Here is a 72089-nt window from a genome sequence, read left to right as displayed (position 1 = left end):
ACTGTAATGAAAAAATACCATAGAATGGGTGGCTTCAACTACAGAAATTTGTTTTCTCACCAGTTTTGAAGCTCAAAGTCCAAGATCAAGTTAGTGGTAGGGTAGGTTTCTTGAGATCTTTCTCCCTGGCTTGGAGATGACCACTTTCTCATCTGGTCTCTCCTCTGTGCACATGGCTGTTTGGTGTTTCTCAAGTTTCCATTTCTTTTAAGGAAACCAATTAGATTTGATAAGTGTCACACTCTAATGGCCTCATTTTAACTTAATCACCTTGAAAGACTCAATCTCCAAACACAATCACATTCTGAGGTACTGAAGATTAGGGCTTCAGTTTATGAGTTTGGGGAACACCCAATCCAGCCGATAAAAGACTATACGAATTTTGAGAATTATTGGCTTTAATCATTGAGTCAAGCCTTTTCTAACAAAAACTGAAAATGATCTGTATATATTATAGTGTGTGTGTGTGTGTGTGTGTGTGTGTGTGTGTGTTAGCTGCTCAGTCATGTCTGACTGTGACCCCATGGACTGTAGTTTCACCAAGTTCCTCTGTCTATGGAATTCACCAGGCAAGAATACTGGAATGGGTTGCCATTCTCTTCTCCAGGGGATCTTCTCCACCCATGGATAAAACCTGCATTGCAGGCAGATTCTTTATTGTCTGAGCCACCAGGGAAGCCATATTATAATGAAACACCATTGAGAAGAGAGAACATGACTTCTGGATAAGAAGGTTCCTCTTTTCCAACACTGACTCAGAATGTCAATTACACACCAGGGCGGAATTGGGAAGAATAGCTGAGCTGATGTGAAGAAAATGCTTTGTCCTTCACCTTTCATGGAATTAATAGGGGTATATCTACCTGAGGGATTTTCAAAGGCTCTAGAAACTTTCAGACTTCATAAATAATTTACTGTCCACTGCTTATTGTGTTTTCTTGTTTTGTTTCCTGTAGATTCCTCCTTTTTTCTGTAGATTCCACTTAAAGGTGCTTATGAATGGAGGACATTGGCCTTTCCAGATACAATCACAATAGCATTTGAGTTGAGAGAATTATAGGTATTATGTCAGTTAAGGAGTGCTTCATTCCATAGAGTTTTATCAACATTATTGTGGCAGGGATTTCTTTTTCTTTAAAGAGGTAAGCAAGTATCTCTGCCAATTCCTAAGGGGATGAGGATTTTTTTTTTCAGTTCAACCCCTGAAGTTACTGGCCCTTGAGAATATCTGTCAAATGTAGGAGTCATCAGTTTAGCATTCTACCCAACTTAGGGTTCAAGTTTTATAAACCTCAAATGAACAAGGCTAGACCCATTCAAAGTCAGTCTCTAGAGCACTCTGAATCAACATGTCAGTATTGCAAATTCTGAATTTTGTTCTGACCTCTAAGGATTTCTCTTATTTCTCAGAAGCTTCATTACACAGTTAAAGAAGATAGGTGTGTGCATGTGTGTGTGTGTGTGTGTGTGTCTGTATTTTCTAACACTTTATCACAGTCAAGTGTTTTGAAAGTCGTATCTAAGTTTGCTGCTTCCTCCTTATCATCTTTATTTGATTCAATATAAAATAAGTGTGAAAGGAAACTTAGTGGTTACAGATTACAAATTACCTGTGTTAAGAGTCAGACATCGGTGGAAAACCCAGCATCGCTGAGGCCAGGGAAGAAAACTATTCCAGAAGAATCATCTGAAACACTTTTACAAGTGTTAAAGATAAATCAATGAAAACTAATTTCATTATCTTATCAAATCTTCTATTTCAAACATATACTACTTGTGCGCATGTATATGCTTGTGTGGGTGGATGCAAGGTGAGGAGTAATTTATCACCTAAACAGGAAACCTCAGAGGCACAACAGATTCTTCCTTCATTTCCATATCCAATTAATCACAGAATGTTAAAATTCAAACTAATAATAGATTCTTAATGCAATCTGATTCTTTGCCATAGTTATATTTATCTCTTCAGCAACTATTGCCTTATTTCAGACTTTGAGCTCTATCTGCTAGCTCAAGTGTCAGCATCATATTCTTAATCTGACTTCTTTTCCCACAAAGCTTAAAAGATTTATTAGCTGGCCCTGTAGGAGAAAAAAAAAAAAGTTTGGAGATAACTGCCCTAGATTATTAAAGTGCTTTCTTAAACCGCTATTTTGGTCTCCTGTTCTCTCCATTATCAACTATGCATTGTGTTGTCCATCACCTACACACTGGATTCTCAGCTCTCTCTGGCCCATGACACCATTATTTCTAACCATTCTTATCTGCAGTCTCATCTCATACTTCTCTCTTCTGCTTATTCTATTAGTTTGGTAATCCCCCAAAATTTGGATTCCTGGGAATCTATCCTTTTCTCCCCTATACACACTGAGTCCTCAACCTAGAATGATTTATTTTTGCTCAATCTGAAACAGTATTAATCATCTCTCAATAATCATCTCAAGCATGGTTTTTTCTTAAAGTCTTCAGAGTTTTCTAAAAAGACAGTAAAGTGAAGTGGTCAAGAACATGGTTTTAAGAAACAAAATATCTGAGCTTCAGTGTTCATGCTGTGCTCCTTTGGGCAAATGATTTGAAATCTGCTGTCCATCTGCTCCTTTTCCCTAAAATTTGGGTGATCCAGATGAGGCTAACTAAGAAGAAAGGCTTTTGATTTTAATTCACCCTTTCTCTTTGTTGTCAAATTAAACTTAGATATAGAAAATGAAATCACTGCATTGAGAAAACTACATGGAAAACATTCATTTATCTTTGCAAAATACAGTAAGGATAAAGATAAAAAGAAAAGAAACACAAAAGTACATAAAAGAAGTTTCCAAATGTGACAACCTATCAGATAGATTCAAGTCACATTAAGACGTCTTCAATTACAAGTGAAATGCCTGTCTGAAGCATTTCTTCCTCCCGTAGATGTGTTCTCAATTTTCCATTTCAACAGTTAACCTTTCATTAACTTTAGAACTTTGTGCTATGTTTATACTGCTATCTTCTCACATCATTTCTGACTGCTTTAGACTCAAAATATTCACAATCAGGTGAAGGGTTTGGTAGATGGTTGAATTGCTTTAGCTCTGGTATCTTAACCAACCTAAATTACTAAGTATTTGTTTATAGTAAAAGAAGTAAGGGATTGCTCAAAAATCGGGTTCAGGTTTATAGCTTATCTGTCTATCTATCTATAATAATTATCATCATTTATTTGTATGTTTGTATATATGTGGTATATATTCTGACAATAAGAATTCAGATTGTTCATTTTGTTAATATTTTTAATATAGGTTGAGATAAATTTTCCTGGTTTTTCTTTACAATTTACCTTTGTCCCAAAGAATGCTTTTTCCTTCAGCTGTTAAAAAAGAGAAACATACTTAATCACACACATAAAGTCCAGTATATACACCTGCACGTGTATACACATGTTAACATTTATCAGAAGAGGTTGTCTCCTGATGTATTCATGAAAACTTGGTAATTTTGCTGTTTAATGCATTGGATTATGCCTGGCTGTTAAGCATTCTTTCCTTTAAAGGAGAGAAATTATTTGTTGTCTTTATTTAAAATTTATTTACAAACTGATATGGCATAATTAGTATCATATAAATAATTTTACCTGGTGTTTGTATAAATCCAATGTTCCTTTCTATTGTTTTGCTTATAGACTAGCATAAAAATCCATTAAAATGCCCTGAAACACCTCTTTGATCCCGGGACTTCAGATTCCTTTTTTCCATTGTTGACAGCCAAAGTCAGAACTGATTCTTTCCCTTGAAACTGATGGAAAAGAATAAGAACAGAGTTTCAAGTCAGAAACACAAAAATCAGTGAGAAAACAAGAGAGGTGCTCTTTCGGATGTGCTGTCGCAACCATATCCAGCAGAATTTTATCGCCTTATTTTGGTTAGTGGTCTGAAAATGGATTTCACTAATACCTGTGAAAAACTAAGGAAATGAATCTGTAAAGAAATATGAAGCTACCTTCAAAGCTTTTCCAATTAAAAAAAAAAGTAAAATGTATCATCATAGGTAATGTATTTCATCATGTTCTTTCTTGCTAATACAAGAAACTCCAGTGAAAATTGTCATTAATTATCAGACCATTAATACTATTGGATTGGCCAAAAAGTTCCTTTGGGATTTTTCATAATACCTTATTGAAAAACCAGAATAAACTTTTTGGCTAACTCAATATGTTAATACTGTAATACCACTTGGTAGCTTTCCATTGAATGAAGCCAAAGTGATCTTTTTTTTTTCCCCCTCACATCTGCTAGCTTTCCTACCTCATTATGACTGGTCTGTGAGAATGTGTTGCTGCTGCTGCTGCTAAGTCACTTCAGTCGTGTCCAACTCTGTGCAACTCCATAGACGGCAGCCCACCAGGCTTCCCTGTCCCTGGGATTCTCCTGGCAAGAACACTGGAGTGGGTTGTCATTTCCTTCTCCAATGCATGAAAGTGAAAGTGAAGATGCTCAGTTGCGTCCAACTCTTAGTGGCCTCATGGACTGCAGCCTACCAGGCTCCTCTCCGTCCATGGGATTTTCCAGGCAAGAGTACTGGAGTGGGGTGCCAAGATGAAATTTCTTGTATTCTGAATGCAAAATTGCATGAGTTTTCTTGAATTCAAAGTAACTATAATAGGGCGATGCATGAACAAAATTTGTTTTGACAAAACAGACCCAAACTTGTATAGAATCAGATGTAGAATAAATACGAATTCTCCAAAAAATAAAGATTAAAAAAGGAGAAAATATTTTTTACATGTACATCAGATTATATCTGTATCATATCAGGATTTTCCCATATATATATATGTCTTTTAAAAACATCATAATAAATTAACGTGATAGACTTGAAATCTTTGGGATTGCACTTTGGTTCAAACTTTTCTCCAACTGCATGTTCTTAAAATAAAAAAAAAAAATCTCAAAATTGTGAGATTCAGTTTCATCTGCCAAATGGATTAATAACGCCTGCATTTAAGAACACGCTCTGATGTTTGGTAAAACACTAAATTCAGTGAGTGATACATAGGACGCCTTCAGAATGGTGGTTATAATTATGAATATTGCTGTAAATAATTAAATAGAGGTAATTGATTGTATATATGTATGTGAGGTGAAAGTTGCTTGGTTGTGTCTGACTCTTTGTGACCCCATAGACTATACAGTTCATGGAATTCTCCAGGCCAGCATACTGGAGTGGGTAGCCGTTCTCTTCTCCAGGGGATCTTCCCAACCTAGGATCGAACCCAGGTCTCCCACATTGCAGGAGGTTTCTTTACCCGCTATACTACAAGGAAAGTCACAAATATATGTGTGTGTGTATATACACACACATACACATAAATTTTCTGATTTAGCAAATGTTATAATAAGGGAAACATTAGGTGGAATTAGCCAAGTTATTGACACTCTTCTCCTGTCTTCAAATAACTTTGACATCTTTTATGCATTTTTCTAGCATGAATTTGGCCAATCTCTCACATTTTTCCCCAAAACTTTACTCCCAAAAAAGCTCATCAAGATCAGCTTATCTCTAGGAACAATTGGAAGAGCAATCATGTCAGCTTTGTGGGCAGCTAGATCAGCCAGCTCTGGCTGTCACATCAAAATGCCACAAACTCAGTGGCTTAAACAGGAAAAATTGATTTTGTCTCGGTTTTGGAGGCTGGAGCCCAAGATTAGCAGCTCATCAGATTTGGTTTCTGCTGAGGCCTCTCTTATTGTCTTAAAGATGAAGCCTTTTGCTGTGTCCTCACACAGACTCCACTCTGTGGGTGATGTGTGCAGCCACAGACAGAAAGCTTTGGTGCCTCTTCCTCTTCTTATAAGGAGACAAGTCCTATCAGATTAGGGCCTGACCCTTACTGACTTGTTTAACCTTAACTACCTTTCTAAAGGCTCTTTCACCCAATACAGTCATATCAGGAGTTCTGGCTTCAATATCTGAATTTGGCTTGACATACAATCCAGTCCATGACAGCAACCAGACGGCTATGAGTATTTTAAGGCTTGCAGCTTGGCTGTTCAGTTCTGTTGTTGTTCAGTCCCTCATCATGTCTGATTCTTTGTGACCCCATGAACTTCAGCCCGCCAGTCTTCCCTGTCCTTCACCATCTCCCAGAGCTTGCCCAAACTCATGTCCATGTCCACTGAGTTGGTGATGCCATGCTACTGTCTCATCCTCTGTCGTCCCATTCTCCTTCTGCCTTCAATCTTTCTGAGCATCAGAGTCTTTTCCAATGAGTCAGTTCTTCACATGAGGTGGCCAAAGTACTGGAGCTTCAGTTTCGTCATCAATCCTTCCAATGAATATTTGGGGTTGATTTACTTTAGTATTGCCTGGTCTCCTTGCAGTCCAAGGAACTCGCAAGAGTCTTCTCCATCACCACAATTCAAAAGCATCAATTCTTTGGTGCTCAGCCTTCTTTAAGAAAAAGTAATTGCAACATTGGACCATGAATTTTAAATCATTATAAATAGGGTCAAATATATCTTTATTAATAAATAGGAATCATGACAAACCACACATTTTTGCCAATGAAAAATGTTTGCTTATTACTGTAGCATAAAAATCTGTGCTTTGGGGTTTGACAAACTCTTAGAAAGCATTTTCTGCATCCTGCTGATATGGAAGCTTTTTCCCTACAAAGATTGTTGAGATGCTTGAAGTGGTAGTCAAATGGAAAGAGGTCAGGTGAATATGGCAGAAACAAAACTTAGTAGCCCAGTTCATTTAACTTTTGAACCATTGGTTGTGCAAAATGTGATTGGGCTTTGTTGTGGAGAAGAATTGGGCCCTTTCTGTTGACCAATGCTGGCTGTAGGTGTTGCGGTGTTCAGAGCATCTCATCGATTGGCTGAGCATACTTCTTAGATGTAATGGTTTCACCAGGATTCAGATAGCTGGAGTGTATGTATCAGATGGGCATCAGACTACCAAAGAGTGACCAGGAGATTTTTTTGGTGCAAGTTTGGCATTTGAAAGTACTTTGGAGCTTCCTCTTGGTCCAAACACTGAGCTAGCCATCAGTGGTTATCATATAAAATCCACTTTTCATTGCACATCACAATCTGATCAAGAAATGGTTTGTTGTTGTAGGGTAGAATAAGAGAAAATGACACTTCAAAACAATGGTTTCTTTGATTTGTGGTCAGCTCCTGAGGCACCCACTTATTGAGCTTTTTCACCTTTCCAGTTTGCTTCAAATGCCAAATGGCTATAGAATGGTTGATGTTGACTTCTCTGGCAACTTTTCATGTAGTTTTGAGCATCAACTTTAATGAAGTCTCTCAATTGGTCGTTGTCAATTTCCAGTGGCCAGCCCCTGTGTTCCTCATTTTCAAGCCTCTGGTTCTTGAATCACCACTGCCCTGTACATTCATTAGCAGTTCCTGGGTCAACTTGCTGTTGATGTTGCAAGCTGTCTCCTCTGTTTTAAGACCAATTTTGAACTTGAAAAAAAAATTGCTCGAATTTACTTTTTGTCTGACATCATTTCTATGGTCTAAAATAAATATAAAATAAACTGCAAGTAATGTCATTAACAAAAGAATATAAAGTAAGAAATGTACATTAAAATGATGTGTAACATAAACATATATATTTAATATGTGTTCCAATATCAAGTGGTAAATTTCAACAATGCCCAACCTGCAATTACTTTTGCACCAATCTAATAGCTTACACAATGTAGACACAATTCTTAAAGACATGGGAATAACATGCCACCTGACCTGCCTCCTGAGAAACTTGTATGAAGGTCAAGAAGCAACAATTAGAACCGAACATGGAACAGTGGACTGGTTCAAAATCGGGAAAGGAGTACATCAAGGCTGTGTATATTGTCACCTTGATTATTTAACTTATATGCAGAGTACATCATGCAAAATGCCAGGCTGGATGAAGCACAAGCTGGAATCAAGACTGCTGGGAGAAATATCAACAACTCCAGATATGCAGATGCTAACACTTTAATACGAGAAAGTGAAGAGGAATTAAAGAGCCTCTTGATGAAAGTGAAAGAGGAGAATGAAAAACCTGGCTTAAAACTCAACATTCAAAAAACTAAGATCATGGCATCCAGTCCCATCACTTCATGACAAACAGATGGGGAAACAATGGAAACAGAGATAGATTTTATTTTTTTGGGCTCCAAAGTAACTGCAGATGGTAATTGCAGCACTGAAATCAAAAGATGCTTGCTCCTTGAAAGAAAACAGCATATTAAAAAGCATATATTTCACTTTGCTGACAAAGGTCTATCTAATTAAAGCTATGGTTTTTCCAGTAATCATGTAGAGATGTGAGAGTTGGATCATAAAGAAGGCTGAGTGCCAAAGAACCGATGCTTTTGAACTCTGGTGTTGGAGAAGACTCTTGAGAGTCCCTTGGACAGCAAGGAGATCAAACCAGTCAATCCTAAAGGAAATCAACTCTGAATACTCCTTGGAAGGACTGATGCTGAAGTTCTTTGGCCACCTGAGGCAAAAAGCTGACTCACTGGAAAAGATCCTGATGTTGGGAAAGATTGAGGGCGAGAGGAGAAGGGAACAACAGAAAGTGACATGGTTGGCTGGAATCACTGACTCAATGGACTTGAGTTTGAGCACAATTTAGGAGATAATGAAAGACAGGGAAGCCTGGTGTGCTGCAGTCCATGGAGTTGCACAGAATTGGACCCTATGTAGCGACTGAACAAAAGAATGATGAATGCATACACATTTCAAATTATTTATATAATCTTTAACATTAAAATGCAATTATTTTTAATAGTCTTCTGTCTGTTTTCAGTGTCCTTATAAAAATATTTGTGTGTATTTATTTTTAAGGTGAAGTGAAGTGAAGTCGCTCAGTCGTGTCCAACCCTTTGCGACTCCATGGACTGTAGCCTACCAGGCTCCTCTGTCCATGGGATTTTCCAGGTAACAGTACTGGAGTGCATTGCCATTTCCTTCTCCAGGGGATCTTTCCAACCCAGGGATCGAACCCAGGTCTCCCGCATTATAGACAGATGCTTTACCATCTGAGCCACCAGGAAGCCATATATTTAAAATATTTTGGGGCAATTGTGAAGCTTTGTAAAATTCCTAAAAATGACAAAATGAAAAATAATTCAATATTGTTCTATACTTTTTTTGCCGTTTTATGTTTGGTCCTGGAGACTGCATAGGAGCATATGCCAGTATAAAAAGCCCCATTTGTTTTTAGATCTAAGATTTTATGCTAAGAATCAAGAAATTTTTTTTCCCCCATGGGAATGAAGTACTATGAAATCAACAGGAAGTATGTTTTTAGATAAACAGTTTTGTTTATTTCTCTAAATAATTTATCAAATCTAAAAATATGGTTCACAACATTCTGGTCACTTTATATAAAAAGTGGAAAATATTATGTTTACAAATATCTTCTGCCTTTACTTGAAGCTCCTAACAAAAGTCATGCTTGAAATTTTGGCAGCATTTGATATCCCAATATCTTTGCTGCAACAGCACCAATACTTCTTAGGGATTTGAAAGGGATGTTAAAGGACTTGGGATTGATTTTTTTCCTAAAAGTTGTGACAAATGATGGTAAAGGCAAGAATTATAATTTGGCAATTTTCATTCATAAATTCATTCAGCCATGTTTTCAAAGCCTGCCAGGAATAGTAAGCTTACCAAATCAATAAATAAAATGGATGAGTGAATGTAACTTGAACTTCTAACAAGAACACTGGGGACTGAAAAGGAAATGTATTATTTATTGAATTCTTCTCACATTAAAAAACAAAGAAAGAATTTAATGTGGACGAATACTAGACATTAGTTTGGATAAGAATCATTACATTCCTCAAATCCATGCCTGCTCCGACTCTGGATTGTTACTCATAGAACAAGTGTTGGTATGGTCTCCATTTATTCTAATTCAGAGTGTATCATATAAAAGAACAAATGTAGGATTAAGGCAATATGACCTACACTTGCATTTTTTTCCCTTTGAAAATACACTCTCGAATTCCTGAAAAAGACCAAGGCCAGTTACATTCTCAGTAACATTTTATGTTAGATTAATAAGTAGAATCTGGAAATATATTCTATGAAAAGCTGACAGTCTGAAAGTTAAAAAATAAATCTGCCGTTTTTGCTTCATTTTGATGAGAACACCTGTTTAAAGATAATCTACATGGAAAACTCCAATGAACAGAAAAAGGGCCTTTTCCCTGGAATTGTTTCAATATATTTTCAAGATATTTTCAAGATATTCTTACATAATTTTAAGCATAGTGATTCAAAGTATCCCTTTAAAGCGATATTGGATTTGGATGGTAAACATATATCTTATGAATGAAACTAGTTTAACAAATATTCAGTTATACATGAATAAATGGTAAATGATGATAGTGGTTAGGATACAATGCATGGTTACTACATAACTGAATTTTTATTCCTCAAACCAAAAACAATATGACCCTAGAAAATACAAGTCTATGAGTTTAGCTTGTTAGGTAAATTTAGGATAATAAAAATAATTGATATAACAGTTTGAAAATTGCAAAATGATTCTTATTTTGAGTTATAAATGTCTAACCCTTCTCCTTTTCTAGAATAGCATTAGAAAGATAAATTGTAGTAAGAATTTGAGTTTAATTTTCACATTTAACTTCATAATAAATGGAAAATAGACAATCTAGATTGCCTAATTATTAGGTGTCTTAGAGATTAGAGCTCCTTAACAAAAATTGTGACTATATAATCTCACAGTTAGAAGTTAAAATTTTTTAATTTGTTAGTTTTTCAGATTAATTAATTCATGTACCCATTGTATAAATGTTTTTTATTGTTGCCTTTGATAGTGTAGTTGATGTTTGCCAAAGGTCTAGAAAAAGAGTTGCAAACTCTCATGCCCAGGGGAATTGGGCAAGTAGTGTCAATGACAGAAATGGGCTTACGCGGAATAAGTTTTCCTGAACTGCACACATCCACCAGAAAGGGTAGCCTCTATTTAGCTCCAATATGATTACATAGGGCAGCTGTTTTAGATTTAACATTTTTAAATAAGAGACTAGAAATCTGAAAACTTATTTGCAATCTTCTGATTTGTTGAGTCTCAACATACAGTACAGCTGAAAAAATAATAATGTGCAAGTCAAACTAATTCTGTTTATAGGCCTAATATCTGCTTCAAGGTTCACTCACTAATACTCAGATTTATAAATATCATCTTGAACTTTGACTTGCATTCAGATTTTTGGCAATCAATTAACAGTTATCAAGTTTATCATTGGTCCTAAAGACAACTATACAATTCTTGGTTGTCTGTTTTGATTCAGTGATAATCAATCTTTGAAACAGTCCCTTGGATGATGACATCCATCAAATCATTTTTAAGATTGTCTGATGATAGCCATTTACTGGGGAAGAAATTTTACACCATTTAATACAGATCAGACATGAGAAGGGAGATTTTCTGAGAAAAAGGGATAAAAATACTTCGGGAAAATTATTCTATGCATACACAGTAGATCAATACATATTAAAACATATAATAAAGAACAGAGATTTTCATGGTGCTTACACCAGTGACTATCAAGCTTTATGTTTACAGGAATTATCTTGAATACTTATAAAATTTTTGATATGTGGCTTTCCCTACAAGATGCAGATCATTGTAGATTGGAAAGAGGGCGCAGGGCCCTGTCATTTAAACAGGACCCCCTGTGTTTTGAGGCTCATTTTGTAAGGTTGACATTTTGAACACTGTGAGTGAGTGAGGGAGTGAAAGTCCATCAGTCGTATCCAACTATTTGCAACCCCATAGACTATACAGTCCTTGGTATTCTCCAGGCCAGAATACTGGAGTGGGTAGCCTTTTCCTTCTCCAGGGGATATTCCCAACCCAGGAATCAAACCCAAGTCTCCGGCATTGCAGGCGGATTCTTTACCAGCTGAGCCACAAGGGAAACCCTTGAACACTATGGTGAACTAAAAAAAAATTGTAAAGGATCAGGTCAGTTGAGTCACCAGTCGTGTCCAATCTTTGTGACCCCATGGACTGCAGCACTCCAGGCTTCCCTGTCCATCACCAGTTCCTGGAGCCTTCTTAAACTCATGTCCATCGTCTTGGTGATGACATCCAACCATCTCATCCTCTGCCATCACCTTCTCCTCCTGCCTTAAGTCTTTTCCAGCATCAGGGTCTTTTCAAATGAGTCAGTTCTCTGCATCAGGTGACCAAAGTATTGGAGTTTCAGCTTCAACATCAGTCCTTCCAATGAATATTTAGGATTGATTTCCTTTAGCATTGACTGGTTTGACCTCCTTGCAGTCCAAGGGACTCAAGAGTCATCTCCAACACCACAGTTCAAAAGCATCAATTTTTTGGTGTTCAGCTTTCTTTATACTCTAACTTTCACATCTATACATAACTACTGGAAAAACCATAGCTTTGACTAGATGGACACTTGTTGGCAAAGTAATGTCTCTGCTTTTTAATATGCTATCTAGGTTGGTCATAGCTTTTCTTCCAAGGAGCAAGCATCTTTTGATTTCATGGCTGCGATCACCACCTGCAGTGATTTTGGAGTCCAAGAAAACAAAGTCTGTGGCTGTTCATTCCCATTGTTTCCTCATCTATTTGCCATGAAGTGATGGGACAGGATGGCATGATCTTAGTTTTCTGAATGTTGAGTTTTAAGCCAATTTTTTCACTTTCCTCTTTCACTTTCATCAAGAAGCTCTTTAGTTCTGCTTCACTTTCTGCCTTAAGGGTGATATTGATATTTCTCCTGGCAATCTTGATTCCAGCTTGGGCTTCATCCAGCCCAGCATTTCTTATGATATACTCTGCATATAAGTTAAATAAGCCAGGTGACAAAATACAGCCTTGACATACTCCTTTCCTGATTTGGAACCAGTCTGTCATTCCATGTCCAGTTCTAACTGTTGTTTCTTGACCTGCATACAGATTTCTCAGGAGGCAGGTAAGCTGGTCTGCTATTCCCATCTCTTTTAGAATTTTCCACAGTTTGTTGTGATCCACAAAGTCAAAGGCTTTGGCATAATCAATAAAGCAGAAGTAGATGTTCTTCTGGAATTCTCTTGCTTTTTCAATGATCCAACAGATGTTAGTAATATGATCTCCGGTTCTTCTGCCTTTTCTAAATCCAGCTTGAACATCTGGAAGTTCATAGTTCATCTACTGTTGAAGCCTTGGTTGGAAAATTTTGAGCATTACTTTGCTAGCATGTGAGATGACTACAATTGTGCGGTAGTTTGAACATGATTTGGCACTGCATTTGTTTGGGATTGGAATGAAAACTGACCTTTGCCAGTCCTGTGGGCCACTGCTGAGTTTTCCAAATTTTCTGGCATATTGAGTGCAGCACTGGATAGCATCATCTTTTAGATTTTGAAATAGTTAAACTGGAATTCAATCACCTCCACTAGCTTTGTTCATAATGATGCTTTCTAAGGCCCACTTGACTTTGCATTCCAGGATGTCTGGCTCTAGGTGAGTGATCACACCATTGTTTTTATGTGGGTTGTGAAGATCTTTGTCGTGTTGTTCTGTGTATTCTTGCCACCTCGTCTTAACATCTTCTGCTTCTGTTAGATCAATACCATCCTGCCCTTTATTGTGCCCTTCTTTGTATGAAATGTTTGCTTGTTATCTCTAATTTTCTTGAAGAGATCTCTATCTAGTATTTCCCATTTTATTGTTTTCCTCCATTTCTTTGCACTGATCACTGAGAAAAGCTTTCTTATCTCTCCTTTTTTTTCTTTGGAACTCTGCATTTAAATTGGTATATCTTTCCTTTTCTCCTTTGCCTTTAGCTTCTCTTTAGCTTCTTCTTTATCTTTAATAGTTAACTTTTTAAACACTCTGGTGGACTGAAAAAAAAATGTAAAGGATAAAGCATTAATTTGTTATAAAGTTAGCCATGTTTCAAATGAGGATAATGAAGATTCTACCCTTTTTATTTTCCTTCCAAAGGAATGATCATTGAATTCTTAGTTATCCTTATTAGAGTGAGTGGTGTATAAAGTGGAAGATTAAGTGAACACTTATTTCACATATGTGAAGCAGGAGGCTGTACTTATTGGTGGCAAGTTGTAATAGTGATAAAAAAAAATAAGAGGAGTAACAGTAATAAACATTGGAGACAGCAGCCTCAAACATAATTACTATGGTTATCCTGATTTTACAAATAGAGAATGAGAGGCACTTTCCAGATATCCTAGTGTGAGACAACTTTTCTAGTATTATATAACAGAGAGATCTCCTAATTGGAGAAGGAATGGGTATAATCCAGTCATTGCCGAAAGCACCAATCTCTAATGCCACTTTTAGCTGCATTTCAGTCACAAGGCAGTGAGTACACATTAGATGGTGTCCTCATTTAACAACTTTACCACATAGGATTGTTGTGAGTATGCTATCTTATATATTTTTATATTTTAAACATAGTAAATATTGCTATGTTATACATTATACAGGAGAAGGCAATGGCAACCCACTCCAGTACTCTTGCCTGGAAAATCCCATGAACAGAGGAGCCTGGTAGGCTGCAGTTCATGGGGTCGCTAAGAGTCGGACACGACTGAGTGACTTTACTTTCCCTTTTCATTTTCATGAATTGGAGAAGGAAATGGCAACCCACTCCAGTGTTCTTGCCTGGAGAATCCCAGGGACGGCAGAGCCTGGTGGGCTGCCGTCTCTGGGGTCGCACAGAGTCGGACATGACTGAAGCGACTTAGCAGCAACAGTAGCAGCATACATTATACAAGTGTATGTGCTGGTTTCTGTTAGGTCCTTACCATTTCTGTCCTTTATCAAGTCCATCTTTGCATGAAATGTTCCCTTGGTATCTCTAATTATCTTGAAGAGATCCCTAGTCTTTCCCATTCTGTTGTTTTCCTCTATTTCTTTGCATTGATCGCTGAAGAAGGCTTTCTTATCTCTTCTTGCTATTCTTTGGAGCTCTGCATTCAGATGTTTATATCTTTCCTTTTCCCCTTTGCTTTTCGCTTCTCTTCTTTTCAAAGCTATTTGTAAGCCCTCCCCAGACAGCCTTTTTGCTTTTTTGCATTTTTTTTCCATGGGAATGGTCTTGATCCCTGTCTCCTGTACAATGTCACAAACCTCATTCCATAGTTCATCAGGCACTCTATCAGATCTAGGCCCTTAAATCTATTTCTCACTTCCACTGTATAATCATCTCATTGGAAAAGACTCTGATGCTGGGAGGGATTGGGGGCAGGAGGAGAAGGGGACGACAGAGGATGAGATGGCTGGATGGCATCACTGACTCGATGGACGTGAGTCTGAGTGAACTCCAGGAGTTGGTGATGGACAGGGAGGCCTGGCGTGCTGTGATTCATGGGGTCGCAAAGAGTCAGACACGACTGAGCTACTGATCTGATCTGATCTGATCTGATCTGATGTGCTGGTTAGTCGCTCAGTCATGTACAGCTGTTTGCAATTCCGTGGACTGTAGCTTGCCAGGATCCTCTGTTCATGGGGTTCTCCAGGCAAGAATACTGGAGTGGATTGCCACGCCCTCCTGAAGGCAATCTTCCTGACCCAGGGATTGACCCCAGGTCTCCTGCATTGCAGGCAGATTCTTTACTGTCTGAGCCAACAGGGAAGCCATTATACATATATGTCATGATAAAAATCATTAACACAGAAAAGTGGGAAGAATTTTCACAAAATTTTTATTGGAGTATGTTTGCTTTGTGTCAGTTTGTGCTACACAGTGAAGTGAATAAGTCATATATATACATATATCCACTCTCTTTTAGATTTCCTTCCCATTTAGGTTACCGCAGATGATTCAGTAAAGTTCCCTGTGCTAAACAGTAGTTTCTCATTTGTTATCTATTTTATACATAGTAGTGTGTATATATCGGGGAAGGCAATGGCACCCCACTTCAGCACTCTTGCCTGGAAAATCCCATGGACAGAGAAGCCTGGTAGGCTGTAGTCCATGGGGTCGCGAAGAATCGGACACGACTGAGCGACTTCCCTTTCATTTTTCACTTTCATGCATTGGAGAAGGAAATGGTAACCCACTCCAGTGTTCTTGCCTGCAGAATCCCAGGGATGGGGGAGCCTGGTGGGCTGCCATCTATGGGGTCGCACAGAGTCGGACACGACTGACTTAGCAGCAGCAGCAGCAGTGTATATACATTAAACTCATTCTCCCAATTCATCCCACTTCCTCTTCCCCCCTTGATAACTGTAACTTTGTTCTCTACATCTATGACTCTATTTTGATTCTGTCAGTAAGTTTATCTGAATCACTTTCTAGATTTCTCATGTAAGCCATGTTACATAATATTTGCTTCTCTCTTTCTGGCTCCACTCTGTAACAGTCTCTAGATTATCAGCATTTCTGCAAATGACACTATTTTATTCCTTTCTATGGCTGAGTAATATCCCATTGTGTGTATATATGTATATGCATTATATACATATTATGTTCTGAAATGTTAAAAGCAAAAAAGAGGTAAAGGGGAGGAAAGATGAAAAGAGCATGAAGAAATTGGATTTCCAATACTGGTGATTATTAAAATGATAGAAAGAATAAATATTCAATATCAAGGTCCAAGACACAGATATTCTGACTCAATAGGTATGTTATTAAGCCCAGAAATATGTACTTATAAGAAGAATTTTTTTATATCTTTGCATCCATAAACAATTCTTCACAGAAAAGGACCACTGTTTTATTCCTTCTCTATCACTAAAGAATAAAGAAAATTAAGCCACTTATAAGATATTGGTTTTAGCCATTAGAAGGAAAAATCATCTGACAGGAAAGGACTATAAGTATTAAAATCAGATATTGAATACCTGTGGCTATGGGATATCCTTCTTTAGCAACTTTTAAAACACTGAGTACATTTTATTCTTTTAGTTACAGAGTATGACTTAAAGTGTCCAGATAATTTTTCAGGAAATAGGACGAATATTTATCAAGTATCCTGGCATGCACACATTAACTTTCCTCATATAAATCTTACTACAACCTTTAAGGAGGGTTCCATTTCATCACCATTTCATACGTGAGGCTCAGAGCACTAAGGACATACCCAGGTTATGTTGCTAGTCAACTAGTAAACCAACTTGCCAACTCAGAAGCCCCAGCTATGAACCGTGTCATTTTCTTCAGTTATGCCTCCCTCCAAACATACTTGTTGAAATATTCCATAACAAAAGTGTGTCACCACATCCAATTTCTTGCTATGATTCTGTGTCTGGACCTATAGATATAGATGATTCACTGGCTCTAAAATCATCAGTAGGTTCCTTACCACTTATAGGATTAATTCAGAATTTCTTGGCAGAACACAGGAGGTCTTAGGCAACATGTTCCCAATCTATTTCTTCAGCCTTGCCTGGACTCTCACCCAGCCACCTGTCATATAGCTTTATTTTTCTTCCTAGAATAACAATATACCTTCAGCACAGAGTTTTCTCTGCCTGGAATACCTTGAACAGTCTTATATGCCTAGCTCATTCTGAGTCATTTTTCTGAGGCCTGCTATGAACAGCCTCTTTCTGACACCCACAACAGCGCTGATTTTCCCTCCTCTGCTATCTCACACTGTATTCTGTACATTGACCCATCCCCCAGCTACCTTGTAATCTCACCATTTGTTACATGTCAGTATCCATGACTGAAATATAAGCAATCTTGAGACAGGTGCTGGTTTTATAACTCGGTATCCTCAGAATCAAGTTATTAATTGGGGCCCATAAATTTTACTTGGGTCAAGTGTGATCAGAAGTTTTTGCCTTCTTCAGTGATAAATTTCAGTTCACCATGGATATATCCTAAAGTTGAGATTTGAACTTTAAAATTACATATATAGTCATAATGATGAAATTATAATTCATTTTTATATTTTTATTAGCATGCCAAGATATTCTCCTAATGAATAACTTTAAATATTTTTTAAATCCACCTTAAAGGGACAAGTTATTATCTACCATTAGCTGAATATGACTTTGACTAATATTTAGAATTGATAGAAGATATATTGACATAATTACTATGCAGGCATTTAAAAACCAAAAATAATCTTACAACCGGCAGCTATAATTTTCCCCCTATATCATGTGTGGATCACAACAAACTGTGTGGATCACAACAAACTGTGGGAAATTCTTAAAGGGATGGGAATACCAGACCACCTGACCTGCCTCCTGAGAAATCTGTATGCAAGCCAAGAAGCAACGGTTAGAACTGGACATGGAACAACAGACTGGTTCCGAATCAGGAAAGGAGTACGTCAAGGCTGTATTTTGTCACCCTGCTTATTTAACTTATATGCAGAGTACATCATGCAAAATGCCAGGCTGGATGAAGCACCAGCTGGAATCAAGATTGCCAGGAGAAATATCAATAACCTCTGAGATGCAGATGAAACCACCCTTATGGCAGAAAGCAAAGGACTAAAGAGCCTCTTGATGAAAGTGCAAGTGGAGAGTGAAAAAGTTGGCTTAAAACTCAACATTCAGAAAACGAAGATCATTGTATTTGGTCTCATCACTTCATGGCAAACAGATGGGGAAACAATGGAAACAGTGACAGTTTATTATCTTGGGCTCCAAAATCACTGCAGATGGTGACTGCAGCCATGAAATTAAAAGACGCTTGTTCCTTGGAAGAAATGCTGTGACCAACCTAGACAGCATATTAAAAAGCAAAGACATTACTTTGCCAACAAAGGTCCATCTAGTCAAGGTTATGGTTTTTCCAGTTGTCATGTATGGATATGAGAGTTGGACTATAAAGAAAGCTTGAGCGCCTAAGAATTGATGCTTTTGAACTGTGGTGTTGGAGAAGACTCTTGAGAGTCCCTTGAACTGCTAGGAGATCCAACCAGTCAATCCTAAAGGAAATCAACTCTGAATATTCATTGGAGGGACTGATGCTGAAGCTGAAAAAAAATACTTTGGCCACCATCAGGTCAAAGTATTTGTGAAGAATTGACTCATTTGAAAAGACCCTGATGCTGGGAATGATTGAAGGAGGGAGGAGAAGGGGACGGCAGAGGATGAAATGGTTGGATGGCATCATTGACTCAATGGACATCAGTTTGAGTAAGCTCCGGGAGTTGGTGATGGACAGTAAAGCCTGGCATGTTGCAGTCCATGAAGTTGCAAAGAGTCAGACAAGACTGAACGACTGATCTGATCTGAACTGAACTGAACTAAATCATGTTTAAGATATACCCTCCTAAATATCTATAATTTATACTATTTTCTATTACTAGTGACAGGGTAACAGACAGGAAGGCCAGGGGTCTCCAAAGGAGGAAATAGCTTGCAAGTGTCAGACATTTTTATCTCTCTTAAGTGGCAGGAGGAAACAAACTAGTGATATTTTTTCCTTCTCTATACAAATTTAAAAGGAGTTTTCTCTTAAAATACTGTGTTTCCATAATGACACCTGGTTTAACCTGAAGTTAACTATTCTCAAACTTAGAGATAACCAATGCAGTTCTCTTATGGAAATGTTTATCTTAAGCTATGCTAATGTACTATGCATTTACCCCAAACTCTGTCTTCAAGTCGGTTCCACCTCTTGGCTCAGAATCTACTTGACAAACTAGTATGTTATACTCAGATATTGTTCCCCTAATCTATGTAAATAAAACTATTTGTATGGTGATCTGCCCTTCTTCAAGATTCAAGTTAATCATTTTACAACCCAGGATGAACAATTTGGTGCCAAGATTATCCCAAAATTCATCTTATGGGTGAGGGGCCTGGTGCCATTCTGAGTTTTAAGACATTCCTTTCTTTTATTAACAGACTGCTAGTGACTATATAACATCCAGCTGAAGACTAGCCGGGGGGTACTCTTTCTGCCCCTTTCTGATGCCTATGTTAGAAGCTTTCTCTATCTCCTTTATACTTTAATAAAACTTTATTACACAAAAGCTCTGAGCGATAAAGCCTCGTCTCTGGCCCTGGATTGCATTCTTCTCCTCCGGGGGCCAAGACTCCTGGCGTCTTTTTTCGTTCAACAACAACCCTTCACTAGCAAAGTATAGAAGATAGAACAAAGTGTCACAGCTGAAAGAGCTCACGCGTTAATAGAATGGATTTCCTTTAGGCCTCTGTGTAATGAATACAAAGATACTCTTAATAAATTTGTACTTTTTTATAATCAAATGTGGAAGCCCATTTAAATGCATGCTCTGAACTATCTTATGTATATCCTGTATGCTTGTTTATTTTTCTGGAGACATGCATGGAGACTAACTAAATTCTTCGTAATCTCTTAATCTAAAGTATGAGGTTATGATGACTGAGGCTCATTTTTGGCTGCCTAGAGACTGTATTATTATTCTACTTCCATTGATGGCATGCCTGCATTCATGGGTAGGTACTTTGGAACTTTAATAAACTCTTAGTTCTAGGAACTACATTTTTTAAATTCTAAGCATTCTTGTAAGTAGATCAATCCTCTTTTACAAACATATTTAAAACTCTCCCCCAAATTCTCTCCTCTATTTTCAAATTTTAACATAGTAAATCAAACTGATTTCACACCAATTAAACTTTTTTCCATCCTAGTTCACATGAATTTTAATTGTCTATGTAACAGTGGGAAATTGCTTATAGAGGGTTGTAATAAAGCCAGGCAGAAGGGTGTGTTGAGGTACCGCATTATTTCTAATTTCCTATGCATTGTGTGTCAAGACAAAATCTTGATTAATGTCATTGAAACTGCCTTTACCAATGCCATTTACAGCTACAAGTTGGAAGTGCTATAATTCTTGAAGATCCTGATAATGCCAAGAGCAGAGGTTGGGACTGACTGGCCTTGATGAATGTTACCCAAACAGTTGAATTATTGGACTTCAGCAATGTGTTATTCTGTAAAATCTAAGCAAACAAAACAATTTTAGAAGATAGCTAAACACACTTTCAAGAAACATGGGACCTTCCCATACTCTTTCAAATAGCATTTTAAGTTAATTAAAACATCTAGTCTAAAACCCACAAATACTGTATTGCTTTGTGTGCCAAATCATAAAAAAGCCTATGAATGCCAGTTAAACTTTATAATAGTAAGAAATAAATCTTTAAATTGAAAAATAGAATAAGAAAACTCAAATGGCTATTTTCATTTGGTTTAAAAATGTAATCAGATCAGATTAGTCACTCAGTCGTATCCGACTTTTTGCGACCCCATGAATCGCAGCACGCCAGGCCTCCCTGTCCATCACCAACTCCCGGAGTTCACTGAGACTCATGTCCATTGAGTCAGTGATGCCATCCAGCCATCTCATCCTCTGTCGTCCCCTTCTCCTCTTGCCCCCAATCCCTCCCAGCATCAGAGTCTTTTCCAATGAGTCAACTCTTCGCATGAGGTGGCCAAAGTACTGGAGTTTCAGCTTTTGCATCATTCCTTCCAAAGAAATCCCAGTGCTGATCTCCTTCAGAATGGACTTGTTTCAATAATAGGGTTTTTGGTACTTTACCAAATATATTTAAACTAGTACCTTCTTTGCTCTTTCATTGAAGGTGAGAAAATAAAAGGAATTCTTACACCTTCTTTGCATACATAGGATTATAATGATGTCACCCATGAATTAAGGATTCCAGTTGTTCTCTACTGTCTATCCATTTCGCCTGAACTTGGCACCCCACTCCAGTACTCTTGTCTGGAAAATCCCATGGACAGAGGAGCCTGGTGGGCTGCAGTCCATGGGGTCATGAAGAGTCGGGCATGACTGAGTGACTTTCCTTTCACTTTTCACTTTCATGCATTGGAGAAGGAAATGGCAACCCACTCCAGTGTTCTTGTCTGCAGAATCTCAGGGATGGGGGAGCCTGGTGGGCTGCTGTCTATGGGGTCACACTGAGTCGGACATGACTGAAGTGACTTAGCAGCAGCAGCAGCCAGCACTGAGATACTGGTGTCTCTTTATTATTGCTGGTCCTATGCATATGTCTTATCCCTGAATGAAAATTCCTCTGCAAGTTCAGAGTTAGACAGTGACTCACCATAAGGTGGAGTGTATATTGTTTTGCTTTCATTCTGCCATAGACACAAGGTGTCCCAAAGCTAAATTTTATGCTTCATTGTTTTCTACCCCTGAATTTTTTTTAAGATAACAATGTTCCTTTCAGTTGAGTTCAGTTCAGTCACTCAGCTGTCATGTCCGACTCTTTGCAACCCCGTGGACTGCAGCATGCCAGGCTTCCCTGTCCATCACCAACTCCTGGAGTCTATTCAAACTCAAGTCCATTGTGTCGGTGATGCCATCCAACTATCTCATCCTCTGTCATCCCCTTCTCCTCCCACCTTCAATCTTTCCAAGCATCAGTGTCTTTTCCATTCAGTTGGTTCTTCTCATCAGGTGGTCAAAGTATTGTAGTTTCAGCTTCAGCATCAGTCCTTCCAATGAATATTCAGAACTGATTTCCTTAGGTTTGACTGGCTGGATCTCCTTGCAGTCCAAGGGACTCTCAAGAGTCTTCTTCAACACCAGAGTTCAAAAGCATCAATTTTTCAGTGCTCGGCTTTCTTTATAGTCCAACTCTCACATCCATACACGACTACTGGAAAAACCACAGCCTTGAGGAGACAGACATTTGTTGGTAATGTATCTGCTTTTTTGTATGCTGTCTAGGTTGGTCATGGCATTTCTTCCAAGGAGCAAGCATCTTTTAATTTCATGGCTGCAGTCACAATCTGCAGTGATTTTGGAGCTCAAGAAAATAAACTGTCACTGTTTCCATTGTTTCCCCATCTATTTGCCATGAAGTGATGGGACCGAATACGATGATCTTAGTTTTCTGAATGTTGAGTTTTAAGCTAATTTTTTCACTCTCCTCTTTCACTTTCATCAAGAGGCTTTTTAGTTCCTCTTCACTTTCTGCCATAGAGTAGTGTCATCTGCATAACTGAGGTTATTGATATTTCTCCCGGCAATCTTGATTCCAGCTTGTGCTTCTTCCAGCCCAGCGTTTTGCATGATGTACTCTGCATATAAGTTAAATAAGCAGGGTGACAAAACACAGCCTTGACATACTCCTTTCCTGATTTGGAACCAGTCTGTTGTTCCATGTCCAGTTCTAACTGTTGCTTCTTGGCTTGCATACAGATTTCCAGGAGGCAGGTCAGGTGGCCTGGTATTCCCATCCCTTTAAGAATTTTCCACAGTTTATTGTGATCCACACAGTCAAAGTCTTTGGCATAGTCAATAAAGCAAAAGTAATGTTTTTCTGGAACTCTCTTGCTTTTTCGATGATCCAGCAGATGTTGGAATTTGATTTCTGGTTCCTCTGCCTTTTCTAAATCCAGCTTGTACATATGGAAGTTCATGGTTCATGTACTGTTGAAGCCTTGCTTGGAGAATTTTGAGCATTACTTTACTAGTGTGTGAGATGTGTCCAGTTGTTTGGTAGTTTGAACATTCTTTGACATTGCCTTTCTACAGTTATATGATTCTTATATTTTCATCCAAAGCTGGATAGTTTTATTATTTAAGCCATTTCATGTAAATCATCTTAATTTATTTTTGAAAGTATGCTTGCAATGAATTATTATTTTTGAAGACAATAGATGTTGAATACTGTATGACAAAGTACCAAAGAGCTTTGAATACCCTGTGCCCCTCAGATATTTTCCCTGGTGATATGCAATATTCCACACATTGAAACAAGTAATCGGGAAAAAGAATCACACATTCTTTCTACAACCATTCTATGTAAATGAGTTCATCAGATTAATTTCCCTAAGTGACTAATGGGATCAGGCAGCCAAAGAAGTAATTGTCTTTGCAGGGTACGATAAAGTATCAAATTAAACCATACCAAACAACACAATGTGAAATAGTGACCTCTGAAAAGGGAGCAATACTGGAGCAGAAAGATGCACACAACACCTTTGTCCCTAGTGACCCCTAATTCCACTCCTGTACAGTATCTTCCAGGAAGTACAGAAACATTAACTTACCAATACAAGGAAACCTAATGTTCTGCAGGACAAATAGAGGGAAGATCACAGAGTTACACCATACTGAAACCTCTGCTTTACACAATTATCACTGAGCTTCAGGAAGGTGGACTTGACCTTCAACCTCCATGTTGCATTATGTGAAACTCTATTTCAGACCGGTAGATTAATGTGCTACAATTTTTTTTTTCCTGTTGTGGCAGCTCTTTAAACATTTTCTTTAAGAGCCCCATATGCATATTTATTTCAGTTTCAAAATTCTGGGTATGGTAAACATTTTAAAACTTGGACAGCTTAATGTATCATAAGCTTTAGATTATTATTCTCAAGTTTACAAATTACTTATTCTTCAGCTTTTGTTCACTACTCATATTTTTACTATTGGCCTTGGGGAATTTTTATTTAAATAAAATTTATTTTATATCCCATTACATATTAATAACAGTTATTGTCTAATGTGTATTAAATTTTTTTCAGACTGGCAGTTGACTAGCCTGCTCTTTCTTTTTGAGATGCTTTATTGCTGGAGTTACATATTCAAAGTTTAGAGATAAAATCAGAAGACTGATCCAATTCCATTTCTCTAGTAAAATTTGACCCTGCGCTTACAGTTAATAATGCACCAGGCTTTTCCTTGGGTTAGGCAGTGTGGAAGACTAATTTAGTCCCTAGAGTACCATTTCACACAATAAAACACTCACTTTGCTTTTTGTCCTAGTGACTGTAAGAATTAACACATTTCTTAAGTGCCAAATTTAATCCCAGAGATTAGGTCATATTTTGGGAGAATGCACATCAATGAAAAGTAGTTAGCATTAGAACATAATAGGAAATAACAATAAATTAATGAAAAACAGAAATAAAATGTTCCCTCTAAGCAAAGTATTTCTTTTTCCAAGGGATATTTATTGAATTACAGTGGCAAATTTATCAATCATGGTATGCTCTAGGGCTAGTTCCACATTTACTGTTAAAAATACTTTTTGTAGGCTACAGTTGCAAAAAAGTAATATGCAATTTTAGTTTACAGAGAATGGTTAAAATAAGCAAAGCTGCCCATTAATCAAGCCCTCACTCCTGAACAGCAACATGGTAGCTTATAAGCATGCCTCCAACTTCTTGAGACACAAGCACAGTGCCCTGCTGGGAACTCAGAAGAATAAGATTTTTTACTCTTTAGAAGAAAAGAGTACAAGTCTACATCAACTTGGTCATCTCTTAATAACATAGAATATTTCTCTTAGGATGATCTCTATTGAGAGATACAAGCTAGCTAAAATATGAAATATTGAAGCCTGCAACAATAAAATTTATCCATTAATACAAAATAATTGGTAAAACTGATTTTTGAAAAACCCAGTATCTGTTAATTGCATAAGCCTGGAACCAGAGATCAAATTGCTAACATCTGCTGGATCATGGAAAAAGCAAGAGAGTTCCAGAAAAACATCTATTTCTGCTTTATTGACTATGCCAAAACCTTTGACTGTGTGGATCACAATAAACTGTGGAAAATTCTGAAAGAGATGGGAATACCAGACCACCTGATCTGCCTCTTGAGAAATTTGTATGCAGGTCAGGAAGCAACAGTTAGAACTGGACATGGAACAACAGACTGGTTCCAAATAGGAAAAGGAGTATGTCAAGGCTGTATATTGTCACCCTGCTTATTTAACTTCTATGCAGAGTGCATCGTGAGAAACACTGGGCTGAAAGAAGCACAAGCTGGAACCAAGATTGCCGGGAGAAATATCAATAACCTCAGATATGCAGATGACACCACCCTTATGGAAGAAAGTGAAGAGGAACTCAAAAGCCTCTTGATGAAAGTGAAAGTGGAGAGTGAAAAAGTTGGCTTAAAGCTCAACATTCAGAAAACAAAGATCATGGCCTCTGGTCCCATCACTTCATGGGAAATAGATGGGGAAACAGTGGAAACAGTGGCTGACTTTATTTTTCTGGGCTCCTAAATCACTACAGATGGTGACTGCAGCCATGAATTTAAAAGACGCTTACTCCTTGGAAGGAAAGTTATGACCAACCTAGATAGCATATTCAAAAGCAGAGACATTACTTTGCCAACAAAGGTCCGTTTAGTCAAGGCTATGGTTTTTCCTGTGGTCATGTATGGATGTGAGAGTTGGACTGTGAAGAAGGCTGAGCACCAAAGAATTGATGCTTTTGTGTTGGAGAAGATTCTTGAGAGGCCCTTGGACTGCAAGGAGATCCAACCAGTCCATTCTGAAGGAGATAAGCCCTGGGATTCCTTTGGAAGGAATGATGCTAAAGCTGAAACTCCAGTACTTTGGCCACCTCATGCTTAGAGTTGACTCATTGGAAAAGACTCTGATGCTGGGAGGGATTGGGGGCAAGAGGAGAAGGGGACGACAGAGGATGAGATGGCTGGATGGCATCACTCACTCGATGGGCGTGAGTCTGGGTGAATTCCGGGAGTTGGTGATGGACAGGGAGGCCTGGCGTGCTGCGATTCATGGGGTAACAAAGAGTCGGACACGACTGAGCGACTGAACTGAACTGAACTGAAAATTAGGTTCTTCCCCAGTATCTGCTAATTGTATAAGCCCACTCCAGTACTCTTGCCTGGAAAATCCCATGGACGGAGGAGCCTGGTAGGCTGCAGTCCATGGGGTCGATAGGAGTAGGACACAACTGAGCGTCTTCACTTTCACTTTTCACTTTTCACTTTCATGCATTGGAGAAGGAAATGGCAACCCACTCCAGTGTTCTTGCCTAGAGAATCCCAGGGACGGGGGAGCCTGGTGGGCTGCGGTCTCTGGGGTCACACAGAGTCGGACACGACTAAAGCGACTTAGCAGCAGCAGCAGTAGCAACTTAGAATTAGGTCCTTCCTGGGAGAAGAAGAAGTCGCTCAGTTGTGTCCGACTCTTTGTGACCCTACGGGGTGTAGCCTACCAGGCTCCTCCATCCATGGAATTTTCCAAGCAAGAATACTGAAGTGGGGTGTCATTTTCTTTTCCAGAGGATCTTCCCCACCCAGGGATCAAACCCAGGTCTCCCGCGTTGTGGGCAGACGCTTTACCTCCTAAGCTACCAGGGAAGTCTTTTCCTGGGATAAGGAAATGGCAGCCCACTCCAGTATGCTTGCCTGGAGAATCCCATGGGTGGAGGAGCCTGTCCGTCTACAGTCCATGGGGTCGCAAAGAGTCAGTCGGACACGACCGAGAAACTAACACACACACAATTGAAAATTAAAAACTATAGACAATTCCATAGTTGTAGAACCTTCACCCTAGCAAAGATCCGCCTTAATTTTTTTCTTCAGTGTTTTAAGTACTTCATATCTAACAAAGACTATTATTAATCCTAGGTTTTTTTTCTTCTTCTTTTATTTATATGGTAGAAACATCCATTCGAAACTTCATAATGGTTAATAATGAAATTTAACTGGATGCAAACATATATAATATTTGTTATGTAAGAATAATGAACCAAGAGTTAAGAGTCTGCTGGTTATTTATTTAAGAGTTGAAGAGGAGTTCAGGACGTTAAGGAAATGGCAACCCACTTCAGTATTCTTGCCTGAAGAATCCCATGGACGGAGGAGCCTGGGGGGCTACAGTCCACGGGGTCGCAAAGAGTCGGACACGACTGAGCGACTTCACTCACTCAGGACGTTAAAGGGGGAAAAAACCTTGTCCTCAGCGACATCTAGTGGACAACTACAGAATGCCACCTTTAATAAAAGCTACAGATTAGGCAACTGCACAACTTCAGCTCTTTGTTATCCTTTGTTACATTTATGTAAGGATTATAAGCCTCTACTGAAAAATAACTTTACATAAGCAGTAAAATTACTTGTTTTAAGAAACAATGGAAATTACACAAGGCCTAGAAAATTATGTAATGGAAAAAATCTTAATTTAAAAGTTTATAATGTTGATGTAATTATATGCCATTATAGGAAAAGTGTTTTCAACACTTTTAAGATCCTCTAATAGACACGGTCGTCCTATTTTATGTAAATATAAAAATATATGTGTTCTTCATTTAACTTTAAAAACTCAATGTTGATCATTTTATTTGTTCATCTTATTAGCTAAAGTGAGAAGCTAGATTATTTTGTCAGAAAAATTTATTCTCACTGTATATTTTTCTATTTTTTCTGTGATTATTTGAGGCACAGAAATACAGTGCTTTCTATATTAACATTTTAAGGAAATATCAAAATATTTTCTCATTGCTCTTTGATGATCGTTTTTTAATAATATGTAAAAAGATGCCTGTTGCATATGACACTATGATCACTTTATTTCTAGCTAGCTCATTTGCCTTTGAGAGTACAGTAACCTTGTATTATTGTTATTGTTTTTCCATATCCTTTCAAAGCATAGAATATCTACTGGTAAATTATTTCTGTTCTTGACCTTCAATTTGTCCTAGTATCTCTTTGTATGAGTTCTCCCAATTCTGTTCTCTGTATGCCTTCTGTAACCTTATTTATCTCATCGCAATTTTCCTTTTTTGTGTCATCTATTTCATGTTCCTTTTTTGTATTCTAAATTACTTTCTATTTTTCTTACCACTTTAAGTCTCTCTTTTTTCATATTTGCCACTAATCCCAAGCATTCTTACAAGAGAAAACAATTTTGTGATCTCTAATTATTTTCCTTAATAAATCATTTTTTTCTCTTTATTCAAATGTTCTTTATTCAGTTTCCATATTTGCTTTCTTGCTGTTCCTATGGTTATAATTAAGTACTATAAAAATATAATTTAAATATCTTAATTTTAGAGTATTTATTTTCATTTTTAAGTGAGTTTCCCTAAGTAGAGCTTTCTCACTACTTTTTGAAGTTAGCAAGAATTCGGTAACTCCTACTACATATTTAGTTTTAGCTCAAGTTCCTTTGGGGTAACCAAGAAAAATAGCTTATATGTATTTAAATGATTAGTCTGATAAGAGAATCACATGTGAAATGACAAATATGATACTACATAATCAGCACTAAATTTTTAAATATTGACCAAAGTGTGACAGATTCAAAAAAGAGCAACAGGAGTCATAAAGAGAATAGAACCTTATTTATAATAAGCTTTTTAAATAATCATTTTCTAGCATCTTTAAACATTTAGTGTTATTGTCTTTAAGATGCCTTGCCCTAGGCAATGTATGATAATAATGTAAATTTTAGATTTCTTGATGACTACGCTTCTACTTGGGCTTCTCAGGGGGTGATAGTGGTAAAGAACCCACCTGCCAATGCAGGAGACATGAGAGATGTTGGTTTGATACCTGGGTTGGGAAGGTCCCCTGGAGGAGGGCATGGCAACCCAGTCCAGTATTCCTGCCTGGAGAATCCCAAGGATAGAGGAGACTGGTGGACTATAGTACATGGTGTCACATAGAGTTGGATACAACTGGGAGACTTATCACTCATGCTTTTACTTGAAAAACTTGAATAGATTTGAAATAGTGAGTAGACAGAAGGGAATAAGAAAGCTTATGGAAAGAATCCAGGGCAAGTGTGAGACCAAGGGGAGAAAAAGTAGATTGCACCCTGAGGAAAGGTGCAGCAAACAACTTAATAAAATGCAGAAGTACATATTTTGGATTAAACAATTATAAACACATATGACATTATGAAAATTTTCATATCAGAAAAAAATTATGTTGTAGATATATAGTAACAATTGCTTTTGACAAGGAGATGCTAACAGTTACTAAAAGAATAAACTTGACCAGAGTACAGATAAGATGCCATCACATCTGATGGAGTGTACTATAGAAAGGAAATCCAACAGCATGTGATATTGTATTATTGTTTAACAACCTGTTACGACTAGGGGAAACTGAGTGAAGGATAGAAGGGTCCTTCCTATACTATTTCAAAACTTCATGTAAGTCAACACACATAGAATAAAAATATGGGAAACAAAATGCCAAAAAAAGTGGAAGAAGGAAGAAGAAGAAGAAATTGAATCAGGGAAGGCATAACAAGTGAAAGTAAAGTTTACAATAGTAATTAACAAAACAAAAGCCAAAGTACACTAGAGATAACCAAGAAAGCTAACATTTTATTCTTTGAAAAACTGAGTTTATAAAATCTGTCAAGGCTAAAAATAAAAAAGGAATTATACAAAATCAATATTAGAGATGAAAAATAAGAACATTACAATCTAGATATTAAAAATCAGTTCAGTTCAGTTGCTCAGTCGTGTTGAACTCTTTGCGACCCCATGGACTGCAGCATGTCAGGCCTCCCTGTCCATCACCAACTCCTGGAATTTACTCAAACTCATGTCCATTGAGTCGGTGATGCCATCGAACTATCTCATCCTCTGTCATCCCCTTCTCCTCCTGCCTTCAATCTTTCTAAACATCACGTGTTTTTCAAATGAGTCAATTCTTCGCATCAGGTGGCCAAAGTATTGGAGCTTCAGCTTCAGCATCAGTCCTTCCAATGAACATTCAGGACTGATTTCCTTTAGGATGGACTGGTTGGATCTTCTTGAAGTCCAAGGGACTCTCAAGAGTATTCTCTAACACTACAGTACAAAAGCAGCAATTCTTCAGCAGTCAGCTTTCTTTATAGTCCAATTCTCACATCCATACATGACCACTGGAAAAACCATAGCCTTGACTAGATGGACCTTTGTTGGCAAAGTAACGTCTCCACTTTTTATATGCTGTCTAGGCTGGTCATATCTTTCCTTCCAAGGAGTAAGCTTCTTTTAATTTCATGGCTGCAGTCACCATCTGCAGTGATTTTAGGAGCCCCCAAAAATAAATTCAGCCACTGTTTCCACTATTTCTCCATCCATTTGCCATGAAGTGATGGGACCAGATGCCATGATTTTTGTTTTCTGAATGTTGAGTTTTAAGCCAACTTTTTCACTCTACTCTATCACTTTCATCAGGAGGCTGTTTAGTTCTTCTTCACTTTCTGCCATAAGGGTGGTGTCATCAGCATCAGATCAGAGATCAGATCAGTCACTCCGTCGTGTCTGACTCTTTGCGACCCCATGAATCACAGCACGCCAGGCATCCCTGTCCATCACCAACTCCCTGAGTTCACTGAGGCTCAAGTCCATTGAGTCAGTGATGCCATCCAGCCATCTCATCCTCCGTCATCCCCTTCTCTTCTTGCCCCCAATCCCTCCCAGCATCAGAGTCTTTTCCAATGAGTCAACTCTTCGCATGAGGTGGCCAAAGTACTGGATTTTCAGCTTTAGCATCATTCCTTCCAAAGGAATCCCAGTGCTGATCTCCTTCAGAATGGACTGGTTGGATCTCCTTGCAGTCCAAGGGACTCTCAAGAGTCTTCTCCAACACCACAGTTCAAAAGCATCAATTCTTCGGCCCTCAGCCTTCTTCACAGTCCACCTCTCACATCCAGACATGTGGATGTGACTAGACGAACTAGACTTGACTAGACGAACCTTTGTTGGCAAAGTAATGTCTCTGCTTTTGAATATGCTATCTAGGTTGGTCATAACTTTCCTTCCAAGGAGTAAGTGTCTTTTAATTTCAAGGCTGCAGTCACCATCTGTAGTGATTTTGGAGCCCAGAAAAATAAAGTCTGACACTGTTTCCACTGTTTCCCCATCTATTTCCCATGAAGTGATGGGACCGGATGCCATGATCTTTGTTTTCTGAATGTTGAGCTTTAAGCCAGCTTTTTCACTCTCCACTTTCACTGTCATCAAGAGGCTTTTTAGTTCCTCTTCACTTTCTGCCATAAGGGTGGTGTCATCTGCATATCTGAGGTTATTGATATTTCTCCCAGCAATCTTGGTTCCAGCTTGTGTTTCTTCCAGTCCAGCGTTTCTCATGATGTACTCTGCATATAAGTTAAATAAACAGGGTGACAACACACAGCCTTGACGAACTCCTTTTCCTATTTGAAACCAGTCTATTGTTCTATGTCCAGTTCTAACTGTTGCTTCCTGACCTGCATACAGGTTTCTCAAGAGGCAGGTCAGGTGGTCTGGTATTCCCATCCCTTTCAGAATTTTCCACAGTTTATTGTGATCCACACAGTCAAAGTCTTTGGCATAGTCAATAAAGCAGAAATAGATGCTTTTCTGGAACTCTCTTGCTTTTTCCATGATCCAGCGGATGTTGGCAATTTGATCTCTGGTTCCTCTGCTTTTCTAAAACCAGCTTGAACATCAGGAAGTTCACAGTTCACATATTGCTGAAGCCTGGCTTGGAGAATTTTGAGCATTACTTTACTAGCGTGTGAGATGAGTGCAATTGTGCGGTAGTTTGAGCATTTTTTGGCATTGCCTTTCTTTGGGATTGGATTGAAAACTGACCTTTTCCAGTCCTGTGGCCACTGCTGAGTTTTCCAAATTTGCTTGCATATTGACTGTAGCACTTTCACAGCATCATCTTTCAGGATTTGGAATAGCTCAACTGGAATTCCATCACCTCCACTAGCTTTGTTCGTAGTGATGCTTTCTAAGCCCCACTTGACTTCACATTCCAGGATGTCTGGCTCTAGGTCAATGCTCACACCATCGTGATTATCTGGGTCGTGAAGATCTTTTTTGTACAGTTCTTCTGTGTATTCTTGCCATCTCTTCTTAATATTTTCTGCTTCTGTTAGGTCCATACCATTTCTGTCCTTTATTGAGCCCATCTTTGCATGAAATATTCCTTTGGTATCTCTGATTTTCTTGAAGAGATCCCTAGTCTTTCCCATTCTGTTGTTTTCCTCTATTTCTTTGCATTGATCGTTGAAGAAGGCTTTCTTATTTCTTCTTGCTGTTCTTTGGAACTCTGCATTCAGATGTTTATATCTTTCCTTTTGTCCTTTGCTTTTCGCTTCTCTTCTTTTCAAAGCTATTCGTAAGGCCTCCCCAGACAGCCATTTTGCTTTTTTGCATTTCTTTCCCATGGCAATGGTCTTGATCCCTGTCTTCTGTACAATGTCATGAACCTTATTCCATAGTTCATCAGGCACTCTATCTGTTAGATCTAGGCCCTTAAATCTATTTCTCCCTTCCACTGTATAATTATAAGGGATTTGATTTAGGTCATATCTGAATGGTCTAATGGTTTTCCCTACTTTCTTCAATTTAAGTCTGAATTTGGCAATAAGGAGTTCATGGTCTGAGCCACAGTCAGCTCCTGGTATTGTTTTTGCTGACTGTATAGAGCTTCTCCATCTTTGGCTGCAAAGAATATAATCAATCTGATTTCGGTGTTGACCATCTGGTGATGTCCATGTATAGAGTCTTCTCTTGTGTTGTTGGAAGAGGGTGTTTGCTATGACCAGTGCATTTTCTTGGCAAAACTCTATTAGTCTTTGCCCTGCTTCATTCCATATTCCAAGGCCAAATTTGCCTGTTACCCCAGGTGTTTATTGACTTCCTACTTTTGCATCACAGTCCCCTATAATGAAAAGGACATCTTTTTTGGGTGTTAGGTCTAAAAGGTCTTGTAGGTCTTCATAGAACCGTTCAACTTCAGCTTCTTCAGCGTTACTGGTTGGGGCATAGACTTGGATTACTGTGATATTGAATGGTTTGCCTTGGAAATGAACAGAGATCATTCTATCATTTTTGAGACTGCATCCAAGTACTGCATTTCAGACTCTTTTGTTGACCATGATGGTCACTCCATTTCTTCTGAGGGATTCCTGCCCGCAGTAGTAGATATAATGGTCATCTGAGTTAAAATCATCCATTCCAGTCCATTTCAGTTGGCTGATTCCTAGAATGTCGACATTCACTCTTGCCATCTCTTGTGTGACCACTTCCAATTTGTCTTGATTCATGGACCTGACATTCCAGGTTCCTATGCAATATTGCTCTTTACAGCATTGGACCTTGCTTCTATCACCAGTCATATCCACAGCTGGGTATTCTTTTTGCTTTTGCTCCATCCCTTCATTCTTTCTGGAGTTATTTCTCCACTGATCTCCAGTAGCATATCGGGCACCTACTGATCTGGGGAGTTTCTCTTTCAGTATCCTATCATTTTGCCTTTTCAGACAGAATGTGGTCCACTGGAGAAGGGAATGGCAAACCACGTCAGTATTCTTGCCTTGAGAACCCCATGAACAGTATGAACAGCATGAACAGTCATCAGCATATCTGAGGTTATTGATATTTCTCCTGCAATCTTGATTGCAGACTCTCAAGTGTCTTTTCCAACACCACAGTTCAAAAGCATCAATTCTTTGATGCTAAGCTCTCTTAATAGTCCAAATCTCACATCCATACTGGATGTGAAAAACCATAGCTTTGACTATGAAGACCTTTGTTGGCAAAGTAATGTCTTTGCTTTTTAAGTCACTGCCATGGTTTGTCATCTCTTTTCTTAAAAGGAGCAAGCATCTTTTAAGTTCACTATCTGCAGTGATTTTGGAGCCCAAGAAAATAAAGTCTGTCAGTGTTTCCATTCTTTCCCCATCTATTTGCCATGAAGTGATGGGACCAAATGCCATGATCTTAGTTTTAAGCCAGACGTTTCACTCTCTTCTTTCACTTTCATCAAGAGGCTCTTTAGTCCCTCTTCATTTTCTTCCCTAAGAATGGTGTCATCTACATATTGAGGTTATTGATATTTCTCCCGCAATCTTGATTCCAACTTGTGCTTCATCCAGCCCAGCGTTTCTCATGAGGTACTCTGCATATAAGTTAAATAAGCATGGTGACAATATACAGCCTTGACATACTCCTTTTCCTTTTTTGAACCAGTCTGTTGTTCCATGTCCATTTGTAACTGTTGCTTCCTGACCTGCATACAGGTTTCTCAAGAGGCAGGTCAGGTGGTCTGGTATTTCCATCTCTTTCAGAATGTTCCACAGTTTATTGTGATCCACACAGTCAAAATCAATAAAGCAGAAATAGATATTTTTCTGAAACTCTCTTGCTTTTTCAATGATCCAGCAGATGTTGCCAAATTGATTATTAAGCTTTACTTAATAATCAATTTAGTGTTATAAATTAATGGAAAAAATTCTTATAAAAACTTAGCTTACCCAGAATGATGTAGAAAGATGTTTAAAATCTGAATAGACTTCAATATGTGAAATAAATTGAAGTCCTAAATAAAAACCTTTCACAAGTAAAACTTCATGATTAGTTGTCTTCACTGATAAATCTTAACAATTTTATAATGAAGAATAATATATACAAAAAATATATAAGGGGATGAAAAATGTGGCGTTTTTTTCAACTTAGTTTATGGGATGAACACAACAGTAATAATGAAATCTAAGACATTACAAGAAAGAAGAACCAGTTAGTATATGGTGATATTCTATTATCCAAAAGGAAATATTTTTTAGGCTGGTTGATCTTAGCACAGAAATGAGAATTGAAAGCTGTTTTCTATGTTAGGCAATGTAAAATAAGTAAATAAATGTATATAAGAAATTATTCTGAAATTAATAAGAAATAATAAATTATTCCTTAGAATCTGTCTTAGTCCATTCAGTCTTCTATACCAGAATACCATATATTGGGTGACTTATGAAAACAGAAATGTATTTGTTCCAGTTTTTGAGGGCTGGGAAATCTATGATCAAAGTGACTGCAGATTCAATGTCTGGTGAGGGTTTATTCCCTTATTCACACACTGTGTCCTCACATGGCAGAAGGGTAGGGGAGCTTTAGGAGTTCTCCTTTATAAGGGCACCAGTCCCATTAATGAGGACTCCGCCCTCATGACTCACTCACTTCCCAAAGGCCCCACCTCTAATTACCATCACACTCAAGGGTAGGCTTATATATATGAATACAGAGGGAGGAGAGAGACACAAACATTCAATCTTTTGTAGAATCCTCACCTTAGGACCAAGAGAAAGAAATTCAGCAACAGAAGCATTTCTTAAATCAAATGAAAAGTAAATCAATAATAATTTGTTAGTCCTTTATTCTTTTCATACTTTTCATGGAGTTCTCGCAGCAAGAAAACTGGAGTGGTTTGCCATTCCCTCCTCTAGTGGACCACGTTTTGTCAAAACTCTCCATCTGTCTTGAGTGGCCCTGCGTAGCTTGGCTCATTGCTTCATTGAGTTACACAAGACCCTTCGCCATGACACGCTGTGATCCATAAAGTGGAAGCAGCGACAGATGTTGTTTTCTTGGGCTCAAAAATCACTGCAAACAGTGACTACAGCCATGAAATTGAAAGACACTTGCTCCTTGGAAGAAAAACTGTGACAAACCTACACAGTATTAAAAAGCAGAGACATAACTTTGCCAGCAAAATTCTGTATAGTCAAAGCTATGGTTTTTCCAGTAGTCATGCACGGATGTGAGAGTTGGACCATAAAAAAGGCTGAGCACTGAAGAATTGATGCCTTTGAATTGTGGTGCTAGAGAAGACACTTATGAGTCTCTCAGACTGTAACAAGATCAAACCGGTCAATCCTAAAGGAAATCAACCCTGAATATTTATTGGAAGGACTGATGCTGAAACTGAGGCTCCAGTACTTTGTCCACCTAATGTGAAGAACTGCCTCATTGGAAAAGACCTTGTTTCTGGGAAAGATTGAAGGCAAAAGGAGAAAAGGGAGGCAGAGGATGAGATGGTTAGCTAATATCATGGACTCAATGGACTTGAATCTGAACAAACTGGGAAGTAATGAAGGAAGGGGAAGTCTGATGTGCTGCAGTCCATAGAATCACAGAGTCCGACATGACTTAGCAACTGTTAGAACAACAACAGCGACTTTTATTCTATATTATTAGACAACTAATGAAGTTGGAGTTCAGGATTCCTCAGTGGAATGCAGGGTATGTACATTGAAAGGTAACTAGTGACACTGCATTCTATTTGCATACTATTTGCCCCATGGTTCTGGCCATGTGTGACATTGATTTTGAGAAAAAAATACCAAGTTTTTGTGACTACAGAAGTCTTTGAAGAGCAGAAACTGATTTGAAAGGAGTATTATTAAGCATATAAGAAGTAAAGGATTACGCAAATGAAGTTACCCCCAATTTTTTTTTTTTTTTTTTTTGAGGAGCACCACATGGTACAGTCTTGTTGGTGAGTGTAGCTTATTGAGAGCAGAGGGAAATTGTTTACAAAGGAGGGAAATTGTTTACAAAGGAGGGGAATTGTTTGCAAAGGATTGTTGAAAACAGATGTTGGAGTGTACTAGTTTTAGCAATTCTCTCTTATCAGTCTTATTTATTACTTTAGGGGAAGTCTCAACTACTCATTACATGGTACGCATAATGGAAACTTGCTTTGCAGGTTTTTTTTTTGTTTTTTTTTTTTGTTAACATAAAGTAGAGATGTTAGTACATTTTATCACTTTCTTTTCTACATCATGCCAAATACAATCTGTCTTCTCACTAGACTCAGAGATCTTATCTATCTACAGGATATAGTGGGGGAGGATAAGGAGGAAGAAATAACATCCTTTTTTATATATAAATTTCATGCTTCCAAGAGTGAAACCTCCTCTTTGTAGGAAAATCTGCTTTTATGAAGGGGATTAGAGTGAATGTTTCATTTTTCAGGGCTCCATGGGCTACATCCTCTGATTTCTGGGCCTTAAGATTATTGGTATCTGTTATGTTCTGGTCACTGGTTATATTTGTCCCAGTCTCCACTAAAAGTAATTTTTCAAGTGATTTTTCATTTTATTCACAACTATCTCTGCCTACAAATTAAAAAAAAAATCACTTACTGAGATTATTTTTAAACTCAGTCTCCCTTTTCTATTATCCTTGGACTTCTAGCTGAAAGATCACAGCGCAAAAAAGCCTTCATTCTTGTTTTCACATTTGTCCCCAACTTATTCCTGAAAGCACCCCGTGACCATATGTGAATAAGATTTTCTAAAACCCATTTGAACTGATGGATTTGGAAAAGCTTGTAAATGTAGACTTCTTACTTGTTTATTTGGTTTGTCATATAAAAGAAAAAGAGAAAAAGAGCATCCTTCTAATTCTAACACCCACAATAGCTATTTGTTCTAAAAAGTGAGGGTCCATTAAACTGACTTTTGTGACTCTAGAACTTGATAACATTGCAGAAGTTGTATAACATACATCATATTTTATTCCAAATCTGAGATCAAATAACTTAGTAATACAAACCATTGCCATTTCCTTCTCCAGTGCATGAAAGTGAAAAGTCAAAGTGAAGCCGATCAGTCGTGCCCGACTCTTAGCGACTCCATGGACTTGCAGCCTTCCAGGCTTCTCCATCTATGGGATTTTCCAGGCAAGAGTACTGGAGTGGGTTGTCATTGCCTTCTCCAATATAAACCATAGTCCTCTTAATAGGCATATTGAATTGATCCAAACTGCAATAACCTCCTTTGTCCACAAATAAGAATGGATTCAGGCATCAAACATGAGTTCATTTGCATCTTTGCTTAAGATAATTGTGATTCAGATAAAGAAAAGCAAGCATACTCATTAAATTTGCAGGTGAGGTCATATTGTGGACAGGTAGAATGCAATAGATGTTTTGACAGCAACAACTGAAAGAATTATAATAAAATTAAATTGAGTAAAGTGGAGATATGTTTCAAAAATGTAAATGATGTTTATAGGATAAGTTCAAACCAATACACTTGAAAAGGAGTAGGAATCTGAGGGTAGGAACCAGTAAATAGCATAAGGCATGATGCATAGCAGCTCACTATGAGGATTTGTTCTTTCTTTCACTTATTTAGTTAGTCGGTTATGTAATATGAGGAGAGATTGCACAAAATAGATTGAAGCTTGCCTCTTAGAGTCTGATATTTCAGGTTCAAATCTTATCATTTTCTAGCTTTGCGACCTTTGGCCATTTAATATTTCTCAGCTTTAGTTACTTCCTCTGTAAAATGGTTCTAATTGTTTCATACAGTTATTGTAAAGATTCAATTAAATATTGTATAAAAATTCATGGGAATCTCCATTTCCTAGTATTGACTTTGTCTTTATTACGCTGCTGATATCACTGCAAGTTACCAACAGTGTTTCTAGTTAAAACCATTGGATAATTTTTAAGTCCATATTTTTGTGGACTTGCTGTTTATTCCTTCCAAATGTTATCTACCTTGGCATACAGTCACTTGATTTTTCTCTTACATCTCTATTTTTTTCTCATTTTCTTCATAGCTTCTTCACTAAAACTATACATGTTAATTGTGTATTTATTGTGAGATGATCTTTCTGAAAAATAACACTGATGAAGATCTTGGTGTCAGCCCTCAAGAGGTCACTTCTCTAGTTAAATATAGGGAGAAATAAACAAAGATGAGAATGAGCTTCTGCACAGACTGGAAGATAATGGTGCGGTGAGAAAGGAGGGTTAGAGGAAGGAATTACTGCTACTGCTAAGTCACTTCAGTCGTGTCCAACTCTGTGTGATCCCATAGACGGCAGCCCACCAGGCTCCCCCATCCCTGGGATTCTCCAGGCAAGAACACTGGAGTGGGTTGCCATTTCCTTCTTCAATGCATGAAAGTGAAAAGTGAAAGTGAAGTCGCTGAGTCGTGTCCAACTCTTAGCAACCCCATGGACTACAGCCTACCAGGCTCCTCAGTCCATGGGATTTTCCAGGCAAGAGTACTGGAATAGGGTGCCATTGCCTTCTCCGAGAGGAAGGAATAGGTCCATAAAAAGAGACATATACACTGAGATAAAAAATTAGTGATTTTCTACAGTGAGAAGGGTGGTGAGGAGTTGTTCTGGTGTAAACACAGAATATGTAAAGTTGAGAGGTGAGAGAAACTATTTCAAGTCTGAGAGAGACAATGAGATTCCACAGGATTAACTTTTTTTAAAATACTGTGCTATGATTAAGTGGGGGTGGAGCTAGCAAAAACCAAAAAGATAAGACTGTACAAGTAAGTAGAAACCCAGTCATTCAGAACTATGTTTCACCATTTTTAGGCACTTATATTTTATGCTGAAAGCAATATGGAAACATTGAAGGGTTTTAAGTACTATCGCTGTCTCTGACTTGGATTTTTGCAATCATTTTCTAACTCACTCCTCCGCTTCCTGTCAGGACAGAGTAACAGAATTTAAAATTCAATCTTGACCACATTGCTCTGCTATTATTTAATTTTTAGTAGATCTTCAGAATCTAAATCCTCCGTGTATTTTCTTTGAAAGCATTGCATAATAATTATCATGGCACGTGTCTTTCCCACTCAAGACCATGAACTCCTTAAGGGGGTGAAGGAGGAAATGGACATAACACGTTCTATCTTGAAAGCAGGACTCCAACTTGGGCCGGACTGTGTACTTTGAACTATATGCCCAGTATCTACAGAAATGACATACCTACTGGAAAACCACGCCCCCAGAAGGAAGAGCCCTAGGCTCATACCTAGACTCTCTGTTGCCTGGAAGAATACCCTAATTATCTGTGTAACCGAAAAGAATCATGCATTCTATTATGCTTATTGGGGTATGACCACAGACCTATTGATAACTGTCCACTGTTAACTATCTAGGCTTAAGGCATATGAATCATGGGTTAACTTTGATTATATCTTTCTTTTTCTTTGTTCAGACTAGTTTCAGGGAATTTGTGGGGAAGGCGTGGGTTTGGGCACGTACACTTAGGGTATATAAGGTTTTCACAAAAATTGGTTAGGATCCTTGGCTAAGAGGAGACACTGCCTTGGGCCTGCGGGTGTAATAAACTGCACTCTACTGTCTACAGTGTCCTTCTGAGTGAGTTTGTTTCCCGGAATGCGTGGCTACAACAAGAGATAATTAACCAATGTATCACTAGCATCCAGCTCCATGACTACCACGTGGTAGTTGCTCATATTTCATTATTCATTTAATAATTAATTCACAATCAGGGATTATTATAATTTAAATTAGAGAAACAGATTAAGTGCTTTTAAGATATTTTCAAAACCATGATGGTGCAACTCAAATTGTCTGTAATCAAAGGGTAGTTCCTGGACCAGCAATATTAATATTACCTAAGAACTTGCTAGGAAGGTAACTCTGGGGTTCTCTTCCAGACTTACTGGATCAGAAACTCTGAGTGTGCTCAGTGCTCTGTTTTAATAAGTTCTAGTGACTCTGATGCCCTGGAAGTTTTAAGAACCACTATCGATACCATTGACACATTTGTGGGGAATGAGTTTGTTTTGTGACATTAATGGGCCATCACTGTAACACTGCTTCACATCCTTGATAGGACATTCATTTGTTTCTTCATTCTGCTTCAAGGTGTGGGGTATGATATTTCTGCTTGTGCTAATTAGGATGTTTGCTATGGGTTTAATAGGAAAGTACTTTTATATATATTTTTAAATTGCAGATTGAGTTAATTTATTTGCACTCTTCTATTTTTATTCTTTATAAAACTTCAGACTGAATTCAACAGCTGATAAGGATTCAGAACCTGTCACTTTAACTCAGTTATTTATCAACCTCCTCATGCAAATAGATGAAGAAATTTGTTATAGAACAGTTTGAGAACTATTAATTAGCCAAAAATAAATCCAGATAAAGAATCCAAAATGACAATTTGGGACGCTTAAAGTAGAAGAAAATACAGTCTCTCTTATTGACTCATGCATTCCTCTGACATGTGGATCTGTTAATCACACATAAGCCATAATGATGATTTTATATTTCTATAGCTAGCTAGCAGTATTTCTGGCTTTCAGTTTCTGCCTTTGTTTGTTTTTCACTCACAGGTATGTTATGACTTCTTGTCCCCTTGATTGGTTTAGAAGCATTTTTGGGGAAGATAATTACATTAAGATCAAATTGAAAAAGTAGTTATTTTGAATACAATGGGCAATATCCGATTACACAATACTATTCCACAATGATTGGATAATTTCTACTCTGGAAAGTCTTTGCAAAATATAACCAACCAAGTACCTAAAGGTTCTATTCACATGGTGCATATAAATCAAATCAAAACAAATAACAGCAAAAAAATAGCATACTTTATTTTGCCTATTAGTGTGTATTTGTTTAAAATATGGTAAATAGTTTGTGATGCTTCAAATTGGATTTTTTTTTTTTTGCCCATATGAAATACAGTCATTCACAGCTCATCTAAATAGACTTAAAGTATCTGAGACTGAAAGATACTACAACTTCTCCTCAGCTTTTCTCTCTCTCTCTCTCTCTCAAATGAGCTAATTGACATCCAGAGATGTTAACTGACATGTCAGAGGATAATTAATTCACATGTGTTAGATTCATAACTAGAAAACAATGTACTGGCTCCAGGTTTAGTCCTGTTAAAGTATATAAAAAGTTTAATTGAAGTATAGTTGGTTTACAATATTGTTATTTTCCAGTATACAGCAAAGTTATTCAGTTACATACATATATAATTTCATATTCTTTTCCATTATAGCTTATCATGGGATATTAAATCTAAACTAGATATTAAATCTCATTCCCTGTGCTATCTAGTGACCTGTTAAAGGCCTTGCTCTATAGTGGGCTTTGTTACTTATTTTTTATAAAGCAATTTGTATCTGATAATCCCAAACTCCTAATTTATCTTGCCATCCCCTTTCCTCTTTGGTAACCATAAGTTTGTTTCCTATGTTTGTGTGTTTCTGTTTTGTAAATAAGCTCATTAGTTGTCATGATTTAGATTCCACATATGAGTAATATCATAGAATGCTTTTCTCTGTCTGTTTCTCATAGTATGATCATCTCTAGGCCCATCCATGTTGCTACAAATGGCATTATATCCTTCCTTTTTGTGGCTGAGTAGTAGTCTCTTACGTGTATATATCACATCTTTATCCATTCAACTGTCCTTGAAAATTTAGGTTGCTTCTACGTCTTGGATATTGTGAATGGTGCTGGTATTAACATTGGGGTGCATATATCTTAAAAGTTTTATTTTAATGCAAAAATATAAGGATAGCACTCTTCTGGTGCTCTTAAAGACATTTATCAACTTGAACATATAAAAAGTATGTATGTATAAATTTTTAGTAATATTTGAGACACTGTATATGACAAAGATATTGAAAGTCACTTAAAAAAGTTGGATTGTTTGATATTTTTATTGACATTTCTAGGATTTTAGTTATAGTTGCAATTTTCTATTTTTAATCTACATTTTTAGTATAAATAAGGAGAGCAAAAGTGAAGGTATAACTCAGAATATCATTTTTCACTTTTGCACCAAAGAGAGTCAATTCATTAAACACAGCATCAAACTTTCAGAAAAGAATGATTTTTTTTTTTTGAAAAGAATGATTTATTTAATTTCTCCTCCACATGTTTATAGAGGTTATAACATTCATCTAATCATTCAATATTTACAAAAGCCTAAGAAGTTTCAGATAGTATTCATGGTGATTAGGATAACTTAGGGAATAAAAGAGAGAAAAATCCCTGTCCTAATGGAGCCTACACTTCAGTGGAGGATGACAGATAATAAAAAGTATACTGTATTAGATAGAAAGTTCATTTTTAAATAACATCTTATATAACATATGAAAGTGAAAAACTGAAAGTATTAACTATTTAATCGTGCCTGAATCTCTACAACCTCATGGACTATAGCCTGCCAAGTTCCTCTGTCCATGGAATTCTCCAGGCAAGAATATTGGAGTAGGTTGCCATTCCCTTCTCCAGGAGATCTTCTCAACCCATGGATCGAACCTGAGTCTCCTGCATTGCAGGCAGATTCTTTACCATCTCAGCCACCAATATAGAGCAAATATAATATGTAGCATGTTGCTAGTTGGAAAAGTTAAGGCAGAAGAAAAAGAAGAAACTACAAGAATAATGTGGGATATATTGGAAATACCTTGGTCAAGGTGATACCTGCTGCTGCTGCTGCTAAGTCGCGTCAGTCGTGTCCGACTCTGTGTGACCACATAGACGGCAGCCCACCAGGCTTTGCTGTCCCTGGGATTCTCCAGGTAAGAACACTGGAGTGGGTTGCCATTTCCTACTCCAATGCATGAAAGTGAAAAGTGAAAGTGAAGTCACTCAGTCCTGAGAAACACCTAAAAGAAGTGTGAGAGTGAATTGTACGTGTTTTTTTTTTTTTTTTGAGGTGTCTCTTAAAAAGCAAAGCAAATACAAAGATCTTTAAGTAGGAAAGGTCCTAATGGGTTCAAAGGGTAGAAAGGAGGCTAGTGTGGAGACAGAAGAGAAAGCAAGAGAGAACCAAATAGAAAATGAGGTGAAAGTGATTTCCATTAATTACTGCCTTTCATATGTTTCTCTTCTGGACTCTTCCTTCCTTGAAATAATTGGTCACTATAACCATTGTACCAGCCAGCCATATTCCCCACTGTTAAGTTAAACCTAGAAAGCAAATGGGTGATTGTGGCTTCTGCAAATTCCTTATGTTTCCCAGGTTTTCAGAATTAACCTAGAAACACCCTTACAATTATTTGCCATCTGGACTATATGATTTTACTCTGACCTAAATAAAGTTAGGTCAGAGTAAAATCATGTAGATGCCTTCAAACTGTGGTGCTGGAGAAGACTCTTGAGAGTCCCTTGGACAGCAAGGAGATCAAACCAGTCAGTCCTAAAGGAAATCAACCTTGATTATTCAATGGAAGGAATTATGGTAAAGCTCCAATACTTTGGCCACCTGATGCAAAGAGCCGACTCATTAGAAAAGAACCTCATGCTGGGAAAGATTGAAGGCAAGAGGAGAAGGGTATGACAGAGGATGAGATGGTTGAATGGCATCACCGACTCACTGGACATGAGTTTGAGCAAACTCCAGGAGATGGTGAAGGACTGGGAAGCCTGGCGTGCTGCAGTCCATGGGGTTGCAAAATCTTGGACATGAGTGAGTGACAGAACAACAAAATGTTGGAATTTTACTCCTTCATAATATTTCAAGACATTGTTGTATGGTATAAACACTATAGAGATGTTGAGTATAATAAAATTAGTCAGACTGAAACTATTGAGAAAGAGTTGACTAGCCAAATTTTAGATTTTTCTATTCATGTCATACATGTTACATAATTACTTTCACTGAAGCATTTTTTAAAATTAAGACATTTTTTAGTTCAGGTTAAGATTTACAGAAAATTTGAGAGGAAGATGCAGAGATTTCTCATATTCCCTGCTCAAACACATACAGAACCTCCTCTATTATCAGTAACCCCCTATCAGATTAGTATACTTGTTATATTTGTTATTAATTAATATAATTGGTAACCTACATTGACACATGATAATTCCCTGAAGTTCATACTTTGCATTATGGTTTAGTCTTGATGGTATAGGACTTCCCTGATTGCTCAGTAGTAAAGAATTGCCTGCTAATGCAGGAGACGCAGGTTCAATCCCTGAATTGGGAAGATTCTCTGGAGAAGGAAATGGCAACCCACTCCAGTATTCTTGCCTGGGAAATTCCATGGACAGAGGAGCCTGGTCAGCTACAGTCCACTGGGTCATAAAGAGTCAGACATGACTCAACACTACACAACGGAGACAATAGGTATATAGTTGAATCTCATTTTTGTTTGCATTTGCTTAATAATATAGGATATGAAGCATATTCTCATATGTTTATTTGCCTCTATTTTTCTTCTTTGGTGATGTGCCTATTAAGGTCTTTGGCCCATTTTTTAGCCAGGTTGTTTGTTTTCTTATTGTTGAGTTATGAATGTTCTTTGTATATTTAAGTTGTCAGTGCTTTATCAGATGTATCTTTTAAAAATATTTTCTCTCCCAGTCTGTGGCTTGAGTTCTCCTTCCATTGACAGTGTTTTCAGAGAGCAGAAGTTTTAAATTTTAATGAAGCCCAACTTATCAATTATTTATTTCATGGATCCTGACTTAGGTATTGTATCTAAAAAGTCATTGTTATATCTGAGGTCATCTAGGCTTTCTCCTATGTCATCTTCTAGGGTTTTTGCAGTTCTACATTTTACATTTGGATCTATAATCCATTTTGAATGAATTTATGTGAAAGGCATAAGATCTGTAGTTAGATTCATTCTTTGCTTGTGACTGTCCTGTTTTCCACCGCCATTTGTCAAAGGTATTGCCTTTGCTGCATTCTGTATATTGTCTTCACTTCTTTGTCAAAAGTCAATTGACTATATTTAGGTACGTCTATTTCTGGGCTCTCTATTCTTTTCATTAATCTATTTGTGTATTCTTTAGCCAGTATCACACTATCATGATTATATTAAGACATTTTGGAAAGATACATTTCAACATATTTAGTGTTACTCCGATGTCTCATCACTATTTTTTTGAATGCTAGGATACTAAAAGGTTAAACAAATAATATATTTTTATTCTACCTCCTCTCCTCCCAAATGCTTTCTTAGAAGGCAAGAACTTTATACTTTGCAGAATTATGTTCAGAAATAGTTACTTAGTGTAAAAAATTGTCTTAAGCAAGCCAATGTGGTGCATATATTTGTCAGAATATGTGTGTGTGTGTGTGTGTGTGTGTGTGTGTGTTTGTCGGAAAGATGACAGGGAAGTAAATCCTTTAACATAATTGCAAAATAGTGTTCAAATACATTAAGTGTCATTAATCCAAGGAGAGAAGAACCAGACCACACTTGCATTAACTGGTCATGTGTAAGATGTGAGGTTGCTGGAAGTGGAATAAGGTAAAAAGGTAATTCTTTTGCTAGCCTGGGGAAAGGAGAAAGAAAAAAATAAAAAGAGAGAAAGAGAAGAATTTAAAAAAAAAAAGGAAAGAAGAGGAGGAGAAGAGGGATTCATTTGATATAATGACTTCTGACCATCTTTTTTACGTCTGCACTCTAATTATATGCAAACAATTGGCTGGTCCTGTAATTCACTGTCTTACCTGTTTCCACACTGAAGCTTTTTTTTTCTTTTTCCTCCACCGAATCCTTTGCTAAAATTACAGTTGTTTAAAACAGAAAGACCAGGTTTGGGTATTGTATATAAATTATGATGGACAATTCATTTTCAAAACCAGGAATGAATGTGCAAACAAGAAATGTACAACTAAATACAGTTAAGATTAAACCTCCTGAGACACATATACAGGTCATTGAGTGATTCAGTCACTAGTTAGCCTACTGAAATTATTTATTATAATCACTTTAATGAAACATGGTCATTGGAATTCGGATGTGTTCCATCAATTAGAAAGGAGCAAAAGGTGTATAAACATTATGTAGGTTATGTAAAATTTTCATTTTTTTCTATCCTTAAATTTTTTCATGAGTCCTAATGCAGGTCCCAGTAAATTGATCTAAAATAGGGCAAAGTCCTTCAATAAACCAATTCTTTAAGCAGCAGAGCTTTAGAGATACTCATCAACAAGAATTCCATCAAATAATCCTTGAAAGGATAAACTGCATAATGAGAATTAAAAGTTCCAACAATACCCATTAGGGTATTCTCATGCACCATTGATTCCACAAGTATCAATTGCTTTCAGTTAGCTGAACTCTTGAGTGTTTATTGGAAGGGACTAATAAGCCACAATCAATTTTCTTTTTAACCTCACAAAGGTAGCCTGAATGAATTAAATGTTTTCTCTCCCTCCACTGCCCCCTCTCCCTCCACTGATTGCTTTACATTTTGGACACATACTAATAAGCATATTTTGAACATTCAATTTTATAATAACTGTCTCCCCAAAATAAGATAAGATGATGTGTATGCATACATTCTATGATGGAAATACTGACTTTTTCCCCTTCACTTTACATCATTATTGCCCTCATGAAACTCTGAGGATGTGTCTCCCTTTGTTTTAGTTTCAAGAAAACAACAGGATCAGGCTGTCAAATGCATTTGGTGCTTCCCGGTAATGAATTCAATTTGCCTCAATTTTATTGAGTTGCCTCTCTTTACAATTTTAAAAATAGATATAGATGAACAGAAGATAAATAAATGGTTTATATGCCCAAATCAATTCTCCCAGGTGTCTGGTAATGAGGAACAATCTTGTTTTAAACTGATGATCTTAATCCTTTAATCTTTCCTTCAGGGTTATTCTGTCACTGTGTCAAGGACAGATCTATTGTCTCTCTCTATAAAGACAAAATTAAAATGCATTTATAAATACAATAAAATATTAGTCTTCAATTATGAGAGAGGAATGTAGATATTGTAAGAAATTGTTTGCATTATTGCTTTCAGTCCTAATTTGTTCTTAAATAATAACATAGCTTTTAAGTATTAAAGATAATGTTAAAACATACTTTTATATTTGGCAAAACTAATACAATTTTGTTAAGTTTAAAAATAAAATAAAATTTAAAAAAATTAAAAAAAACATACTTTTAGAAAAGAAATTAGTTATCAATTGTATTATTATGTGTTGAATCTTATACCTTGCTTGAAAAATGTAGCTGGTATTAGGATTTCAGTGTTCCTTTGCTGGAATTCAAGTGAAGCTAAGCTATTTTATTGAACTTAAAATTAAGCCTTCCCAGGAAAATCTGTTAACATATTTCTAAATTGTATTTGTCATTATAAGTAAGACTTTCTTTTATTAATTGACAAACAGATACTGACTTTTAGCATCAAATAATGTTCCAGGCTTCAGACAGAACCCCAGCTGTCAGCACGTAAACCTTCTCAAAAGAGAGACATCAGATTTACTCATTATTGTTGGGATTTGGATGTAGTGATTCTCATTTAGAGCTCTCTGAGTTTAGAGATCTCACTCTTACCCCCAAATATGTACCAGGTAAATTTATTAGAAATCGGAAGTAAATTGGAGTTGTTCACTTAACTGTCAGACCTTTGTGAGAGGGAACACAATGTTGTGTCCATGGGGCCTAGGATGTGTCTGGTGAACAGTAAATTCCTATTAGTTGCTGTTGGCTTGGACTCTTCAAAAAAACAGGATTATCACTGATGATTAAGAATTTTGGAGGAGTATGTAGTTTCAGATGTTTTATTTAAAATGATATGTAACAAAATATGACAAAATACTATAAAGCATAATACAGAGTGATTCTCACCTTGGAAAATCTCAATGGGCACATTTAGTGGAGTGATGAGCTAGCAAATATTTAACACCCAGCTGTCTGTTTATCTCTGCCATTAAGACCACGTGCCTTTCTGCTCAGGGTCCTGGTCTGTTGATTATTTATATAATAATTGATTATTTACATAGTTATCTATCTATCTATATATACATATCTATATATACCAATTGAAAACTATAAAATTAAATGTAGATATCAAGATGAATGTATATTTAATGCAACACCCATACATGGTTATGGGTAAGCCACACATAACCCATAACATACTAGTTAAATTAATTACATTAGAGAATTCATATTAATTTTTATAATAATCTTTGAAGTATAATTGCATGAAATTAGTACAATTTATCAAGCATGTTAACAACTAACTCTAAACAAAACTTTCAAGGACTTTAAACACAGTACAAGGTTTACCACTGAGAATTTACTCATTGAAATTGAGAAACTTCATCCACTTTCCATAAATAAATATCTCTGTGGTGACAGACAGAAAAGTAAATTTCTATCCATAGTGAATACTAAGTCTTTAGGAAAACTGTCATTTGGTAAAATGTCAAGGAGTTCATTTAAAATGAACATGGTCTATGAGGTAGCAATTTTAGAGAAGTTGTCAAAATTTTCTTCAAAGGTGAATTAATCAGACTTTGGTCTTGCCTAAAGCTCTTTTGTCCTCCTTAGCCACACGGACTGCTTCTGCCCATAAAGGAGAATATAAAGATGGCTTCAGCGTCTGGAGCTTTCCAATGGATGACCACTGCAGCAAATCAAAGTTCAGAATTAACCCTTTTCAAAGTGTATGTGCAGGAGTACAGAAACTTAGCTATTAAAAAATAGTGATTCTGCCTCACTCTGTTTCAGGCCATGCCCTGCATATGCTTCCTTTTAATCTGTGGAAACTAGAAACCCATGAACCGCTATGGCATTAGATAATTTCTCTGATTCAGAGAGCTTCCCTGGTGGCTCAGTTGGTAAAGAATCCACCTGCAATGCAGGAGACCTGGGTTAAATCCCTGGGTTGGGAAGATCCCCTAGAAAAGGGAACGGCTACCCACTCCAGTATTCTGGCCTGGAATACTTGATTTTTGCCACAATACATGAACCGTGAACTTCCACATGTTCAAACTGGTTTTAGAAAAGGCAGAGGAACCAGACATCAAACTGCCAACATCTGCTGGATCATCAAAAAAGCAGGAGAGTTCTAGAAAAACATCTACTTCCTCTTTATTGACTATGCCAAAGCCTTTGACTGTGTGGATCACAATAAACTGTGGAACATTCTGAAAGAGATGGGAATACCAGACCACTTGACTTCCCTCTTGAGAAACCTGTATGTAGGTCAGGAGGCAACAGTTAGAACTGAACATGGAACAACAGACTGGTTCCAAATAGGAAAACGAGTACGTTGAGGCTATATATTGTCACCCTGCTTATTTAACTTATATACAGAGCACATCATGAGAAATGCTAGGCTGACTGAAACACAACCTGGAATCAAGATTGCCGGGAGAAATATCAATAACCTCAGATATGCAGATGACATCACCCTTATGGAAGAAAGTGAAGAAGAACTAAAGAGCCTCTTGAGGAAAGTGAAAGAGGAGAGTGAAAAAGTTGGCTTAAATCTCAACATTCAGAAAACTAAGATCATGGCATCCAGCCACATCACTTCATGGCAAATAGATGGGGAAACAGTGGCTGGCTTTACTTTTTTGGGCTCCAAGATTACTGCAGATGGTGATTGCAGCCATGAAATTAAAAGACGCTTACTCCTTGGAAGGAAAATTATGACCAACCTGGACAGCATATTAAAAAACAGACACATTACTTTACCAACAAAGGTTTGTCTAGTCAGGGCTATGGTTTTTCCAGTAGTCATGTATGGATGTGAGAGTTGGACTATAAAGAAAGATGAGCACTGAAGAACTGATGCTTTTGAACTGTGGTGTTGGAGAAGACTCTTGAGAGTCCCTTGGATGGCAGGGAGATTCATCCTAAAGGAGATCAGTTTTGAGTGTTCATTGGAAGGACTAATGTTGAAGCTGAAACTCCAATATTTTGGCCACCTGATGCGAACAGCTGACTCATTTGAAAAGACCCTGATGCTGGGAAAGATTGAAGGCAGGAGGAGAGGGGGATGGTAGAGGGTGAGATAGTTGGATAGTATCACCAACTCAATAGACATGAGTTCAGGTAAATCTTGGGAGTTGGTGCTAGAAAGGGAGGCCTGGCGTGCTGGGGTCCATTGGGTTGCAAGGAGTTGGACATGACTGAGCAACTGAACTGGACTGAACTGAACTGAACTGTTTCAGAGCTGGGAAGTAGCAGGTAGAAATAGTAACCAGAGTTACATTTACTATCTCTAAATGAAAGGAAAATAGGGCTGAATATTTAATCTACTCCCCAAATCCACTTGACTGAAACTTGCATTCAGATGAGCTATATAATTCTCCAGTGCACATGGAGCGAGTGTGTATATTAGAATGTGTATGCATAAATATGTATGTACATGTGCATTATGTATTTGTAGGCATTTAAAAAGCTACAGACTTATCAAAGCAAATATCTCACAACAAATATCTCTGCTACCCTACTTGTTTACCTTGTTTCACAATAGACCCGTGATCATTTCCCTGCCTATTACTTGAAGTGGAAAATTAAAATCATAGATTGTCTTCCCTATTGCTACCAAGACAGTAATACCTAGGTCTTAAAAATAGTCTCAGAGGATGTGCTGGAAATATTAGTTTGGTAAGTTAAAACAATCCTCAGCATGTGAAATTATGAAGGCAAGGGGTCTGCAATAATGGAATCTGAATCATCAAGTAAGGAGCAGTGATGCCTCTTAATCTTCTCTTTGTGTCTGAAGTGAAACAATTTAAGAAACTGTCACTGCTAAAAATCATTTATGATGGCTTCATAAAATATGTTTATATTTTATATATATATAAACTAGATGTATTAAAAGTAATATACAGACACAATTTGCCAGTGTATATTTTATATGTAATAATATATATCATGAAATATATTTCATTCAGTCTTCCCTGGTGGCTCAGAGGTTAAAGCCTCTGCCTGCAATGCGGGAGACCTGGGTTTGATCCCTGGGTCAGGAAGACCCCCTGGAGAAGGGAATGGCAACCCACTCCAGTATTCTTGCCTGGAGAATACCATGGACGGAGGAGCCTGGTGGGCTATAGTCCACGGGGTCTCAAAGAGTTGGACATGACTGAGTGACTTCACTTCACTTCACTTCATATTTCATTCAATTCACAAATACATAGCATCTGTAAGTTATTAAATCTGGTAATAGACCATAAGGTCGTACCAATGCCCCATCATATAGTCTGGCGCATAAAGGAACAATGCAGGGCATTGTGAGGTGAGCTAGCAGAAAATGTTTAAAAGTATTTGGGGTGTCAGAAGGAATCAGAGAAGACCTCACAGATGAGCTGTAATTAAAGCTGAGGTTTTAAAGGGTCCCTGGTAGACCTCCTCGTGGTAGAATCAAGAAAGACTGGAACATGCATAACATTCAGAACCTGTAATGAGTTATCTGTGTCAGAGCCAGGGCTGAGAAACACAGGACATCTGGAAAGCAAAGTGTCTATACGATATGCATTTTAGATTTAATTCTGTGGTCATTGGAGAACAAAAATCTTTTTAATAAGGTAATTTTTTTCTTTTTTTTTTTTTAAGAAAGATGTTTGGATACAGAGAAGTAGATTGTAAAGGCAGAAAGAGTAGTTAGGAAGCTATTTTGATAGCAGAGAAGGGAGACTTCATGGAGGTAAAGGAAAGTCTAGGGCAAGAGGTAATAATACTGAATATTGTGAAGGAAGATTATGAAAGAAGAGACTAAATAAAACGTCAGCGTGCTTTCCCTTTCAAGTAGAAATTAGAAAACACTCAATACAACCACATACACCTGTATGCATGTGAATACACTTCCCAATTCACATACTCAAGATGCCAAAGAGAAAATGAAGAAATTTGGAAATTTGAGCAAAAATTGGTTCTTTTACTTCCCCTCCTAAATAATGTAGCTCTTTGTTCCAACAGTTTATTTCAGCATATAACAATATTTACTATAAATTATCTATGTGCACAGGTCTGTTCCAGGGTTGGAGATTTAAAGTTTAGAATTCCTAGCGAGTATGTTGTATGCATCCTAGCAGTATATCAATGACACTGCTTCACTTTAAACTTAAAAGACAAATCAATGGAGGAAATTTAATTTAGAAGACTTTGTTGTGTAATAATAAATAGGACTTACCTAGGACCTTTTTCCCAAAGAGTAATGATTTGTTGGTAATTATAGAATAAATTATATATCTCCAAGTACACAGTTTCACAGAAAAGACCTAGGGAAGAGAAATATTTAAAAGTTAGCCAAAATAAAATGAGTAATAATAATACCATTCTATTATTTTATAATTCAGTGTTATTTTTAAATATTTTATTTGTTGCAAAATAAAATTGTGAAGGAAACTGTGGTAGATATATTTTTCATGATCCAGGTTGAAAGTCATGCAGAAAGAAAGAAATTACCTGAATTCAATCAGATCAGATCAGTCGCTGAGTCGTGTCCAACTCTTTGTGACCCCGTGAATCGCAGCACGCCAGGCCTCCCTGTCCATCACCAACTCCCAGAATTCACCCAGACTCACGCCCATCGAGTCAGTGATGCCATCCAGCCATCTCATCCTCTGTCGTCCCCTTCTCCTCCTGCCCCCAATCCCTCCCAACATCAGAGTCTTTTCCAATGAGTCAACTCTTCGCATGAGGTGGCCAAAGTACTGGAGTTTCAGCTTTAACATCATTCCTTCCAAAGAAATCCCAGAACTGATCTCCTTCAGAATGGACTGGTTGGATCTCCTTGCAGTCCAAGGGCCTCTCAAGAGTCTTCTCCAACACCACAGTTCAAAAGCATCAATTCTTCGGCGCTCAGCCTTCTTCACAGTCCAATTCTCACATCCATATATGACCACAGGAAAAACCATAGCCTTGACTAGACGAACCTTTGTTGGCAAAGTAATGTCTCTGCTTTTTCATATGCTCTCCAGGTTGGTCATAACTTTCCTTCCAAGGAGTAAGCGTCTTTTAATTTCATGACTGCAGTCACCATCTGTAGTGATTTTGGAGCCCAAAAAGATAAAGTCTGACACTGTTTCCACTGTTTCCCCATTATTTCCCATGAAGTGGTGGGACCAGCTGCCATGATCTTCATTTTCTGAATGTTGAGCTTTAAGCCAACTTTTTCACTCTCCACTTTCACTTTCATCAAGAGACTCTTTAGTTCCTCTTCACTTTCTGCCATAAGGGTGGTGTCATCTGCATATCTCAGGTTATTGATACTTCTCCTGGCAATCTTGATTCCAGCTTGTGCTTCTTCCAGTCCAGCGTTTCTCATGATGTACTCTGCATAGAAGTTAAATAAACAGGGTGACAATATACAACCTTAACGTACTCCTTTTCCTATTTGGAACCAGTCTGTTGTTCCATGTCCAGTTCTAACTGTTGCTTCCTGACCTGCATACAAATTTCTCAAGAGGCCAATCAGGTGGTCTGGTATTCCCATCTCTTTCAGAATTTTCCACAGTTTATTGTGATCCACACAGTCAAAGGCTTTGGCATAGTCAATAAAGCAGAAATAGATGTTTTTCTGGAATTCTCTTGTTTTTTCCATGATCCAGCGGATGTTGGCAATTTGATCTCTGGTTCCTCTGCCTTTTCTAAAACCAGCTTGAACATCAGGAAGTTCACGATTCACATATTGCTGAAGCCTGGCTTGGAGAATTTTGAGCATTACTTTACTAGCGTGTGAGATGAGTGCAATTGTGCGGTAGTCTGAGCATTCTTTGGCATTGCATTTCTTTGGGATTGGAATGAAAACTGACCTTTCCCAGTCCTGTGGCCACTGCTGAGTTTTCCAAATTTGCTGGCATATTGAGTGCAGCACTTTCACAGCATCATCTTTCAGGATTTGGAATAGCTCAACTGGAATTCCATCACCTCCACTAGCTTTGTTCGTAGTGATGCTTTCTAAGGCGTACTTGACTTCACATTCCAGGATGTCTGGCTCTAGGTCAGTGATCACACCATCGTGATTATCTGGGTCGTGAAGATCTTTTTTGTACAGTTCTTCTGTACAAAATTCAATAGTTCCTGAATTCAATAGTTCTAATGTAAATATTCTAATTAAGAATAACTACATTAAAACATACAAGCAAAATTCTTATCTCCCTGTGGCATTAAATTAAAAGTAAATAAAACTATGTATACCTATGTATATAGTTTTAGTGCATACATCTATATATACACATTTGCATTTATATGTGTATATATATAAGTATTTGTGTTTATATTATATGCACAGTCATATATAAGTTTTGTTTCCTGATACTAGAAGCTTTTGTCATTTTTTTCAACTACATCTAACTACAAAAGAAAAAAAAAATCATTTTTACAGACCTTAGAGCAGGTATCCAAGTAAAAAGAGAAACGAAACAAAGCTTCCTTGATGGAAGAATAAGGGCTTTCTCATCTCCTCTTGGGAAAGCTTTGAATCATTTATAAAAAGTGATTTATTTTCTGAGAAAAAAAAGCCCAGATTTTTCAGTGGAGAAAACTGGGAAACTGGAATTTAGGGAGACAGACACCTAGATATGTGGATTTTTTGAATCACTGTACATGACATGTCTAGATGCTAAGAAATTGCAAGAAAATGTTAAAGAATATACAGAATTCCCAATGGTGCCCCTTATTTCTCAATTGTTTTCACTGGTAAAATATATCTTTTCAAAAAATATTGTGGAGGCTTTGTATACACTTGTAGCTAAAAGAGATTTCTTTTACAACAGTCAACGAGTACTTCTGCAGGCACACCAAATAATCTGTATGTCTCAATCTGCTTACTCTCTTTACTACCTGAACTGAATCATGAATAGCTAATGAACTTGTTTATAGTTTTGCACTCATTCCCTTGCCTTCTATTCAACACATTCAAAGTTTGCCCCTCTTCTCTAAAAAAATATCCACTTTGCTACTTCTGTTTCCATTTCCAGGTGAGTTCGTTACCAGTATCTAATCTAGAAGGATTTCCTTATGTTGAAATGAGGTAAACCCTGTACTGACCTCCCAGATGATCTAGGCTAATGAAATGTCAATAACAGAGTATATAAAACACTTCCCTTAAAAAAAAAAAATCTTAGAATGGTATTTTGTACGTGTTTTCCACCTATTCATAAAACAAAAGACATTCATAAAACAAACATTATGCAGTTGATATATGGGGAGATATTTTTAGGATACAGATACAATGAAGCACTGAAGGTTGTATATAAAAATGAAAAGGATCCCAAGTGTGTACATCCAGCTTTCTTCTCAGTCTTTCCTGATTCTGATGGTGCTTAAATAAGTCTCCGCAAGCAAGAACTAAAGTGAAACATGAAGAATAAGCATGTTTTGTGTGTCATCAAATAGATTTTCAGATTAGTTTTGGATGACTGCTTTTTAACATGAATACTATATTTAGGTGCTCAGTACAAAAGGTCATTTCATAAGCACTGCCTGATACAGTGATTTGTGCCATTTTTAGAGAATTTAGAATTATCTTGGCATCTCAAATGATTTAATTCTGCCTGGCAATTCTACTATTAGACAAAAGAAAATTATACCCTTATCATTATATCTTTAAGAGGCTAAAAATCACCATATTTTGTTCTATTTTATTTAAGGCTCATCTAGTTTAAATGTAACCATTCATTACAATTTTAGTTAGAGATTTTTAAATCTTGAGCATATTTCATAACTCACACAAGCCAAAAATAATGATTGATAAGAAACTTACATTTGGGTCAATGTTTTAATTAAAAAAAATGGTTTTAAGACTAACAAAAGAAACAATAGCAACAAGATGAGCTTTGAAATAAATTTTATAAGGATCAAAGTAGAATAAAGATAGCAAGAGTTTTTGAATGAAAATAAAAGAGAGCATTTGAGTTTCTTTCATATAAAGTGTTATGAGACCAGTATGTCACCATGTCATTTAAATCTTTTGATGAGATAGCTTCCCCTGTGATTTTGAAGAGGCTAGAGCAAACAGAAAGGCAAAAATTTGAAGTGCTTTTTAAGTCAAAGGAGAGAAAAAAGCAAACTTTTTGAAACTATGAGAAAAGAACAATAGATTTTGTGGACAATATTGAATAGGCCACTTGGAACTACTGCAATAAATCTACAGTGCATATATTTCCATGAATCTTTCAAGTTTACTGGATGATCTTCTCAACTAAGTAAATGACTAACCATTAATATTAATTTGGGGGGGATAGATGGTATCCGTTATTCATATATATGTTCTCCTTAGTGTTTTACAAAGTATCTGGCAGCTAGTAAATACAATCATTTATAAATTTGTTCATTCAATCATACTGTGAATAAAAAGTTCCTATTATTAAATTCTGATCAAATGATAGCCAGGTTTATATTTTTTTTCAATAATTCATAGTGTGGTAGTGACTAGTAAACTCATAACTGTTTATAAGGGTTTTTACACTATAGCTGTATGTGTGTGTATGCAAAACTATATAAATAAATTTGCTACATTTTGCTACTTCAAACATCAAAAATGGTATCTTCCTAACACTATTTCAGGAAGTTATTTTAAGGAGCTAGATAAAATGCTTTTAAAATAACATTTAGTATTCTAATTATGTTAAAATATTAAAGTTGAAGACAATTAAGGTACAAACAACCAGTCAATGACAATGACAGATATACCTATATAGCATTGATGATCATACCAAAATTTAAACCTATATAATTATTTTAAATATTCAGGGAATTAATGCTTTCCTTCATCTTTCTAACAATAATCTTATCTGCTTCTCCCAGAAGCTTGAGTAATTCTGATTTTTCCCCATCATATACACTATGAATATTCATGCTAAAATGAGAACTATTAAAACAAAGCATGAATTATTTACTGCTGCCCAGAGCTGCATTAACTTGATGGAATATTTCTAATTCACCAAGGCTTTGAACATCTAGCTTAGGTCAGTTAAGCATTCATAACACAGGATTCTAAAAATAATGTTCTCCAAAGTGCATAATTTTCACTTAAAGAACGTCAATACAAATCTAGTAGCAGGGAACAATTCCATCCGGGTCAGAAAATGTGTTTCTTTTCTCCCTGCACATTAGGTATAAAACAGTGGATTCTGAACACAATGCTTGTGGTGAGAACAAGGCTCCTGAGATACTGTCCTCAAACCTATGGATTACATTCCATACTGATGTTTTGATAGCACTGGTGTCACGTCACAGTTTGGTGGGGAAACACCAGTGGGGGAAGTGGAGAGAGCTTTGCAAAACACAAGTAAGAACTCTTCTTCCTCCTTGGTTTTCAGCCCAGGCCACCAAGCTGTGTCTGTGACACGACTGAGCGACTTCACTTTCACTTTTCACTTTCCTGCATTGGAGAAGGAAATGGCAACCCACTCCAGTGTTCTTGCCTGGAGAATCCCAGGGACAGGGGAGCCTGGTGGGCTGCCGTCTATGGGGTCGCACAGAGTCGGACATGACTGAAGCGATGCAGCAGCAGTGGAAAGAACACAGATCTAAAATAGACTCATCTTATGTAATTGTGTGCAAATTAATGAATTCTCTGAATTCTCAGTTTAATCTGTAATATGCCTACATCCTATGTCATGAATTAATGCATATTAATCACTTAATATAGCTCCTGATGATCTGGTGTGAATTTAAGCAGTTAGACATTTGAATTTCAAATGATTAGTCTGCTTCTTGGTAATTTAGGAGAAGTTACGTACTCTCTCTCAACACCAGTTTTCTCAGCTGTGAAATGGGGATTATGATAGCATCCCTGAATGTGGTATTTTGTGATGTGGATTAGGGAGTGGATATATATAGTGAGAGGTTTCCCAGATAGCTCAGTGGGTAAAGAATCCACCTGCAATGCAGGAGATGCAGGCAGATGTGAGTTTGATTCCCTAGTCGGGAAGATCCCCTGGAGGATAACATGGCAACCCACTCCAATATTCTTGCCTGGAGAATCCCATGGACAGAGGAGCCTTGTGGGCTACAGTCCATAGGGTGGCAAAGAGTCTGACATGACTGAAAAAACAGCATATAAACACGTATATATAGCGATATATTGTTTACAGTGTTTAACACAGCAAACAGCATACCTTAATGCTCAATTCAAGTTCACTTTTATTTCATAGTTATTGTTAGTTGGTAACTTTCATTCCTATGGTTTATCTGATGATAATGCGATTAAATGCTTTGAAACCTAACATTTCAGTAACATAAATATTCAGTAATATAACAGTTTTCTCTGATAACAATAATGAATATTTGGACAAGGGACACATAATGAATATTTAGGATAAATACTTGAATCCGCATTAAAATTACTTTCAAGGGCTTCCCTGGTGTCTCGGGTGGTAAAGAATCTGCCTACAATACAGGAAACTCAGATTCGATCCCTGGGTTGGGAAGATCCCCTGGAGAAGAAAATAGCTATCCACTGCAGTATCTTTGTCTAGAGAAGTCCATGGACAGAGGAGCCTGGCTGGCTAGAGTCGATGGTGTCTCAAAGAGTCAGACACGGCTGAGCGCCTAACACTTTCATTTTCATACTTTCACTAGTCATCCTCAGTTATTGAATAATTATCCAAATATGTGCCATAGTCTTTAAAGGCCAATAGCAAAGCATGAAGACTCAGAACTTTTTCATAGGAGTTGTTATAAGGAGAGACCATAACAAATCATATTCATTGCTAATTCTCTAATCTCAATTTTACAACAAAAAAGGGAAAAATCATGTATATCACTTTTGTGGCAATATTACCAAACCAACTATAACTATGTGCTCAGAGAAGCCAGGAGGAGGCAATCTACCAAGACCTGAATCACACAGAGACCTTGACCTCCAACATATCCCAGAGAAATCTGGGTTTTGTATTTTGTTTGTTGATATTGTTTATTTTCCTATGAACATACAAACGTCCTACTTGCAAAAATATGTGTGGCATCTTGTTCATGAAAGTCTCATATATTTTACAGGATCCTCCTTTTCACACATAGAAAATGTTGCCTTTTATGGGAGAAAAGGAATGAAAAGAAACAGAAATAGCTGTCAGGTACCAATGGGGTGCGATTGTTTGAAGTCTGTTTCATGTTATTAATGGAGTGATACAAGGATTATTCCTTGTAGTCTTATGTGGCCTTATCATAAAGAAGGAAAAAAGAGATGAGCATTTTGTCTTCTATAGAATAAAATAACTCAGGAAACTGCAAAGCAATAGAGAATTGTTATCAGTGCAAAGGGACTGCCTTGTAGGTAAAATGCCTTATTAAGAAATTTTTCTGATAGTATTATAATTAGTATCCTATCTGATATATTCCAAAATTCCTACTCTTTACCAAATATACTAAATGACTTGCATAATATAGGAGTTTCAAATGTATTTCTTTAAATTTGGTTAATAGATTTGAAATAATAAAAATAAGATAAAAACCGTTGTGGTCATCTCTGGGTTGTGGGATTAGGAATAATATTTTTCCTCTGTGCTTTTCTGCTTGTCAATGTTTCTATAAAGAATATTTCTAAAAGCATAAAAACAATTCAAAAAGCTTTCTGTCAGAAATTATGAATGCTTAAGCAAGGTTTAAATGTAAAGAAAAATAATGAAAGCCTTCTGCATTATTTTAGTCTAGATACCATTGAGCTTGTGTATTGTGGGAACAGTCTTGGGAAGAAATGACTTTTAACATAAAATAATGATGATTATAGTAATGATAACAACAGTAATCTCACAGTTTTCACCTGACTCCCAGCCCAGCTACTTGAAAGCAGATGAAAGCTGTTTCTGACTCGTGCAATTTAACCCATCACTTCAGGAACCATTGTTACCGTTGCAACAAGCAGATGTCACTGCAGACTGTGTGAAAATGTCAGAAAATGAAGTAAATCTCAGAAGTAGTAGAAATGAAATCTCACCCTTAAAGTGTGTTCTTTCCCACCCTCAAAACTGTCAATCTGAAGGCTCCTTTGTTCGTTTGCAGCATTTACTCTGACTGGGATTCCTGGTCTGAAAATATTTCCGTTTATCTCCACCTGGTATGGCAGCCCCTCCTCGCAGGCTCATTAGGCTTCGAGGGGTCTCAGCCGAACTCAGGAACTGCCGAGTCTGATAAAAGGAGCTTGAAACCTGCTCAGGTGCTGAGGGGGGAGTGGGGTACAATCGGGGGAATGTTATTAAGTTGCAGAACTGAGTATGACATATCATTTTCTGGATAGATGGGTAGAGTAATGTATGTGCTGATCTCAGCTCTGCAGGAATAAAGGACTTTTCATCCAATCTGTTTTTCACCACCACTACAAACAAGCCTTCTAAGGACTTTTTCATTAAAAGTAAAAGCCAACCATCTTTGAGCTTAAGCTTGGAATTTGAGAGTGCAATCCTCTAAAATCAGATACTTTATAATAGGGGAGTGGAATCCTCTTTCTGAGACTAGTTTTCTATCTACTCAGGGTGGAGAGTATTTAAGCTTCTACAGTGAAATACTGTTACCTGAAACAGAATCCTATTTCTTTCTTCAAGTAAAAGGAACTTTACAAAATGTCCTGAAGATACACACTCTCAAAATTATCATTCAGAACTAAAACCACTTAATACTGTATGTGTGTATCATTTATGGTAATTTATTTTCTCAAGAACTCATCACATCTCTTAATATGTAATTTAGGCATAAAGCTAATCATAATATCTACATGTACTATATCTATTGATTTATCTTATTATGATAACTCTGATCAAATTTTGATGATGCTAAAAAGCTGTCACTGTGGAGTGAAAGTGAAATAAACTTTTCACGTGAAACACAAAACTCCAGTAAATTGAAGCAATTATAAAGTTCATGGAAGGTAGAGATACAGAAATCGGAAAGAAAGTGACTCATTTCCTTTCTATAAAACCATTTTTTTTTTCATAATTTCACAAGAAATTGACTAACCAGAGACACAGTTTTTGTAAAAGTAATTCTCTTGTAGAATACTTTGGAGTGCTACTGCTAGAGAGAAAACACAGTGACCAGCACAAGGCTAGGACAGCCAGTTCCATTGTGCTCATTTGGGGTTCTGAGGCTGGTCATCTCACCTCTTAGCATCCCCATCTGTGAAATGTACCACAGGACTGCTTGGGAGGTCAGCTGTGATCTTGAGTGTGCTGCTGCTGCTGAGTTGCTTCAGTCGTGTCCAACTCTGTGCGACCCCATAGACGGCAGCCCACCAGGCTCCCCCGTCCCTGGGATTCTTTAGGCAAGCTTACTGGAGTGGGTTACCATTTCCTTCTCCAATGCATGAAAGTGAAAAGTGAAAGTGAAGTTGCTCAGTCATGTGTGACTCTTCGCGACCCCATGGACTGCAGCCTACCAGGCTCCTCCGCCCATGGGATCTTCCAGGCAAGAGTACTGGAGTGGGGTGCCATTGCCCACACAATGTGTAAACTCTTCACACATGTAAGAATCGAATGAAAATATGTCTTAACTCCACTGGAAAAGAAACTAAGTTTCTCTTAGCAGTTGAGTGGGCTTCCCTGGTAGCTCAGTTGGTTAACAATCTGCCTGCAGTACAGGAGACCCTGGTTCGATTCCAGGGTCAGGAAGATCCCCTGGAGCAGAGTGTGGCAAGCTACTCCAGTGTTATTGGCTGGAGAATCCCCGTGGATAGAGAAGCCTGGAGAGCTACAATCCGAAGGGTTGCAAAGGGTAGGACACAACTGAGCAACTCAGCACACCACAACAGTTGGGTACTGGGTTAGAACAGGGGCTTCCCAGGTGGTGCTAGTGTAAAGAACTCACCTCCCAGTTCAGGATACAAAAGAGACACTGACTGGATCCTTGGGTCAGGAAGATCCCCTGGAGGAGGGCATGGCAACCCATTCCAGTATTCTTGCTTGGAGAATCCCATGGTCAGAGGAGCCAGCTGGGCTACAGTCCTTAGGATAGCAAAGAATCAGACACAACTGAAGCGACTTGGCACGTGTGCAGGTATGCACTGGGTTAAAAAGTTTGACTTGGCCTATGTGTGCATCTCAGGGTGCTGGCTTGAATTTTGTAGACCTCAAAGCCATGAAGAAGTTGTGTGCTTCTGTGTCATTTCCCAAGTTTGGAGCAGAGAAAACTTCTTTTACTAGTATCTGAATTCCCTGCCTATAGAGTTACAAAAAAAGGCAAGAATGTTCTGTAATGAAAAAGAGGGATAAGTAAGATTTTATAATTAAGGGCTCTGGCCAGCTAGGGTTCAGCAAAACAAAAGAATCTGAGTTGGGAAGAAGGAATGATTTTCTCTTATAATTAGGACACCTATTCCCCAGAAAGGGGGGCAGAATGGGGATGAATATTTCTGATTCCTCAGCTTTTCCATCGCCTTACTTCCTTTACCTTATAAATTAGCAGATTTGCATACATAAAATATACCTGAAAAACTCAATAAAACCATGGTTTAAAAATATGCAGCTAATTATACGAGAATGTTCATTTCTTTTCCCTATAAGGCAAATGAATATTTATCAAGTTAAATTCCAAGATACTTATTATCTTGCTTGCATTTTGAATATAATTACATTGGAAGGCAATTGTTCTGATGGGTGTAGGCAGAGATTAAAAGATTTGTATGCACTTTTTAAAAATGCAAAATAATCATAGTTTTTTTTATCATTAACAAAGTAGTTCAACCCTTCCCTTCAGCTGAAAAATAAGTTAGCATTAAAGCATAGCAGTTCTAAAGATATACAATAAATGAAAATGGTTGAATAAAAACTAGATGGCAATCATTTTTTGGAAACTAAATGTACAAAATAGGAAAATGCTTGAGAGACTAAAAGGTTCTATTTAATCTGCTATTTTTTTAAAGCTTAGCTTTAAAATAACTGCCCTCAAATTATTTCACTAATGTATAGTAAAGCAATATTAAAGTGAACAAAATTTATAAAATATAAATTAAGCAATAGTTGTCCTTAAATTAAAGAAATTTAATTATGCTAGGGCAAATAAAATCAAGATTTTGTATATCTACATTCATATACATAACTTCTATAATTGCAGACTTTTTTCACATTTTATTTATCAAAATAAAGTTATCTACATAAATCTTATTTTCCTTTTTCTAAGCTTCCAGAAAACGAATTATGTATTGCATTTCTTTTACTGATGTTAAGCTATCAAAAGTGCCTTAAGTTAATTGGTATACAGTAAATATGTAAACCACTAGCAACAGGAAAAAAATAGAATAGAACATTTGAAAAATAACACCAATTCATAGAAGAGTAGATATAATTATGCTGCTGCTGCTACTGCTGCTAAGTTGCTTCAGTCGTGTCCAACTCTGTGTGACCCCAGAGATAGCAGCCCACCAGGCTCCCCCATCCCTAGGATTCTCCAGGCAAGAACACTGGAGTGGGTTGCCATATACTACAGAGCAAATAACTAATATGTTGACATATGAAGTCTTGTTTTAAATTATACTTTTGCTTTTCCATAACCTGCCTACTGTAACAAATATTGTCAGTGTCTTCCCAGATTAAACATGGAACATAAACAATAAAGAAAACTGCTCAACTCTAAGCATACTCACCCAACTTTACTGTTTGACCAAGCACTTTAATAATTCTAAGGAGCAAAGCTAAAATATTGAGTGGTGAGATTGGACAAGAACTCTTATAGCAACTGCCACTGAAATAGTGGAACATTCAAAGCCTAAAACAGACTGAATACATTTCAACTGAGATTAGCTCTTGAGAACTTTGTGGCCAAATAGGAAGAGAGATACATTACTGCTTAGAAATGAGTTATGCATTTTTATTAAAGAATAATATATGTACATGTGGTTTGATTTGAACTAAGGGGAAAAAACAATCTCTGGGACTCTGGAGCCCTTTGATAAAATTTCTAATTAATTTTTATAAATCCCTTTTAATATAGGTAGGAGTTCCATGTGGGATTATCAATTTAAGAGTTATACTTGTACTCAGTGGACTAGAATCTGTCCTAAGCTAGTTATGCATAACACCTGCTAAAGTTAATAGACGTTCCACATGAGTAGCTGATTTTGCCAGAGTCATGTGCAATTAACTAATATTGAAATTTGGCTGACAGTATCTTCAATGTTTTTCCATTTAAAGAGTGTTTATTATTACCTTGCATGGTCTCCTTAAATAATTAACTATTTTTGATGTGCATGCACCATGTTTTGGATGTGTCATAATTTTTTGATGCTTTATAATCAGGCAAATAAAATATTTTTAAACTTTTATCTCCTAATGTTTATTATAAATGATGCAGTGGCATATTAATGTATATATACACATAGAGAATATGTTTAAGAAAGCTTGCAATGGACATTGTATTTTTGAAAATTCTTATAGAATTTACAGACTGGTTGATCTACCCTCTTAAAAAGAAGCATTGTTATTGATTTAATGGTCAAGTACTAACATTTTATGAACTGTCATTTTTAGTAGAAAATTGATACACAGAAGGGCAATCATGACTACTGTCCATTAATAGTCCTTCTTCCCATACTAGTTTCCTTTTCAGTTCTCACATTTTCATTCACATTGTTTATCTCTCTTGGAAGACCTTCTCTTCAATCCTTGTCATATAGAATCTTTAAGTCCTGCCTCACATTCTCAGTTTCATCTTTTCTAATCTGCCACAATTACATCCATCAATCTTTCCTAAGTCAGTCAGTTGGATCCTACTTCTTGCGAACCTATGGACTATAGCCCACCAGGTTCCTCTGTTTATGGGATTTTCCAGGCACGAATACTGGAGTGGGTTGCCATTTCTTTCTCCAGGAGATCTTTCTGATCCAGGGATTGAACCCAGGTCTCCTCCACCACAGGAAGGATTCTTTATTGACTAAGCTAATGGGGACTTCAGTCCCATTACTCCATGGCCAGATAGATGGGGGAAATACAAAATAGTGTCAGATTTCATTTTATTGGGCTCCAAAGTCAATGTGTACGGTGACTGCAGCTACAAAATTAAAAGACGCTTGCTCCTTGGAAAAAAAGCTATGACTGACATAGAAAATGTATCTAAAAGCAGAGACATCATATTGCCTACAGATGTCAGTATGGTCAAAGTTATGGTTTCTCCAGTAGTCACGTATGGATTTGAGAGTTGGACCATAAAGAAAGCTGCTGCTGCTGCTAAGTCGCTTTAGTCATGTCCGACTCTGTGTGACCCCAGAGACGGCAGCCCACCAGGCTCCCCCATCCCTGGGATTCTCCAGGCAAGAACACTAGAGTAGGTTGTCATTTCCTTCTCCAAAGCATGAAAGTGAAAAGTGAAAGTGAAGTCTCTCAGTCGTGTCTGACTCTTAGCGACCCCATGGACTGCAGCCTACCAGGCTCCTCCGTCCATGGGATTTTCCAGGCAAGAGTACTGGAGTGGGTTGCCATTGCCCTCTCCAAAAGAAAGCTGATCGCCAAAGAATTGATGCTTTTAAACTGTGGTTCTGGAGAGCGCCAAAGCATTGATGCTTTTAAACTGTGGTTCTGGAGAAGACTCTTGAGAGTCCCTTGGACAGCAAGGAATTCAAGCCAGTCAATCCTAAGGGAAATCAACCTTGAATATTCATTGGAAGGACTTATGGTAAAGCTGAAACTCCAATACTTTGGCCACCTCATGCAAAGAGTGGACTCATTGGAAAAGACTATGATGCTGGGAAAAATTGAGGGCAAGAGGAGAAGGGGGCAACAGAGGATGAGATGGTTGGATGGCATCGCTGATTCAGTGGACATGAGTTTGAGCAAACTCAGGGAGACAGTATGGACAGAGAAGCCTGGCATGCTGCAGTTTATGAGGTGGCAACGAGTTAGACATGACTTAGCCACTGAAAAACAACAAAAAGATTATATCCTATATTCATGAACTTAGTCATGTTGTTCAGACTGAAAGCTTCTGAAGTACCATATGAGTTTGGATTTCTTCCTAGACCCTTATTCAATGACTTATGCATACTCAGTATATGTTTAGAGATGGAAAATGAAAAATTGCTTTTTTATATTACTGCAGAGTAAATCAGTATGATTATGAATCCCAGATAAGGTAATAATGTAATGGACTTTCTCTGGCCAGCAACACCAAGCAAGCAACATTTTCCATATGAGAATAATTCTTTTAGGACAGAGAATACAACCAGCAAAATTCATAGTGTCTCATCGATTTGTTGAAAAACAAAACTACTTTCTGAGAGAGATATTTTATATTATCTCTACTACTAAAGTCCAGTGATTTCAAATGGAAATTTGCCAAATATTACTTTTTGTGTGTATCTTTAAAGATTCATATTTGTTTTATTTTAGAGTTGTCAGTATTTATTTTGTATAATATGCCATATGTTCAATACATTAAAAAATAAAAGTTAATTTTTTTCCATATAGGTTTTCAACTTATTTGGTAAGACAGAAAAATTAAAATCTAAGAAATTATCACAATTATCTGAAGCACAAAGATAGTGAATAATTGCTTGTGGTCTCAGTAGTTTCAGGACTGATGCTATATATTGAGAAAGAAATGAAGATTTTTAAAAAGGCATATTAGATTTCAGAGGCAGATGAGGGATCTGAATAGAAGTATCTGAAACAGATGCTGTATATCCTCAAAAGAGAGGATTATAGCAATGGGGATAGAAATCGGAGAGTCATCAGCATACTGATGGTAATAAAATCCACTTGAGTGTACACACTACTGGGATGAATATAATTGAAGAAGATTAGCAAGTCAAGCATTGAAAGTTGGGAAAACCACTCTCAACTAGCAAGATAGGATTTAAGAAAAATAAATCTAATCTTAGAGGACCAGCAGAGAACAGAGACCCAGAAATTGATAGAGAATTCCAAAGAAATTGGTTAATAAATGTTCTTAAATTTTATCAACAGCCCACTTTCACTTTTTCTTGACTCTTTAATTGCTGTCCCTTTGACCACCACATATATTGCCATCTTCATTCCAAATCTCTCTTGCGACTTCTGAACTCTCATGTTCAGCCACCTCCAGGAAATCTTGTGCTACACTTCTACAAGATGTCAAATACTGCTAAACTTGCTGGTGCAAAGACAGCTAGCTGTCTCTTGTTGTTGTTGTTGTTCAGTCACTCAGTCATGCCTGACTCTTTGTGACCCCCTGGACTGCAGCATGCCAGGCTTCCCTGTCCTTCATGATCTCCTAGAGCCTGCTCAAACTCATGTCCATTGAGTTGGTGACTCAACGGAGTCATCAACGATCTCATCCTCTGTCATCCCCTTGTCATCCTGCCTTCACTCTTTCCCAGCATGAATGTCTTCCAATGAATCAGCCCATCTCTAAGAATTTTCTACAGTTTGTTGTGATCTACACAGTCAAAGCCTTTAGTGTAGTCTATGAAGCAGAAGTAAATGTTTTTCTGGAATTCTCTAGCTTCTTCTATGATCCAATGGATGTTGGCAATTTGATCTCTGGTTCCTGTGCCTTTTCTAAATCTAGCTTGTACATCTGGAAGGTCTCAGTTTACATACTGTTGAAGCCTAGCTTGAAGGATATTGAGCATTACTTTGCTAGCATGGAAAATGAGTACAATTGTGCAGTAGATTGAACATTCTTTGGCATTATCCTTCTTTGGGAAATATTACTGAATTACAAGCCATCTCTTGTACCTCAGTAATAAAGTATTCAAAGTATTTCTGAACATGTAAACAAGAAGAATAAATTCTACATTCCCTAGCCCATTTACAGGAAATTATGGTCTTGTGGTGAAGTATTTTCCAGAGAGATGGAAGCAAAAATTCTATGCAGCTTCCTAGAAATGTCTTTAAGTTCCACAGGTAAGCCTTACACTACCTTTTTAAAAATTTTCTTTCAGCTGACTGGAATGCAGAATTTATGGCTGTGCCTAGAGCTAGATAAAATAGATTATGAGGTGTATCTGGGAACTGAGGTCACACAGGCAGAGCAACAAAAGCAAAGGAGTCTTAATCTCTGACCCTGTGGAAAATTTAGCCAGCCATGGATACATAATTTGACTTTTACAAGAGATAAACACTTGCCTTATTTTAAATTGCTTTTGTCTGGAGCTTTCTGTCACAATCCATTAAAACAATTCTATAATTAATGCATTATATTTATCAAAAATCTTATTTTACTTATATATTCCATTTTATAAATGTCATCATCAGCAATCCAGGTGTATGAAACAAAGCTTCTTCCTTCTCCATCTCCTCTCATGATACCAACACAGATGCAGTCTCTACTGCCATTGCTTTAGTTAGGCCCTTGTCATTTCTTGCCAAGATCACTCCAAAACCTGTGAATACTTATTTCTAGTTTTATTCATCCTCAGTTTAATATCTGCGCTTCCAAGCTAAAGTAATCATTCTATAAATAAAAAGTCTTGTCACTTCTCCATCTAAATTCAGTTAAGGGTAATATGCAAATTTCCACATATTTTCTAGTAGCTTCTTCCTATCTGTCTCCTGCTTACCTTTCTAATCTCCTTATTCAAGTTTTCAACCTGCTCCCTCTACTCCAACCAGCCAGAAAATCTTCCAGAAACTCACTTTTTTCCCATGCTTTCCTGGAAGCTATTTGTTTTCTTTCTGTGAAATTCCTTCTCTCTTTTTTATGTAGCAAACTTGCCTTCAAGTCTGTGTTTAATGAACTCTTCCTCTTGGAGGCTTTTGGTGAAGACTGGCCTTGTTCATTCTCTGGGGCCCACCACAGTCTGAGTGAAGTTCCTCTTCAATGTCATCTCATTCCTCTGTGTATCCTCATATCATAGGAACCATCGTGGTGTAATATCTATTTACCCCCCAACTCCTCCATTAGTTGTTAGGATATTTTTAGACCAGAAACTTGTGTTTCACTTCTGATTGCCAATATCTTACAGTGCCTACTTGGTGAAGGAACTGGCAACCGTCTCCTGTAATCTTGCCTGGGAAATTCCATGGACAGAGGAGCCTGGAGGGGTTACAGTTCATTGGATCACAAAGAGTCAGACATGACTTAGTGACTAAACCACGACCACCAGTGCCTAATATCCATTCATTCACATATTCAGTAGATATTTATTGAACAAATCCATAAACATGTGAGGATCATGAGTAAGAATTTAGCAGTTAGTAAGAATTTAGCAGTTACTTGCTAGAACATTAGTGATTCCACCCAATCTTAGAGATCAAACATACTCACCACATATGAACAAGGAGCTAGGAAATTGGTTATCTAATTCTGTGTATATTAGAAAGGTAATTGAATATAACTCAATAAAAAGAAAAAATAGGGAGTAGGACTTGATAAATAAGGGTGAGAATTAGAGATACAATAGCATTAAATGGAAGATAATTTTAGAAGCTATTTGCATATGTGTGTTTTAGAAGGCAGGAGATAGATGAGTACATTTGAAGACAAACATACTAACGTGCACACTAAGTGAGGTGTAAAGAGGGAAAGACTGAAATTGGTCTTCTTAGAAGCATTTCTAAAGCCAAGTACTTTTATGGGTTTTATAATTCACAAAATATTACTCCTTTCACTATCTCATTTCTATTTGCACTAGAGCTATTTGATGCAGATGTTACCATTTTTTATTTTATAAATACAATAAATAAGTCAAAGTGGTTATGAGCTTTTTAAGTTTATTCATTAGTAAGATTATGAGATGCACACATGAGGTACCATGGTATTTTAATTTTAGAAACCTGAAGACTAATAAATGTGGGGTGAAAATTATCAGGAGTAATATATAATACTTATTTGGTTAACCAAGTTGAAAAAAAATCATAGCATTCTTTTCAGTAACAGTTTATCTCTATAAATAAAACTTTAAAAACAGCTCAGTGATCTAATTACTAGTGTGTGAAACCATGCATGATTAGATTGAGATTTTAAGGTATCCAAAAAAATCTTTTGTGTAGGTGTATACTTATCTTAGTCATTTCTTAGCTGCTTAATTTAGTCCTTATCCTTTCTCCATATTGTGGAGGGTATAGCCTTTTTATTCAGTTTCAATCTTTTCTTGGCATCAGAATCATTTAGGGTTATATAAAAAGTGTGAGCACCAAATGATGGAGAAGTTTTTCTTGTACAGGAAATCATTTTTGTTCTAGTCTTACCTTCACATCTCCATACATGGATCCAATCTTGGTCTTTGGTACTTGAGGGCATCCTAGTGTCAAGAGCCCTTTAAGATCCTTCTACTTAGCCTTTAATCTTTTCTCTAGATGGAGAGATTTAACTACTTCTAACTTAATAAGAATGTTGGATTTGGTTTACTTTATAGTTTTCCAATTAACTTTCTGAGTGCTTTTTTTTTGTGGAGACTTTAATCTTGTCTAAACTTGTGGGAAAGTAGAGAGGAAGAAAAAGAACACTCCTACTTTATTTATATATATAGTGATGGTGAAAGTCGCTCAGTTGTGTCCAACTGTTGGCGACCCCATGGACTACTGTCCATGGAATTCTCCAGGCCAGAATACTCAAGTGGGTAGCTTTTCCCTTCTCCAGGGGATCTTCCCAAACACAGGGATGAAACCCAGGTCTTCCGCATTGTGGGTGGATTCTTTACCATCTGAGCCACAAGGGATGATTATATAATAATATGTATATATATTATGTATACAATATATGTATACATAATATATGTATATATTATGTATGTAATATATATATAACACAATTAACTGTTAGTATTTTTGGACTTAAAACATCTCATACTTTGATTACATGGAACTTAGTTTAGTTATATGATAGATATCACTGCTTCTAAATGAGCACTATTTTATTATAATTTAGATAGAGTTTGAAATTGAAGGAAAGACCTATAATGAGATTAATGGAGAGAAAATTATGATAGATTTAATATAAAATGCTATATTTCATCAATATTTTCAATTTCCTCCTCAAATTAAATCAGATTTTAGTTCAGTCCAGTCGCTCAGTCGTGTCCGACTCTTTGTGACCCCATGAATCGCAGCACGCCAGGCCTCCCTGTCCATCACCATCTCCCGGAGTTCACTCAAACTCACATCCATTGAGTCGATGATGCCATCCAGCCATCTCATCCTGTCATCCTCTTTTCCTCCTGCCCCCAATCCTTCCCAGCATCAGAGTCTTTTCCAATGAGTCAACTCTTCACATGAGGTGGCCAAAGTACTGGAGTT

Source organism: Bubalus kerabau, chromosome 2, assembly GCF_029407905.1.
Source record: "Bubalus kerabau isolate K-KA32 ecotype Philippines breed swamp buffalo chromosome 2, PCC_UOA_SB_1v2, whole genome shotgun sequence".
Taxonomy (NCBI): domain Eukaryota; kingdom Metazoa; phylum Chordata; class Mammalia; order Artiodactyla; family Bovidae; genus Bubalus; species Bubalus kerabau.
This window is presented reverse-complemented; position numbering follows the sequence as displayed.